Below are 71020 nucleotides of genomic sequence, written 5' to 3'. Positions count from 1 at the left end.
TTTTTAAAATTAATAACCGCAAAGCGGAAAATGGAATGAAATGGTGTAGGGAAATCCGTATGATTTTACAATCTCAGCTTTATACGTTTACTATTTTACATCACAGGTATTATGAGTTTTTTTTTTAAATACTGTCCAGCACCCTTAATTGAGGTTGTAATGGGCGAGAGGTTGCAGAGGCATCCCGTAGTCAGTTGGAATTTACAGATTCACTAAATACCGATCCAGACCAAACCTGTCAGCACACGGCACAAAATGGTAAATCCGTGACGGGTTTCTAGCGGAGGGATGGGCAAGATTTGGGAGATGTTTTATTGCGTACGGTAGAACACATGGGTTTTGCCATCCCAGGGCTGTCAACAGCCCAGCCGGAGCAGTAGTATCGCGCACCCGAAGAAAGCGCCATAAATTTCAATCCACTCTGACGGCATCCGGAATTTATCCGAAATAGTTCCGGCCGGTGCAGAGGATTAGTGTGTACGGATGGTGCGGGTAAAAAGCGAATCATTTTCCCAACTCTTTATCCCGCAATCCATGTTCAATCCCACTTAGCATAGGGATCAGGACATAAACATGGGACCCCGTTGCCCCGTAGCCCGCCCCGTGCTGGCACGGGTCCGGTCAGCTAAGCCGCAACAACCCGACACAGGTGTTGGAATGCTACTGCCCGTGCTACACGGTCCGGAGCGCGCGTCACGTCCGTACGGTGTGGTTGCCGGCGAAATGAGGGACTAAATTTATGGTGATTTATACACTCCTGCCAACGCACGATTGTGGCGACGAGTTGGTGAAACGCAAATCAACTGACCACACCACACGCACGCACCGTTTTCCGAAGGGGGGGGGGGTTTTAGACGGAAGCGTAAGCATTTACACCGCGTCTGGACCACGGTAAGGCGCATCCGTTCCGCCATTGTACCGGACCCTGTACCCTTGTGGGCGAAAAGGGACGATTTTTGGAAAATTACTCTGATTAAACTAATTGGAATCGAATGCACTCGATGCCCGACTTTGGCAAATTTATATGCAAATGTGGCACTCCTTTTGGGGGCGCTCGCTGGCTACGGACCGTTGCGGTAGATAGCGTGGACGGGACGACGATTGCTAAATGGGAAAATAATTGGTGGTGATGACAGGCACTTTCGTGCCATTGTAAAATCCGCCCTGTCGCCCTGTGGACGCGGTGGCCAATGCACGACGATGGCTGTACCTGCCACAATGCGAAAATAAGTTTCTGATACGGGAAGGACACCCTTCTGCACGTCTAGCGAAATGTCTAACAATTCTGAAGCTTTTGTTAAAAAAAAAAACGAGCGTCGTTAGGAAGGCTTAAAGGACTCGCTAACGTTATTGCTTCAATTACATCGTGAAGAGGCCTAAAAAACCTTTTTCCCACACACCAAAACTCCCACTTAGGGAAGTGGAAAGCGCTAGTGGAAAACTGATGACGGAAATTTCAATTAGAAATAAATATTACACGAACCTGATACCAGCGGCCAACTCCTCAGCCACGGCACGGTTCACGCTGCTAGAATTCAATACCTGCCTGCCGTGCGCACTGAGTCGGTGAGAGTCGTTTGCATTAGCATAAAATATTTATTTAACCCCTTTTTCTTAACACCTCTCACCCAAAAACCCCCGGAAGAATCCCGGGAACGGGCGGGACCGCAACCGAGGTGGAACCGATGGTGAGGTTAAAAATCGAAAATAGATAAAAACCCTGCACGTAACGGAACGGTTGTGTTTGGTTCCGTTCTCGGATTTCCGTAAAATTTTCCACTTTCCCCTTCGCATCCACCCCTTTCTAACAGCTCCCCTCCTTGATCACCACCAACCCAGTGGAAACACTTTGCCCCGTACCAACCGTTTTTCGATTGGTTGGAAAACAATGAATATTCTAATTAGCATGGTTCAAATTCTCTTTCTCTTCCACCACCTCGCATAATAAAAAAAAAAACAACAACCATCCCACAAAAGGCAAAGAAACCGCAACAACCGTGTAGGCGAGAAACCAATTTACGACAGTATTTAAATTAAATAAACGTAAATAAATAAGTGATAATGGAACGCTCGGCTCACGATTTCCGTCGACGATTTTTCACCCAGCAATAGGAACACGAAAAAAAGGACCGACTGGACAAAGGACTTAGGGACGAACAACAGCAAAAGCCCACTCACACACACGAAGGGCCCGGGAGGGATTTAGCTGTTCGCGTACCGCAAACCCCTTTTTGGTAGATAATGGTCATCTTACGGACATAAATAAACGGACGAGAATAGACAACCGAACGGCGAGCGAGCGCGGCGCTCGGCGACCATGTCTAATCTAATCGGAACCGTCCGTACCGGCAGGGCGGGCACAGGCGGAACGAGCTCATATTTCTTTTCTGCACAGCCGTGCGTTGGGCTTTCGCGTGCGCGCTTATACCTTTATTTATTGGAATGCGCTTCTGCGGCCAACAAACTTCAAAGTCAATACGTATAGCCCACAACTGCAGCGCTGCAGCAGCGCCACCGCTAAGCAATCAATTTATGGGCACCGTCAAGTGTCGGGCCGGAAGTAATTTACCACGATTTGTCTCGCAAGCGGTTGCTGATTTTTGCTTCCCACACAGCGCCGTACGTTGATTGATAAGAAGAAAGGTTGGAACAATTGCTTCGGAACAATTCCCACGAAGTGAATAACCGTTTTTCTAAGTGAAGTACCTGTGGAAGGGACAGCTAGGGGTGATGAGACAACGTTACTATTTGAAGAAGAAATGTTCCGTTGTCTTTAGTCAGTTGTATTTAAAAAGTTGTTTAATTTTAATTGCATATTATATCCAACGAAGTCCTGTTGCTCTGACTGTGATCAAATAACTGCTATTAATACCTTCAAATCTTTCAATTATTTGAGAAATAGTCACAAAATATCCTCCAGAATATTTATAAAGAAATGACAGATATGTGACAAGAAGATGTCAAGAGATGTTTAGAGTTGAGCAACCGTTGAACTCCAAATCCAAGACAATTCCACTAGAAGTAACGAAGATTAGGAGATATTGTATCCAAAAATATCCTCCGGAAATTAACTACAAAACAGATAAAGAATTTCCAGAAGGTCTGACTAGGCTCATCATTCTCAGATATCCCAAGATCCAGAGAAAGAAGTGATCAGAATTCTGGTGATGCCTTAATTTAAAATAAAAACCTTTAAAAACTGGTGAAGATGAAAGTTTTGCCGAAACGCTCGTAAAGTTTCTAAGATGTAACCGTTAGAGAACTTTTCTTGAGCAAACCTCAAACCATCTCCAATAGTTTCCATTAGGTCGTGCCCTTCGGGTTGTTCTCGGTATGTGTTCCAATTTTATAGAATCTATCTTACAAATCTTTCCTTACAAATATTTTTAGCTAATTTTCTTGTGTCTGGAATAGACGAAATTAGACAAATATTTTAAATGTCAATTAGAAAACAAATATCACAAAGGACCATCTATTCGATAGCGCAACTACTCGTTCGGTGTTACATTGTTGCTGAAGCTGACGTAACCTAGCGAAGCGTGCCACATTAATCTGCTCGCCTCCACTCTATCGAAGCAGAACAATGTTTCGCCAAAACCTAATCCACCTTTCCCACCGAACTCACGCATTTTAGTTGCGCTATCCTCCCGATTTGTCACCTCCACAAACCACTGTCATTTGCATTCGCTTCGTGCACGACTGCAGCCGCAAAATAGCGACATCCACCGCGCTGGCAGGGATTTGTGGACCAAAAATTGATTCTGAACTGCAGTTTACCGGTGCCGGAAGCGAAACAACAGCCAAAATGCAGCGAAACATACGGCCGGTTTCGAGCGTTGGTCACCATCACCAGCTAATTCTATCCGTCAACTACGTACGACCGCAGATACGCAGATGTAACCGAAGCGGGATGGAGTCGTGGTGGGTGTTGGCCGGGGACAGATTAAATTTAGCGGCGTACGCCAGCAAACTGTACCAGGCGTGCCAGTGCAGAATTTTCCAACACAGTGTGGAAAACTCACCCGCAAATGCCTGGTGGATTATTTTGAGTGGTTTCAGATTTATCCACCCCGGACGCTGGATGAAACGCGTCTACGGTGTTCAACCGCCGTAGTGCCCACTATATTTTCCCTCATCCCCCCCCCCCCCCCCCCCTTGTACCGAAGGGCACGTCACAAAGCCCGGGCACAAACTAACTGTTTGTGAAAATATTAATTTTCCACATATTTCACCTGTGCCACACTCTCCGGCACAGTCCGTGTACGGTTTCCGGCAGTGCGATTCGCCAGCCGGGAAGAACAAATTCCCATCGGTCGGTTAAATTCCACCGTCCGATTGCGGTTATATGGCAGTAGCTGGCAACAATGTTACAAAATACCACCAACATGGCGAGAGGGTGGAGAAAATAGGGAGTGGAAATTTTTGCTACTCCATTTTATTTACCTTCCACATCCTGCCGGAAGTGCATGCCGATAAATATGAAAAGCGCGACCGTGAAGCGCGAACGTGGGAAAGGAGTTTACTACACCATCGCGTATGCGGGATTGCATACATTCAGGCAAATTTTACGTCCGGGGCGGGGGAAAGACAGGCAACGGCTCCAATCCAATCCAACATCAAAGAGATGCTCTGGACGTTTACTTCTTTTTGTTTTTTTTTTATTTGTTGTTCCAATTTTTGCTCAATCAACCGAAGGTGCAACGACCTTCAGACAATGTATGTCACCTGAAATAAAATGGCAACCAAACAAAACATTACACTGGAAGCAATCAACCCGCCCGCCCCCTTTCAAAGGGGAAAAAGCTGAGCTGACCCGTTGGGGGTTGGACAACACCCAGCATCAACTATGCGGCACGCTACAATATATTCAACTCCCACCTCAGCGTTCCACCGCGTTCCGGTTGGCGCATATCCTATACCGTTTGTCGTAATTCTCACGGGAGGACCCACCATCGTTTGGTATGCAGCGCTCCAACAGCGTAATGGATGAGTAAATTGTTACATTTACTTCCCATCCTCCCCATTCTCCCACCCTTTCCCCTTGTCCTTTTCTACCCCTTAGGAACCCCCATTTCACGGATGCATACAAAGTACCGGGATGCGCTTGCAAAATGTCAAATGGGTCCTGTGTGTTTTTTTTTTGCCGAGTGAATGTGTTTATACATGTATTTTTTTTTCGAAAAAAAAATTCCGATCATGCCGCTATGCGGATTTTCTTCCTCCCCTATCGCACCCTAAACCCTCCCACCCACCCCCTTCTGCTCAACCGTGGAACAATTTCTCTTTGTCATAGTGCATTTGCATTTACACTTGTTCATCATAAATTCAGCCTCAAATTGGATTACATCGCCAGCGTCTGTACGAGGGACAGCCCTTGCGCGAACCTCGCGGATATTCCCGCCAGCTATCCAACGGGCACCTGTGGGAGAACTTTTTATAAATGGAGCACAGTTATTTTACGGTTTTTTTTTTTTGGTGCATGGAAAATGGACACTACACGGGAGCCTCATCGTACATCGCTTTGATTAATTTACAATTTACACTCGCGCCAGAATGCAACGATGCTTCGGAGTAACGGACCGCGCCGTGGGTTAGTTTATGGAAATTTATGCTCGAACTCGTTTCGATGATTTCCCGTTTTCGGTGCCAGGGCAGTTCAACAATGTTGCTGCTGGGTGAACTTTGCACAAGTCCTCGCGAAGCTAGCGGACGGGTCGCCTCTTCCAGCTGTATCAACTATATCGAAACCAAACGGGTCGGGTCATCGAACCATTTTTGGGTGCAAAATTAGCCATACTGTCGGGGCGCAAGTTTTACAACCTGCGAGCCTGAGATTTGGCAGGGCGTGGAGTTTTTATTTCCCAAAAATCCCGGAGAGTTCCCTGTTTTATATCCGACACAGCTGACACACACACACAGCGCAATGGCTAGCCTCGGGTTTTGGGCCATAAACCAAGGCCATCGCGTAGCAACCAAAACCGGGTAACCAGGGTTACCTTTTCGCCCATTAGCAATTGTTGGACACATTGTTGCGTACGCGTAGGTTAAAACGTGCCTGACGGGTGATGCAGGCGCTTAGGCGCTTGGGCAGCAAGGGGCACCGCGATCATAAACCCGAACCCATCCCTGGGAAAGATGCCCCCGGGGGTAAGGCACCGGCACCCTAATTACGCTTCCTTGTTGTTTCGTCGGACGGTTCGGTGGGGCGCAACAAAAAAAAACCGGATCGAAAGGCGCTTAAATACTTACCGCTCGGCTGTGACTTCCAAAACTATGCAGCCCCGATTGATGGATGATTAAGCGTTTATGGTTTTACAGCCGGCACTCCAGTAACCGAACTATTATGCAAGCCGGTGGCGGTGCGCCCATTTCGGTGCTCATTACGATTGCTGCGCCGGCAATGATGATCCAACATTGTGACGGTAAAGGTTTGCATGCACTTTTACGACAGCAAAACGTGGACGACAACTAGCAGCGGGTAAATACAAATTTGCGATATTGCTGCCGTAAACAAACTTTGCTACCGTGCGATGGACTGGTACGTAACGGGGGGAGAGGATCATAATGGTGCATTATATTCGCAATTGTTCTGTGGAAGTTTTGACAGTTATTCAGCAGAGTTTCCGCTTTTTGTTGCTGGATATTAAAATCTTACAGCATGACGGTTGACTTAAGAGTTGAAGTTGATCTCTTTTTCTCAGAACACTAGAACGCCACAAAAAGCTACTGGAGGATGGAAATCCCAGTGCGAATTCGATTTTTATAGCCGTAAAGTATTGTTCAATTGTGAACTAAGTACACAAACTTCCCAGGATCTCAGAATGATACTAAAAGCTATATCTAAAAGACTCTTATTGGAGCCCCAATGACAATTAGAAGGGCAGACACTTGAATAGAACGTATAAGAACCTCAAGGTTTTTAAGATGCATTGGACTTGGTATATTCTGACTAAGGTGAGTATAGAATTTCTTGTATTAAAACTCATATAAATAGTCATTGAGCCGCCCTGTAGTCTTTGGCTGAGGAACACATGACAATCCCAAGAATTCCCGGTCCATAGCTCTTGTGCAATATGGGCTTGTCTGTTCAAGCAAAATACAATCAATTTATTGTACAAACATCGGTTGACATCGTTTAATTAATGCTGAGATACCAAACTTCAAAGTTGAAATTCTGATAGACCACAGGTTCCTACGTCTTTCCCAACAGAAATTTACTTGATCTGATTCTACGCTCATTTCAATTTTCCCACTCCACCAACATCTCTCATTCACTTACTCGTCACTGCCTTTGCCGGATTCGCGAACCTCAACTCGCCCAACCGTGCACCGGGACGAAAACCAGCTACTTCCGGATATTTATTACCTTCCGGACGTTATCCGAGCATCGCTAGAACCGTTCACCACGAGACGGTACCTAATCCTATCGAGCGATAATTTGAGCTCGTCGCTGTTCAATATGGAGCACGCTATCGCTATCCGGGCATGGGAGTTGCACGCTATCGCTAGATGGTTTAGACCTTCTTGAGCCGTCCGGGAATTGTGTAATGAATTTGTCACCTTGTCTACGGATTCGGAAAACAATCCGAAACCGGTCTCCGTGCACCAACAAACAACGCCACAACGAGGAACGTCTTAAGAATGGAGACAACAGAGAGACACAACCCTTTCCTGTTAGGTAAAAAGGTCCACCTTCTCCGCTTGCTTTCCGGTTCCAGTGCATTGCGTAGATTACAACCATTACAGGCAAGCATTCGCTACAAAAGCATGATATTTCCCTCGGCGCTTCGGGCTTGTTGAAGGGGGTGGGCTCTTGACAATTTATTGAGAAAAACTTTGCTACGGCAGAATGTCGTTCTTTTGCTAGCTTAATTTATTCCCCTCGAACCGCGACCCCACAAACGTAGGTTCCGCCCGGATGAACGGCCGTGTGTCAAAGCGGTGAAGCATTCTGCCGAAAACATAAGTCGCTGCCGCCGTCATCGTCGTCTTGTGGCGAGAATATCCTTTTACTACTCGCCGCGCTACATCTCATTCATTGGCTGACTTGAGGTATAAGGGAGGAGACTACGGCGACGTCTTCGTCGCAGTAACCTAAAACCCGCACCGTCACGGTTCGCCGCGATTACGTACTAAAAAGGATGCTATGCTACCCAAGACGTGGACCACCTGCCCTTGGCGGGTCGTGAAGAAGGGGTTGCGATATCGCATATCGCATTGTTTTCCACAGATCCAATACCACCCAAACCGAGCGGTGTCTGAGAGGCGATCCAATCTTAAGCAGACGGGTGGAAACGTTACCGGATGTTGACTACCAAACGCAACTTACCGAGCCAGACTCTACCCCGCTGAGACCGATAATTAACCGTTTCGAATGATTTGCCACACACCACCACGCCCGGGAGGCGAATTTACATACCGACATCTTCGCACCCGGGGATACGGAAAGCCGGAGGAAAGTTTATTGTTGTTTTAGGCAGAGCGCTGCAAAAGAACGACGTTTCGGGGATTTAGCCATGTCCGGTACGGAACTCGTTCAAAGCGATCCGCAAGCAATTTCCACGCGGGCTCCAAACCTCTGCGGTTTTTCGGGCAGGGACCATCCCGGGAACCCATCCAGTAAAGTGTTCCATTCATTCTGGCTTAATGCTTGAGATTTAGAAGTGTGTCCCAACCCTGCATCCACTTTAGAAAAAGGCTGCCAAAATAGCGTAGACATCTTACCCGGGAAACTTCCCCCGCTCCCCGAACCAGACACAAGCTGACCGAGAAACAATGTAACCATAATTTAATACAATTTCCCATCTTCGGCAAACAATCTCCGTCATCGCGCCATTTCCGATTTGCCATTTTGCCTTGCTGGGGAGACCTAGACCTAGACAGCTTTAGCTGCGAGGTTGGAGAAGGGGGCAAGATAAAGGCGGACTCCTTCCAGCTGAACGCCTAAAGGCATTGCACGGGGTTTCAGTCGGTTAGCCGGTACGGTCGCCATCATTTTTGGGTTGGGGTTAATGAATTGATTGCACTTAGTGGCGCCTGGGCAGAGGAGGTCCGAGACCTCATCAACACCTCCTGCGGTTCTGGCGGTGGTCCGGTAATGGAAGGGAGTAACGGACTGCATTTGAGTCAACACTTGCTCTCGATAATAATTATCAATTCAATTAATTTGTCTATACCCCCCACCCCCCCACTCCCAGACCTACAGACCGACGGTGTTCGATGATTTACTGGAGGCTACGGTGAGGGAAATAGTGGAGACCCATGCTACGGAACCGGAACTGATGGCTGTGCGGTACGGCACGCTAATGGAAAACTTCTCCAACTGCACGAGACTGGTCTTCATTTGCGAACCAATTAGTTTGCATATGTGCGTACTGGTGCGTAGGGTTGTCGCCACGTGATTGTGGGGTCTGTGTTGGGATGAGGCATGAACATCTTTGGAGTTTACAAATTCTAAGCATTACCTACCTACATGTGATAAAGGTTTTTGGAGACCTGCTGGATAATCTGTGGGCAAAGATTCGCTCAAAGTAATGGGTAAGTTTTCTTTGCCTATTACTTTGGCAAATTCCAAGATGCAGGAATGCCTTTAAATGGTACACTACTCTCACAATAGCCTGCAAATGGCGTTCCCAAGTGGTGTGTGAGATCAAAGCAATGGCAAACCGTCAAAGTGTCCTGCCAAACTAGCTCGTCTAGCGTCCTTTTGAACATTCAACTTACAACCAGAACAAACCAGAACTTCATCCGCGACCTTAAACCTGATGCTGACACATCAGGACGGCTACCAACCAACTTATTCGTGGTGCTGCATTCGACAGCAGCGAATTCCGGCAGCGAACTCATTTGCCGCAAGTGTGAGGTGTTGCTTCGGCGAGACGATGCGTCCTCTTGGTGTCTCGGTAAAAACCGATCTACCCTTCACCGCACCGTCCCCACCCAACGACACCCCTAATCGGGTGACAAATTAACTTGAGGACATCTTCACCCTCGGCACAGGCCCAATCCCGTCACTCAATCGGACGGATGGAAAATGCTTGTAACGGCACGTTGGGCGTGCGGTGAACAAGCACAATCTACACCCACGGTGTGTGACGCCTCTCGCGCTCTCATCGTCACTGTCCATGGATCATCACCTTCCGGCAGCAATCTTGCACGTGTGGCAAGGCTCCTACTGACGAGCTGAGGGGGATGTGCAAACATGTCCACCGGTTACCGGCTCTGTCCCTTAAAACCATCCGCCCAACCCTCGGGTGACTCGGCGAAAGTGAAAAATTGGAAAATTGGTACAGTAACGCGTACCGCACCGCGTCTATTTCCGCCACGTTCGGAACTGGTTCGGAACAAACGACGTTTAATTATTTTGCTGTCACACTTGTCAGTTGAGATTTAAAATTCAACGCCTATGATTGCGGGCGGATCACATGTGTCCTCGTCCGCGCCGGGGCACCGTCTTGCTCTGCTCTCTAACCTCTGGTGCGCAGAATGGTAGAATGGGCGGGACGGTATTAAGAGGCTTCCTTTGTTCGATGATGACTCTTCGGATGGGGGGTTTTTCGGATGCCTCCGTAGAAGCCGAAATGAGATGAGATTTGCTTTTATTGCACCCATTCGGGAATAATTGTTCGGCAGGACGTTTCGGTGTGATCCGGTCGCAACAGTGCCACAGGCTATCCGGCCCCACAAGGCGGAAGTTACTGACTGGATGCTACCTGCACAACGTAAAACGCACGATTACCCAACCGAAAAACAGTAAAATGGATCGTTTTTATTTTCGAATTAGAAGAAGACTTCAACTCCAATACGGGGAAACCCCGTAATCTTCGTCCGAAAAACGGCCGAACAAGCCCTGCATATGGAATCGGGAAACGATGGCTCGTAAAAAAAACCTAATAACGATTAAAAAATGCACCCTCACCATTCGACCGGACCAGTCAATTCCGTTCGATACGGCTTCTTATCCTGCTGGAAACGAGGAAAGAAATCCTTGCGGTAATAGTGATTCAATGCGAACTTTTATTACCATTTACGGTTCACCGTCAGATAATTACGCATGTGTTTGGTACGTGTGCCATCGTGCTATTCCGGCGACGAATGTCCGGCATCAGCCTTCAGCCAGTCTTCGCTTTATGACGAGACCCACCTCCAGCCCTTCGTACCGCGTTGCCTCATAAATGGACAGCGAATTGATTTCACGGTCTCCTACACCACGAACAGTGGATGGTTTTATACCGTCTTTTGTTTCCACCCGGGTACTCATCCCCATCCTGCGCTCTGGGGTTCAATGTCTATAAGAAAACGATAATGCTTCGCTTCATAAAATTGACCAGCGGCTTGGCCGTAACCGGAGGTAAACCAAACAACAGCAACCAGGACGACAAAAAATAGCCATGGGACACAAAATCTCGTACGTTTACTGCCCGCCTTGTGAGATGCAGCCGGCCGGCGCACGGATTATGGGGCCCGGAAGCGGAAAGTACGCTGAGGCTACTAAAAATTCGACCAAGCGTCTCCACAACTTCGTCCAGCAAGCGAAGACAGCTCAATGTTTTAATTACGGTTGGGCGTGGAGGGAGTCGAATATCAATTAACGATTCACCCTGGAAGACGGATCGAATGTGGCCGGAATCCGTCGTGGTCGTAAATTTGTAGACGTGCGGAACGCATCCTTCCCACAGCACGAGGTTTTAGCGTTACTCGCTCACAATTGGACAATGTTGTCCAATGTCCCGTAGGGGATGAAATTATGACACACATCCGAACGTTACTTGTTGATGACGTGATGCCTGTATTAGTCGCGGAAGGGGGAAGATGCTGTCGTCGCGAAAAATCTTCGCCAGTCGGACCACCATCACGAAGAGATTCTACAAATCCTCCCTTTTATTGGAGGCGCAATTGTGAAGCGCTTTACGACCGGTGTGTACCGGGGACGGAGGAAGGGAACGATTTTGATGGACCCAAAAGCTTAAGTTTGCTACCGTTATAGTCGGCGATTTTAGTAGTAACGGGACGGGCTTTACCTACCGAGCAATCAGCCCAACCAATAATCCGCCATCATCGGGGCGCACCTACAGGAAATCGTGCGACAATGAATGACTTGATGCACTTGATGGACGTCAATTAAATCATTTCATTACCGATCGGGATTTTATGAGCAAATGAGCCCATCTTCTCCCTGTTCCTTCTTCTCCACAATCTTCTTACAGCTCTGTTGGGTTAGAATGGATGAATTCTTACTGATGATTACTGCCCATAAGACGTTTATGTGGACATTGTTAGCTTACGGACGTAACCAGAACGTCACAGTACTTGGACCGCATCGAATCGGTGTACCATTATACCACCGGGGTTTACCATTCAGTACGGTGTACATTACCGCCTTTAAACAATACACTAGCGCAGCAACTAGATCTCCATTAGCTCCTTGGAATAAAAAACGTGGTCGTTTTCCCCTCAACAGAAAATACAGAACGTACCAAACAAAAAAGCTAGCAAGGAAATAAATAGTTGAATATATCGGCGAAACCCAGCTCTTTGACGCTTTTATCAAATGGTCGCTCCATCCTGGCGATATCCTGCGGGTCATTAAGCTATGGATATAAATACGAGCATTTCATCATCATCACCCTACTGGAATTCTGTTCTCTAGCGTGCTCCGAAGCGAAAGAACTCAAAGAACCAAAAGAACCGGAAGAACCTGCGAAGATCTAAGCATGTCCGGTTTTGGACATCGAGCTGTCGGGGCAAAAGAGCCAAAACGAACGGTTCAGAACATACGGTCCACTTTTTCGTGAGCATGGATGTGTGTGTGTGTGTGTGTGTGTGTGTGTGTGTGTGTGTGTGTGTGTGTGTGTGTGTGTTGTGTGCAAAAATCCATCATGAACCGATGGGAAGAAGTATTATTATCTATTTCCTGCTATTGCTACTGTACCGTCGGCTGACTTTCTACGTCATTAAATTAAGTGAAATTCATTTGTCTTGCCTTCCGTCCGTCTTTTTTCTTCTTGCCTTTTTTTCCCCCTCATCCCAGGAAACGACGTACTCCCTTCATGTGTGTTTCCTTTTTTTTGCGGCACCAGCAGTGTTGCAGAGGCATCCCGATCATCATCATCAGCGGCATCATTTTTCCACGCGCCACGGCCCATTACACATACGCGACAGGATGGTGCAGGTAGTGGCGGTGCAGATCTTCGACCGAAAGATGCCAGAGACCCATCCACAACGCCACATGTCACTCACTGGGTGCGGGATCATTTTTTATCATTCATATATGTGAATTGATTGAGCGACAACCCACCCCATCGACTTGCAGTCCAGGCTGTCAGCAGCGTGGCACCCTTTGCCTTCCACCGTGTCGTACAGCCTGTATGTATCCTTACGGGCTGTGGTGTCTTATCCGGCCGTTGTTGAGTCATTCGTTTTTTCGTGCTGATACTAAAACACTATTGGCAGGAGGGAAGCAAACAGGGATGTGAAATATTTCAGTCTAAATCGCTTCACATTACCACGTCGATCCATTCCCGCTTACGCATGTGATGTACACGGCCCACCTACCACGACCTACTACGACAAATTTTCCAACAATGCCAACCGAGAGCTTGAAAAGCGTTAGATGGGATTTGATTATCTTCCACCCATGGATAACCGATAAGGATGTATACGTGTGTGATTACTACACGCATTTGCAAAAAAGGATGCTCAGAAACTTATTGTACAGCAATTAATGAAATGCACTCCACTACAGGCAAACAGTCCAAAGCAAGAGAGAAAGATAGGAAACAATGAAAAATACATAAATAATCTTTTTTTTCTGTTCAGCAAAACCCCTTAACAGCGTCGTCGCGTTGCATGCTACCCTTTTACTGTGTGCGCCTAAATGTATGCAAACAGCAATACAAAACGCACATATGAAATGAAATACAGAAAAAAATGGACAGAAAACCGGCTGAATTCAGTCGCCCGTTCCTTGTGCGGCGCTATTAAACGACACGGAATAAATCATCCGATTGTTAGCGAGACTATCATTCTACCACTACCGTACGCCGCTGACCACCCCGTTTCCTATACACCAACCAAACAGAGGACAGGAAAAAAAACCCATCGATAGACGCTTTTCAACCCGAGTCAGTTATAAATGATGCATCGCTTAATCATGTTCAGCATAATTGATATAATTATGCGGCGCGGCAAAGTGAATCAGATCGTCGCTGTTGATTCCCCCCCCCCCCTCCCCCTCCGCCCCGGTTCGTGTGTTAACCCGCCCCACGTTTGTTCCCAGTGCGGGCCAAGTGAAAAGCGGAAAAGTTCTAGCCAACACTAGATGATAACGCTGACCTTCTCGTGGGTGTGGGTCGTGCTTGAATGGAAATTGGTCCTATCGTGCACATGTAAGCATAGACATACGTGTGGGTAGCTGGAAGGGCCTGTTTGCATCAGCCTGCCACAGATAAATCGAGAGGACCCTGTTAAGCTCCCTCCACACACTATTGTTCCGTTTTATATTATTTATCATGGTGGTTTTCTTTTTTTGTCTATTTCCTGATGATTCTAAAGGGACTGAGACTGGCGGGATCTAAGGTCGGAGAATAGTGATTTGCCGACAAGGGAGAAATTACGAACAAAAGGATGGTTTCTGCATGGAAAATGAGGAATTTAAGGACCGAGAATGAAATGAGCTGTACTAAGGAAAGGAAAAATATAAAAAAGAAAGGAAATTCAACCAACATACGCGCAACAAATCATCCTAGTGTGAGCTTTTCCGGACACAGTTACTCCCTTCCCAACTCTGGCAAATGCGTAATGAATGGCCTACTCTAAATCATGTGGCCAGCCGAGGGGCAAAAAAAACCGCTTCAACTAGATTCCACCGGACGCACCGTGTATCGAGGACGGAGCTGTCACACATTAAATCAACCCCCCAAAACTGCGCCATCCGATGACAACCGGATTGGCATATAGCATACACGGTGGTACGCCACACCCGGCATGCCCTCGAATGGTGGTGGCGGTTATTAGAGTAATTAAAATCGATTCGCCGAGCGCAGGAGGCGCGAAAACGTCGCACTAAATTTACTGCCGAATTACTACCGTGCCTTGTCGATAATCTCGTAACTTGCGCATATTTGGTTGTAGTATTGGGGCGCCCGTTTACCGTAAGGCACCGTAAAAGCTGCAGGACTGTTTTAATGGCAATCATCGGCACACACTGAAACGCAACGGCTAAGGGCACGCCGGCAACGACGACAATGATGATGATGATCATAAAACAAAAAACGGCCGCAATAAAATTGTATAGTAATTAGTTACGGCAAAATCCTTACCGGCGCGGTGTGTGGGTAGGGATTGGGTACATTAAGTAAGAGGTTTAGCACCAGCACGACAATGTGTGTACGCCGCTGTTAACGGTGTGTTATGTTCCACCCAATACATTGGGACAAATGCGGGGAGCACGGGCGGCTGATTTTAAAACGGGATCAAATTAAGTATTCACCATTTAATGTGCTAAACACAAGGAGTGGGAGTAGGGAAATAGATGGGGGTGGAAAGAAATGGGACGGGACATTTATGCTCCACCAAAAATGTACTAATTTCGCTCGAAACGATCGATATTATTGAGTTTTACGGAGTAAGTCTAAAGAACGTTTTCAACGCCTAGAAGTATGCAATCTTTTTAATTTTTGGTACCTTTCAGTACAACTTTCTGGCGATGCTCACAGAATTTTGCAAAGTAAAATTTAAAATTCCCTTCAACACCTGTGGAAGGACTTAGTAAAATTATTAGGAACTTATATGATCAATTAACAATTAAAAAAGTCTAGAAACACATTAAAATCGCCTTCGCTTTTTGTCGGCTAATGAGTTCGACAATGAAGGTCCACGTTGAAATTGCGTTACATGACATATTGTTTAATATCAATCGATTGAATTCTACCACTCCTCTTGATAATGCTTCCAATTTTTTGAAGAAAAGTATACTAAAATAACAAATTGCATACTATCAGGCGCTTGCCGATTATGACAAACTTCGAAATAGCTCGAATAAAACGGTCCTTCACTTTCATTGATTGTAATTTCTATTTTTTCGCAAAACAACAACAAAAAGGATCCAAAGACGATGTATTCCACTTTACCCACTACAAAATCCCTCGAATAACAATCAAAATTTAAAGCTTCATCATCTAAACCTCTCATTCAGCTACCCGAATCTTTAGCTGATTATGGCAAAATACTTTTTTTTATGCATTACTTCCGTGTTGCTTCCATTGTTTGGGCTCCTGCTGTAATGCTTTCGGTAATGGAAAATGAACTTGAACATAGAAGAAAAAACATGATAGCAACTACACGCCACCACATCAAACGGCAAATAGGTAGATTGTCATTTCATTACCTTGATGGATACGGCGATGCTGTGCTGTGTTTGCACCTTCAATTGGTGAGATTATTTTCCATCCGATGCGTACTTTGGCGTGTCTTTGATTTTATGTTGCTATTTTTTCCTAACGAATTTCTTTCCAAGCATACTTACCCTCCGGTTCCGCAACCATGTCAGCTTCGATGAATTATTATTCCACTTTTTGAACGCAAAAATACCTTAAAGACGACAAATCTTCTGTACCTTTCATGTTGGCGTATTTATGAATTTCCCATTTTCCATTGCTTCTTCCGGGGAAAATTGATATTTGTAAGCCACAAATCATCTACGAGCGCAACAGGAAAGCAATGCATCACTGGTAGAAGGACGAGGTAGCGCTTGGTTGGCAGGTGACAATAGAAATGTTTCACATGTTGCAACAAGTAAAAGGAAACTCGCTTCCTACCGCATACATTCCTATTGAAGGGATCCCATGAAGGATTTATCTCTGCACCTTCCAGCAATGTAAAATTCACAAATTGTCACGAAAGAAAAAATAGCTCCCGGAAATGTCGGATTAAACCATCATATCTTTCAGTGGTGTTTTCCGCAGCAGCAGCACAAAACAAAATCCCACCAAGTAATTCAAACTCCTATTTTATAGCTACTAGCGGTTGGGATGCGTGTTTTTGCGCTCAGCGAATATCGCCGTGGAATTTCGTCGTAAAAATTCGATTTATTAGAAATTACAACACTTCCAACCACCCATATCGGTTTTCCGGCCCGGCCACGCTTCGATCAGCCTTTGATGGTGGAGGTTTAAGGGTGTTTCTTTTTTTTGCCATCCCGGTTGCACTTTCATAGCGGACCAATCGGTGCGCCCGGTAGATGCAGGCGCGACAGTTTGTAATCAAGCAAGTAAATAAAAAACACGGCATCGCCTCGCTTCGTCCGTTTTTTTCTCGCGTCGTGAATTGGTGCGCTTTCCAATTTCCATTTAAATCACTTTTTTTACGAGCTCACCGTACTCCGGCCTGAAACGGGTAACACGGTAGCGAATTTTATGTCTTGTTTGAAGCGGAGCACTAAGCCTTCTCGCGCGCTGAGGCGATGCTCTATGATGAGTTTAAGGATGGAAATGTTCGTGTAAAGTTTTTATAGTAAGTTGCTATAATATTGAACGATAGATATTTTTCTTATCACTTTTTTAAGTCATATATACCAGATTTAGTTTTAATATAAAGGGCTTTAAAGTTTAATAAAAAAAATCCCAACACACCATCACCTAACAACTCCATTACTTACAATCTCCCCAACGAAGAACCGGACTCTTATGCGGGTCGCAAACAAACAAAACAAAAATCTTGCAAACAAATCAAAACCATTCTGCAACAACCCACACCCCAGCGTGTCCGGTCGTAAAAGTCGGTACACACACACACACCCACAAAAATTGACTGAAACGATCGATGCAAACGAATACTCTAACCATTCAACTCGCCGGTAGGAGGCAAAAAATACAAGCATCCATTAAAATCGTCCCAGAAAACAACCGAAAGCATCACACTCCAATCACTCAACCATAATTAAAACATTAAATTTCTACACCAATAAAAACCGTCCCAACCGTCTACCACCAGACGCATTCTAATCCCGGTGCAAACTGACACTCGTGTGTCGGTTTTCCTCCCGCCGTAGTCCCGGGGCTAGCAAACGGGATCAATTTCGCATTCGCGCGATGGCAGATGAAAAACCTATAAAATCGCGCGGTGCAAAAAAAAGCGAAGAAAAAAAAACGAATATCCGTAAAGCATAAGCATGAATATAATCTGTTTTAACAACGGTGAAAAAATATGATTCCATAAGATGAGATGGGGTGTAGAAAGGAGTGGGAGAGGGGTGGGGGAAGGGTAGTGGGAGAGTGGGTAGCTTTCTTCTCCCAGACGGACGGATTCGTTAAAGGAGTTAAACGAATTGCATGCATTCGGGCGTTTTGTTACGAAAAATGAGTAGACATATTTTTTAACCCCTAAAAGTATGCAATTTTAATAATAAAATTTACTAATTTACGAATAACAGCACTTTTGAAGAGATTTTAGTATTTTTGAAAGCTATTATTATAGGCGCCATACTGTTGAATACATTTAAAATAAAATAAATAAGAAATGAGTAATTCAATTTTCTTCTTATTTTATTATAAAAGTAGCTAATTTATTTCAGGCAGCTAAGAATATCTATTTAATAATAACGCTTAAACCATCCGATACTTTTTCGCAAATTTGACGTTTCGCCCCGTTTGCGTGTCAACTGCGCAATGTGTAGCAATTACAGCTGCGGCCCGCATCGTTTTGCGGAAAATAAATTATTACCCCATCCCACATGACGCCTGGCGCGGAAAATGATATTCATCGGTGAACGAAAAAAAAACACACACACACAGAGAACACACTCACAAAAATACAGCCCGATTATGGATAGAAGAATTGGTCGCTTGATTGAAGCCGGTGACGATGGTAACCGCACTACAACAAAAAAGGGGGCAGATTTACTGCCTTCTGTCTTTTCCCTCGGTGGCTCCTTTGCCATGCCCGGGGAAATCGGGATCGTTTTATGTGCTCGATTTTTATGTCCTCTTCGCGCGGCGCTCAACCTGTACCGGGGCCAACTGGTGGGGCTTTTATTCTTTGAGCAATTATGAGAAAAAATGGAAAGAGTCTGCGGGTTCTTGGATTAGGTTCGCGGGTAATGTGAACCGCGCTGATAAGGCGTCATGAAACCGGATCACCTAGATGGAAGCTGAATGGAGGATGGAGAAAACTCTATATTTTAGACATCATTGGGATCTTTCAGCTCCTTGGTACATCATCGCATGGGATGCTTGGGTGCTTTTGGTACCGGTTTGCAGTTGATTATTACATCAAGAATTATCCTCCAACACTTTTGAAGCAGACAGAGCTCATCTCGATTTTATCTGCTGGGCGAAACACGTGCTCCACGGGACGCTAAGCAGAGCTGTCAGATGCGTCCGATCGACTTGTGACAGCAATAATTTACCCTCCGAGCGGGGGTTCACACTAATGACTTCTCGCGTGTCTTACCGACAATCGACCATTTCGGAACTAGCTCAAGCGGTGGATGGCCGTACATCCTGCTGCGCGGTACATCCCTCCGAAGGGATCCATCATCGATCAGTGATCTCCCTAACCGCACCGACACCGCAACCCCGGATGTGGCGGATATGGCGCGTGTTACCGATCGACCTACCGTGATCGGTGAGCTATTTTGAACGCACCGACCGACTCCTAAATCAATTCTCGCCCGTGATCCCAATGCTGGGGATAAATCATATCCCGACATCGAACACGTGGTGTGCACCGTGGTGGAGGGAATAATTACAAAAACATCTTGTATGACATCTTGTCAGCTACAATCCAGGCACACGTGAGTGTTGTGCGGCTCGTGCATGTGTTGAAGCAAACCCGGGCGGAAAATTAATAGCAGCCAAGCGGGGATCAGAGGTTTTCCTATTTTTCCTTGCGCACACGGGGAACGGTAGCATAGGTTAAGATCGTGTCCGGATCGTGAAAGGAGCCCGCGGTGTCAACGCCGCCCCGTCCGGGGCCCGTGTGGAAGCAATTTGAATCTTAATTAATTTACTTCCACTTAACCTCAAAACCGTATGCTCTGTGCACGGTTGTGCTGTCCCGCCACCACATGGGTGGAGGGTTGACGGCAATAATGGTTGACACCGTATCGCCCATCTCTCGGGCGTGCCACCCCCCCCCCCCCCCCCCCCCCCCCCCCGTTGAAACACAGCTGCCGTGCACACTTCACGGGCTCCGTACGATCATAATTGAGATGACTGTCGCGATGGGATGCGAAAAGGGGAGATTTATGGAAACTCCAAACCCACGTGGCCACGACCAGGATGTGTCGTACCGTCCCACAATCGAGATAAGCATCTTCATGATGGCCCATACATCCACGCCTCTACGAGACATTCAAATTTCGGACGACGTTAATCGCCAATGCTTGACCAAAACCCAATTGCCATACCCTCCTACGCTTTGTTTGTCTCCCCCGTCCCGAGGTGGGCGATTATGATTTTTCAAATATGCGTTTTTAATTGCCACGCTACATGCATGCCTGCCCTCCGGGAGTTTTATTCCCTCCACTTCGTTTGGTGAAGTCCCCACAACAAGGGACGGTGAGTGTTGTCACCATTCTGCCACCGGTGTGGCATTTGTTTGCGGTATCCCTTTTTTTTTTCTTCGAGGGTGCTCGATCAACCACCATCAGGCGGGTCATTTTCAACCCCGACGGGGGAAAATTAAAACATAAACCAGTCAAAAACAAAACAACAATACCATACACTACCTCTATCTATGGCCACATGGCCACGGTGTGTTGGTGGTGGAACCGGTGAAGCTGTTGAATTAATTTGCTCCTCATCTGGTGACGGGCGTTCTCGTTGACGGTTTCCGTGGTTTTAAATGCGGTAATGATCGCTAAACACGGGCGCGAGTCCTAATCGACCTGGACGTGCCCACCGTTACGGTCCAGCTGTTGATCCGTTCCGTGCTTTCCGGGTGGATGATTTCAAGCGGTGAAGAACTATCGACAATTTATTTTATTTCCTTCACGAAGAAGATATTTAATGCATTATGGTAAAACTTATTCTTTCTAATCGATAACTTTGATATAGTAGAGTTAACAAAACATTGAGGAAGTGTTACACATTAATGACGTACGAAAAACAATCATTTTCCACTGAACAGACTAACCCTTTTTTTTTTAGAAATTCTAGTGTATTACGAGAATTTATGTCTCTACGTAGTCAAAGTTATATTTAAGCAGATTTAAATATTTTTTACCTTAAAGAAGCATATTATGAGTTAAGTATGAGTGTAACTACTCACTCTTGATAGATTAAAACCTCGAGAAACTGTATTCTATTTTACTTTAACTAACTCGGCATTTGTGGGGACTCTGTGGAGTGGAGTTGGTCTAATGTCTATATCTTCAAAGTATCTCTCTCTGATTTTCTTAATTTCTATGACTTTATATACTCGTAGCTGAATAGTCAAGTCCTGCACACGGGAGATTAGTCCAGATGGAAGTTGAACACCTGCAATATATGAGAAAACTTCAATAAAAGTTTCATGAATATCCCCAAAAAAACATGTGCTTCAATATCTTTGGAGAACTGCCAGTAACTCCAAGTCAATTCCAAGATGACACTCCAGATGAATGATTCAGAGTCCGAACTTCGTCAAAATCCTCAAAATCCTCACTAGTTGACTTCTTCGATTAAAAAGACCAGAACTCCTAAAGATGCCAGTGGTGCGGTTTGATGTTAACAAAACTTAACCTGGAGCTCTCATTGCCACCAGGAACTCTGCCTAAAAATTCTTCAATTTAACATCCAACATCCGATGCTATACAAATTAAAGTCCACATACTAATAGCTACTCCGATTAGGCTAAATTCCTTCGTGATACTGTTCACGAAAAAATCACGTCTAGAGACACACAATACACACTCCACCTCCAAATTTACTCTGCTATCGTTGTTGTAATTAGTTGCCCATCACACACAACCGAACGGTGCATAAATCATGCTGAAACAAAGTGCAATTAGACATTCACATACCGGGAAAGCGTTCCTTTCCAACGTGCTCCTACTTGAGGTTTTTTTTTCGTCGCTTTTCTTCTCTCTTTTTACAGGGGCGCATTTTCACTTCCCACGTTCCGTGTCATCCACCATTCATACTGCAGGGGACACCGCCGTGTCACTTTGTGTCGTTTTCTTTTTTTTTGTATTTTAATTTTATTGCCATAATGTTATCGTGTTTGTTATGCATATATTTGTCGGCGATTGAGTTTCGATTGCCGGTTGCCAGCTTTGCGGTCGGTTGATTTTTCACCTCTCCGCCCGTTTTCCACGCACCATGCTTTCTTTCCCCCCCGGCCGAAGCTGCCGCTCCCCGTGCCTTTGTAAATTGTTTTAGTGGAATTAAAAAGCATTCATTATCCTCGGCTCCGGCAGGCAGGGGTAGAGCAGGGAGCCCAAACAACACCGAAAAAAAAGAGTAAGTCATCAAACATTTTCCACTCGTCGATGCACCGTTTTGGGGTGTCGCGCTAACCACTGTTCCACACGAAACCCCGCGATGCGCGCAGCTGGATGAGGCTCCAGAAATTGGGAGTTAGCTCAGGTCGTTTGTTTATCACTTCTGTATCATTACGTATCGTTGATTTTGAATCGTACCATCATCAGTAAGGTTTCCTCCCGTGTTGACCATTTCGGGTGAAAATGATCACGCGCGTGTGTGTGTGTGTGTTCATATATATTTTTCCATACGCTCATCATTTCATGCTGCTCCTTGCATAATGCTTTTTCCATTTTTTTTTGTTGCTGTAAGTAAGCTTGATTGTTTTTTTTATTAACTTATTTGTTTCATTTTCACTCTCGTCACCGAATGTGACGAGGGTGGCCGATGAGGACGTTCAGCTGACACTCATACCGTTGCCGATGCGGGTAATTTGTTCCTCGATTCGATGGTTTTTTTTTTTTGCTCTCGGTAGCATCAGTTTCATAATCACATTCTTCTGTTGTGACTTTGTTTTACGCGTGTAGTGTGAGTGTGTGTTTTTTTGTACTGTACTGTAATTGTCTTTTGTTCATTTCCATTTAGCATCCCTCGTATCAATTTGTTTTATTTATTGTTTCAGTTCAGGGACGTTAGTTGTTGGTTTGATTTTTTTTGCAATATTTTTGTGTGGAAATGTAGAGTAGATTTTTGTTTATTTCGGTCCCAAAAATTTGTTTCCCGCATTGTGGTGCATGCAGGGCGAAGTTAATCGACCAATGCGTGTGGTTACACTTTTAATGGTATTTACTCGGGCTATGCGTTTTGTATAAGTATTTTTTTCTCACTTGTCGATCCCATTCCTGCTGGTAGTTAGTACTGTTTAATGATGAATTTTAGTTCCAATTCCAAGCGTAATTTGATGGCGCTCATTAAATGGAGTTTAGTTGTTGTTTTTTTACAGTGTACGTTGTATATTTAGGCTTGCTAATGATATTGTGTGCTCGGAAAAAGCACACAATGTTAGGATTCATTACGTGACTGACGTAATTGGATTGTTCATTATGCATTAATATGGGGCAGAGTTGGCACGATTAAAAACATTTTTGATACGGTCGTTATGTCAACTACCCGAGAGGAAATTTTCCCACCTCCGAAGGCTATCTGCATACCTTCATTACAAATTGCTCGAATGCATTCCAACGAATAAGGGCATTAAAAACCATTCACCCATCAAGAACCATCCACGACTATTCCGACGTCTGTGTCTCGGAAAAATCAACAAACGTTACGCCTTTCATCTCCAACAAAACCACAACCCCCGATACCGTAACACGCCCGGTCGGAATGTCTTAAGCGTGGTGGGGAAACATCTTAAGACAACTTTACAACTTCCAACAATGCGGTGCAAAGTTTTGATTGATTTCAACACACAAACGCTAAATCTCGGTCACCTGCTCGACTGTCCGCCACACTACCGGGCGATTGCTTCACTAGTACCGGAAGCCCCACACTCCGGCATTTCTTTCCGTAAGTCAAGGGACCCTGTCAAGGGCACTACCCGTAAGCGCACGGAGAAAAGTGAGCGAGCGGTTTTTAATTAAACATTGACGCCTGCCAGACACCGGCATTCGTTTGATGTTTCTTCGTTAAGTCGTTAAGCCTGAACCGACTGCGAGTTGGGTCTCCGTAAAGAAGCATGGTGCGGTTGTAGAAAATCAGTTCCTTGTTTGGTTTTGATTGCTTTGTAAAATAACGAACCGAAATACGGAGTGGAGCAGATAGAAGGAAAGTAATTTTTTACCTTTTCTAAATGGAAAAGACAAACCCAATAGTTTTTCCTGTTAAAACATGAGAAATTCTCTTTATAAAGCATTTTTTGCTATGTGAATTGCATACCTTTTGGCGCACATAAGTGAAAAGCGCTTTAAAGTTATGTAATTTACAGAACCACTAGCGTCAATGCAAGTGCACTAAAAGCATGCTAGTGTATTGCAGCAAAAGAAAAATTTAAACGCCTAAACTTATGCAATCGGCACAACATGGTTACACTTTTTATGGTTCAAATTGGCGTTTGATAACCAAATCCCGATGCTGTCCGTTTTGGGCGACAGCCAAATGACAGGAACGAATTTAGAACGGCGCTCGTTTCGTTGTTTACAATTCGCTGCTGGTAGTGTATAAGCCGCAAAGCCGTGACCACCGGACCTGATTACGTTCACAGCAAACCTTTGCACAGAAAGACATAACGTGACGTTTAAAAATAGATCTTTTTAACTGAAAGAATGTTCAAAACAAAACAGTACTGCAGTTTAAAATCTATTTCACGCTGTGTTTCTAAAAATCCTCCACGGTTTTAGTTAGGTTTAAAAGCCCTTACCACTCTAAACAAATATTTCTAACTGACAACATTAACTATCAAAACCAACTATCAAAAGTAATCACGCTAAGTAGTGAACTAATTGTCAAAATTTGCCTCTGCCAAACCAGCGCACAGCTGGGGGGGTTTTGTGGCTTCTTCCTTTCCAAGAATAACAATCCCCAGCATTAGAACAAAATTCTTTGGCAGAAAACATGGCACGTAGCTGTGTCTTAATGCTAAAGCATAACATGGTAGCTTAGGAATTAATTCCTTCCAACCTTTTTGGGGGGAGAGAAAATTGAAATACCCTTTTGGGTTTTGTGCGTTGTAAACCTTAAGGAATGTCATTGAATAGTGGAAAACCAATCGCAAATCCCTAGGTAAACAAGCCGTGAAGGAGTCTCGCTTGCCGTCCTTATATCTGCTTCTTTTACAAATCCTTTCCCTGTTCTTCGCTAACTAACCCACCACTGCCTCTCTATTCCATCGGAGAAACATTCTGAAACGTTCTGAAAGACGCTGGATAGAGGGGGTTTTTTGCCTAAAAGTCAAATTCTTCGCCAAATTACTATGCCTGCTCACCCCTTCACTACCATCTTCTCACACGGAGAAGAGATCCGGAACCGAACATTCACTTCAACCGATGCGATTTACCCGTACCCGATAATCACTCGCTTTGAAAGGTTGCGTTGGCCACCCCTTATTGGGAAGTTTTGAAAACCATTCCGAATCCAAATCGCCAAGCACGTGGTTCCGGTTGTCATTCCAATCCGTCAAACCGACCAAAGACGCTCAGGCGTTGTTGCTTTTGCTGCCACTTTACCACCCCGTTCCCGTGACCAATCCCGGTACCGGTCCCACACAACCACCTCGGGAAGCGTACAAATCAATCATCGGCGCCTATATTAACCCTTCGGTGCCGCTGTAGCGGCACCGGTTTGACTAACTGGATCATTCAAACGTCGGCAAACCGAACACACTTAAATGGGATTTTAAACAAAGCATCATGAAAGCGATGTCCCTCTCGGAGTTTCCCTTCTTTTTTTTTTCATGCAAGATTTCGGTAATGGCGCAACGAATCGCCAGCGCCGGTTGCGTGTTCTAGCGTACGGACCCAGCGCAAAAGTGCCGTCCTGCCGAGAGTGGCAAACTGTCGCCCGATTCGCGACGGTTGTCCGGGTGGACCGGTACCGTGATGAGGCCGCACGCAACGATTGAGATAGATGTGGTGATGGATAAATAAATCGTTTGCAAACCGATCCGAGCAGTGTGGGAACAAACCTCCGAACACGTAATCTTTGGTGGTATGAAATTCTTTTTCTAAATCCGAATCGAATCCTTCTATTTTTTTGTTGTTGTTACATTCTTGAGCCTGCAATATAATTCAAACCCCTTCTATAAGTGATCTGAAATAAATAGAAAATGACACATTACCTGCCCTGCTAGGGTGTCACCCCGGTAGGGTGACAAATGGGTGACATTAAAAAAGTGACATCGATTGACAAATAAACAGATGTACTACAACGGACAACATTATGATATTGTCTCATATTTATCAAACGTTTAGAGCGCCTTCAATGTGGCACTCATAAAAATTAATCAATCGATAGTTAAGGGTTAACGCGCGGTAAAAGACAATCGCACACTTGAACTAGCCATTATAAACTGGCAAAAATTACTTATCGTACTCTTAGTGGTGACCTTACAGCAGTGACGGCACCCATCTCCCAGGAAACCATTCCTCATCGGACACCTCTCTTCCTGAGTAACTTTAAATTTCACCACCGTGCGCCACAGTCACACGCCTTCCTAATTAATCTCAAACCATCAAGGGCGGTCGCACCGGGGAAAAAAAAAGGTTCGCCACGCCGGAACAAAACCACTCAACCGCCTCTACCACATCGCAAGTAGCAAAACAAAGGATTCGCAGTTCGGCCCGCTGGCCCTGGCGCGACATCATCAACGCGTCCGCTTCCGGTATTCATTAACCGTCGGCGTTTGGTCCGGACCCGTCCTCCAAGGACACGCTTCCGGTCGGGTGCGTCGATCATCAATCACCGCGCCGGCGTGAAGTGTCCGGCATTTGTCGCACGGGCAGGACGCTTCATCGCGTACCCCCGTGGGACGCGCGGCACTGGTGCCCCCGTTTCGCCTGACGGTGATTAATTTGGGCTGGATTTGATAACTCCCGCTTTGCGAGCAGTAGCGTGCTTAAGGGAGGTGAACCGTGCATGCATGTCCTTTTTGGGAAATGTGAAAGGAGACGATTATGTTACATACTACGCCTCTGCATGATGCTTTGATACGTATTAGATACTGCGATGTTTAAATTGAGTGTAATATCTGCAACAATTACAATAATATTTTTGACACCGAGAACCTGTAGAATTTGGAATATACATTCTTAATTTAAAATTAAAATTAAGGTTTGGTTCTAGAGCTAATATTATCGAGGCACTCTCGGATCTCAGAGTTGTCAAGAATTTCCTGGAAAAGCGATTTGGAGTAGATGATGACTTGTTTGGAGTAGCAACACTAGCAAATCCATACTTTTTGCCAATATCTTCAAGGTTTGCCCACTGGAGCAAACCTTGGAGATTAACGTCTGTAAGTGTGTAAGGGTTACTCATGCATGAAGAGTGTCTTATCCTTTTTGATGCTCTCAAATCATATGGATTAATCGCACCTAAAATGTAAGAATATAATTCTGCCGATCTTGTCCACATGAGTGTATCATCTCTGTGATTCCTTGAGAAAGGTCTTAAAAAGTTGACTCTTTGGAACTATTTTGATATTATTTTAATGTGCTCTGTTCGATTGTCAACTTTACAACAATAATTCAACAAAGGCTTAATGATTCATCCAGAAAAAACTACAACTTTGTATACGGTCTCTGCCGTATATGGGTTAGTGTGAAGTAATGTGTTAAAAAATAAACAAATAAATAAACAACTTCACCAACAAAGACTCCTCCCTCCTAGAGTTTGGAATTGAAATTAATTCAATTCTCCAACCCATAAACACTGCCGACAGGGTAGATCCTTAAGTGTCGATAAAATGCTCAACCCAGAACCCAAATAACTTTCGCGATGATCCAGTTTCCGTCACGGTCAGTGGCCGAATCCTTGGGAAAATTTGTATTAATTTATTCCCCGCCATGCCTAGTCCACCGCCACCGTAGTCAATTATGAATTTTTCAATATTAATTACCAGCATCATTTTGCGCACAGGAATTACGCACAAATTGTACCACCGCAGCGTCGAACGGGCGACGTGCGACGATGGGAAGGGTGGAAGGGTTGCGCGTGACGCGTGCGCGCACACTCACGCAACAACGCTGTTCTCGCATGCTTACGAAAACAAGCCGCTAATTACCACGTGCCTGTGACGCGTACAGCGATCCAATTCAAATGCAAATGCAACCGACGGGCAGCACGGGCAAGCGAAAAAAAATAATGGACAACCAGGATCGGCCGCTTAACCCAATAAATAAAATATGCATAAATTTTTCCTGCTTTCCAATATCCCCCTTCGCTTCAGAGCGGTTTGGGTACAGCAGCGAGGACAGCATATGCTCGGGTGGGCTTGGATTCCACCGCTTGCTCGCATTCCTAACTCGCTGATTTATTGCACCTTCCCAAGCGTACCATTTCGCCAATTTGGGTATCGATGAGCATAATTGATCCGTTGTTCCCCTGTTTTTTTTTTTTGCCATCCGATGACTGGGTGCTGGTGACAGATTTATTCGACGGCACGAGATGTAATAGAGTGCGCGTAAAGCGTTCGATTGGCAAAATTTCAAGTGCCCCGCATTATTAAATATTATTACTGGCAGCTACGGTGCGGTATGTTTATGCAAATTACGTACGCAAATTTTGCAATATGGTCGTGTAAATTGGTCTCTATCACTCTTAACCCCCGGTGAAAGTTCATGCCGTCACGGGTCGGAGGAGGGTTGTGGTTGAAGGTTTAAAATTTATTTTGCACAAGTTCAATCGGAACATGTGGCCACAATTCGTTTCCTTTTTATTGCACTAATCCACTTCACCGCGGGGTAACGTTTTGATTTGGGGAACAGAGTTGGTTCTGTTGCGTCTATCTTTCTATTTAATATTCAGCAGCAGTACGCTTGGATTATGTATGGTGTAATGTGGTAAATGACTAAGTAATTAATATAGCTCTATTTGAATTTATAGCATGATTATAGCAAGTGTGATGGAGGAAATAGGTTGCTTATTGAGATAATTTAATAAGAAGTACCTCAATATACTTGCAATCTACTCCATTTCCTCTATTTCGGAAGACCTAAACACACTAAGGCACCACTCACATGCCGTGATTAGCGCTTTGTAGTCTAGTCTTATACATTTGAGAGATCTCCATCTTCTTCAGAGAGTCCATATCTTTGAGACTAGTCTAGAGAGAGTACCTGAATATCGACACTAGAATTATTCTTTAAAACTCCAGAACCGTCCAGAATGAAGATATTTTCCTAAAGATATAGTATGACCTCTTCGCCACATTCCAGGTGGAGTTCCTAGACATACAGATGTCGTTTTAGACTATATCGTTTGAAATATGCTTACATCTTGATGTATTTAAAGCAGAATGTCTAAACTAATACTTGAACCCACAGGAACTTTTGGAAGTCCTCGTAAGCAATTCATCCAGCAACTCCACACCAGTATTATCCTATAAAGCTAGGATAAAGTCTAGAGAGTTCAAGGTTATCCAATCCTAAATTCTTCAAAATGCTTCCAATACTGAGCAAAGGACACAGTTTGTCTGAGGAAGAATGTTCCATTTCTGTAAGCGTAGAATAGTTTGAAGAATGTCTCCAACAATGTAGCATTTCAAGGCTATTCAATTTTAACAATCCAATGTTCAAGATCATTAACAATCGGTCGAATAGAATAATGCCATTTTATTCTAGCGTCAAAGACTTTAAGAACCCCCATTAACAATAGTTCTACCGCTCAGTGCCACCATTGCTATAATGCGACTGTCAGCATGATAGTGCTAGGGGGTCAGTTAATCCCCAAAACCGGCTTCTTCATACACTGTGTGCCCAGTAACGCCAAACCTTCCACTCCACTTTCAGTGCGAAAAAAAAAATCAACCCCTTTTACACAACTAACAAAGAGCATCGCCGGGTGTTAAGATGCGGGCATACACGTGTGAGGATCTCGGCAGGGTTCCACCGTGCCAGAAGTCACCCACCCCGACCCCCCGATGCATTGCATTGCATCGTAAAAATTGATTGGACTGCACATTAAAACTATTGCAGCGTGGATGTGTGCGGACGGCAGGAGGTACCTTGGAGGTAGCTTTGACGACAGGTCTCTAGCGCATCCATGCCGGGAATGACTCATCCGCAACAAACTGCACGGCAAAGTAGAAATATGTGCGCGAGAGTTTATTTCGATTATTAACAGTGGAAAAAGTTTGAACCGTTCCAACATTGCGGGGTAGATTGGATGATGGCACCTTTTCTTTCGCGTTGCTGATGTTATAGCATCTTCATTGTTCCGTCCCGACGGGACGGTCTAGCGATGCACCATCGGTGTACGCAACAAAGAAGCATTCTTCCGGGTGGTGATTTATGGCCAGTTGCTCCATCAAAAATGGAACTCCAGCACCGGATGCGGGCAGCAAATGCAAATGGTTCGCTCTTGTCGAGCTGCCAACAAACTGTTGCCACACAATGCACACGGTTTTGGGACGGACCGTTCATAACTTCAAACACCACTTCACCGGGATTGACACTCAAAACTTTGCATCTGCTAAACGACTCTCCCACGACCTGGGCCGGTTTTTTTGCCTGAGGGGGGTTCAGGGACGAGTGAAAGAGCGACAGGGTGCAAGATTACACTTGCCAACCATTCGTTGCCAGCCCGGATACGGATGGCTTATTGTTCGATTTCCTCGACGGGGACACGAATTTAAGCTTATGCCATCGGGAGGTAAGCAATCCCTCCACGGGGCTGCTTCTTTTTGTGTGTGCGTGTGTGTGTGTTTGGCAACATTCTTGCTGCCACCAGCATCATCATAATCATCACCATCGCATGCCATCAGCCATAATCACCGACGCGAAAGTAAAACGTGTCCACCCACCGTCTGGACGCTGCACAGTAGTCGTCAATGAGCTGCAGTGGCATCAATATAAATTATCGTAAAAATTTACAACCAAACTTGTGCAAACCATCCACGCTTCCCAGAGGTCCAGGATCTGGAAAGGGCGGGAAGCTATGGTTTCAAACTGGAACTTATAGCACCGGCACCGTGCGTGAGGAGAGTTTTTAAACACACTGCACTCGCAAAGGTAAACATTGTAACGCGGGCAACAAGTTCTTGTTATAAAAATGGGGGATATTACTGAGCGCTGAAGCTTCATCACCAACAAGCTACCATCATTCTTACTGGAATTTGGACGTTTTGGTTTGAAATGAGGTGCCACCAGCGGTACTAGACACTTTGCAACCTATCTCGTGCAAAATCCCCCAGCTAATTAGCGCTTAGTGGTTTTTTTTGCAAAAATTGTAAAATAATTCAACCACCCCTAGAGCTGGCCAAAAAACGCAGGCCCAACGGCGCGCTCAAAACCATCTGTTATGATTTGGCACAACAAATGTCAGTCCGTATGTCGGCGGTGCCAGAAATAGGCAAATCGTTCGGACCCGATCACTCGCTGGAACGGCACACGGGATGAAGGGGTACGATTCAATTTTAAACCGCGCTCAACTGCGCCTGTTCGCCCCTTGCAACCTGCAACAGTCGCGCCCGGGCAAACGGCCACGGATTATCTTCGCGCCGAGGATGAGCATTTTTAATTAGTTTTTATCCGCGGCAACAATAAAAAAGTGCGACGATGGTGGGTTTGAGGTTGGAAGAAATCACACAAGCGAAACGGTTCGCTTCGATCAATCCGTCCGTGAACAGGGAGTTATCAACCCGAAGAGAGAGAGAGATCCCATCTGCGCCCGGGAGGGCTGCAACACGCACAACATCAACCGATGGGGGCCGCTGTCTTTACAGTAATCCTTTGATAATTAATTTGAATATGAAAAGATTAGCCACCGAAGCGGGAGAAGTTATCAGCAGGGATCGGTCGCGTATGCGAACACTTCCCTTACATTCTTTATCTACACGCTAATTGACGCTGTGTAGTGTGCGTGTAGGACACAGGTAGAGCTATAACGCCAATGTACGCAAAAGGGGTTCGCATTCGATGGATGATCCTTGGTGTTAATTTCTAGGCAATAAGCAACCAGCCAACCAGCACTGTTATCACGCTGTAATCTCAGCTGCCGGTGCCACCAGACCACTGCTGACAACTCCACGGGGGTGTTCGCCTCATACAGGGGCGACTTTTGTATTGTATTCCATAGCGCTTTAAATCTCCCTTTTCTTTAAACGTTATTTGTAATTATGATTGAAAAGTGCATAATACCTTTTCACTCAGAACAACAAAAAAAAGTAATAAATACTTACATTTCTATATTATTTAGCCTATATTTCACAGCAAAATCACTTTATGTATCTTCTCAAGCCTACATTTAGGCGTTATTGATAGAAAAAAAAACCTCTAGAACTTTTTAAAAACGGATAAAATCCAACGATTGCTTAAGGTTGTTTGTTTGGGTTAAAAGTTTTGTAAAATGATAGTCACAGAAAAAAAACAATTATAACTGACTGCACATTGCCGAGCCTACATTTAGGCGCTGATAATAGATAACTTCTTAAATTGCTTATTTTCAGTATCTTTATCCTTAAAATTTTACTCGCTTAATGAAATATGTTCAAAATCAATTCTGTACGAGTCAATGTATGTCCAGTATGCCAGATCTCAGATTTCCACGGACCTCTCTCGCTGGAAGGACGATAAAGAAAAGGACACACGTTGCATACCTTCAGGCGCTAGCACACAAAACGTACCGGGAGTACACGCTGTAGCTAAGCAGATCCCGTCGCTGCCGATACAGCAGAAGCTGGTAAATGTGAGACGCATAAAAATAAAATCCTCTAATTAGTCCCAACACCCGCGTGTAAATCCCGGGCAGGGAGTTGAACGATTTGTTGGTTGAGGCATCGTCGGAAGGTGGTTCGTCCTGCCGCTATCAGATCGGACAGGTCGTCTGGGGGCGTATATCCTCGGGGATATTCGTTTGTTTTGTCGGGTGTTTTTTTCTTCTCCTCGTCTGTTTCATCCACTTCATGTGCCAGTCATCAACAACGCATTTAGCAGCAGCAAGTTGATGGTGGATAACGCCCGGCGATAGTGCTTTGCGGGATTTTCTTTTCGGCAAAAGCTTCAAACGACGAGCGGGCAATAAGAATAAACTTTGATGGGTCTTCGCTTGAGCTGAGCTGTGAATTAATCTCGGCTTATCGGCCGTTCGGCCAATCTTCTGCACTCCCTGAGAGGGATATTACAGCGCACAGTACAGGGTTGTTTGCTGTGATATTGTAAACCGTTAACCATTAAGCGCTGGCGCCTGCCATTAAAACCGTATGCAACTGTGAAGGATGGTGGATGGGAAAAAGTGGCGAGAGGGTGCTATTCCTTCAGCACAATAAGCGATTAAAGCCAAAAAAATCCGCTCTAAAATTTGCCCCCACACCACACAATGGTACAGAAGTCACGCGGGACACTTTTTGACACTGCACTTTATTTATCGTCCACCAGTGACAGCTTTAACGATCCGCCGCTGGACACGCCAAAACGTGCGCTCACCGTCGATTTGCCCTGCCTGCCCGATTGATGATGATTTGTTGTCGAAATCCATTAGCCGCGTTCGATTAGCCGCGACCAAATCGGCACTCCACATTAACCCCTTTTAGTTTGTGCCTTGTGTTTTTTGACGGTCCGTGAAAGGATTCTTCCAATAGAAAAAAAGGAAAAGCATTCACTTTCGCCACTGCTACAGCAAAGTGATGAGGCATAAATAAAAAAAAACGCACAGTACACACACTCACTAAATCGTGTAACAATTCCATCTTGCAAGCGGTGCGTTTGCTGGGTTGAAAGCAACAAAAGGGGTAGATCCGCGGGACGCTATAAAAATACCCCAAAAACAACCAAAATGCACAGCGAAACACGCGCGATTAAGGATCATTGACACCGTGCCCAACCGAAGCCAACCAACTTTTAAAAAAAAGAAGGGATCGAACCACCATAATCGAGAGGAAAAATATAAAAATTTCCACAAACGCAGGAAAATCAAAGCAACAAGAAAACAAAAAACGCAGAAAGAAAGTCCCCCAAAACCCATACGGTTTGGTGGAGGGCGATAGGGCATGAAAATAAAATTGTCTAACTCGATTGATTTAGAAAGCGAAACAGAAAGCAAAGTGCGCGCGTGCAATCCCCGTCCCACTGTTTAGGGAAGTTGAGGAGTTAGGTGCCAACGAGTGCCACCGTACGCCGGCAGAACAATCACAAATTTGACAGCTTAACCCATTTTCGGGGTCCTCCCTTTTCTTTTCTTTTTTTTTTTTTGCCCGTCCATTATGGGTTTCGATAGCGATTGCGTGCAGGCGAATGGTACTTTAAACTGTTTAAATTGTTGTCACCTTTGTCGTGTTCTATTTGGTGTTATTATTATTTTTTTCGCTTCTTTTCCTTTAACCCTTACACTGCCCTTGTTGGTGGGTTGTAGTTTTGGCAAATCGTTGTTGTTTTGATTTTTTTTATTCTACCCCTTTCCTCTGGGGCCCTTTTCACTTCTGTTGCTACCTTTAACCTTGTTGCAATTTATCCGCACCCTGCCGATTTATGTGGTGCGGATTTTGGTGTTGTCTTTGTTGCCGTCGTTACCCCCACAGTTTAGTGTTCCCGAGCAAGCGATTTTTTTTTAAGTTTTCAACCCCGCTCAAGAAAATTGCTATTAATAGTGACGAGTGTGTTTACATGTGGGAAAGAGAAAGAATAACTAAAAACACCCAACAACCCAAAAAAAAAAAACACACCCAAAAAGGCCAACTGACACTCGTGTTTCGTGTGCTTCCTTTATTTTTTGCTACGCTACCACCGCTATTTTCGCGGGCTCTTACGTTTCTCGGGTGTTCCGCATGAGCTGTAACCCATTTGGATGAATGTTACCAATGTTACAATGATCCTGCATGTGTGTCTGTGTGTGTGTGTACGCGCTCGTAACAACAACATAAATTCCAATCGACAACTGTCCTGACAACTATCGAGAGCTGCATTTAACGTACCCCGAAAGCATTAGCATTTTCGGGGGCAACAATCAAATGATAGGTGGCATTAAAAAAACACATACATTCCGCTTCTAAAATAAGGGAAGACTTTGCTTAAAAAGGGGTTTTAAAGCGGCATTTCCATGAGTTACTATGGATAGGGTTTCCTTATTATTTTTTTTTTGTTCCCTATTTCAAGCGACCCTTCACGTGCAAGGGCTTGCACTCGATGCGGAGAATAGAGAGAAAACAATAAAAGCTAAGCCTCGATACGACAAAGATCTCAATGTTGCATTTATGGGCTGCAGGTTTCGTAGTTTGATTTTAGTTTATTGGTGTTTTATTGAATTTTAGTCTCGGTTGCATATGTCACCGTTAGCGATGCATGGAGTTTGCACACACCACGTCAGTCAAAGTTTGACAGTTAGCGTAATGTTTTCTGACGGTACGGTTGCCTTTATTTCTCTCATCAAATTTATTTCTACCTTACCGTACGCCTTTTTTTGTAAAGAATGTTCTTACTTCAGTTAAAACGACGAATTGTGTGCAAAATTTCATAAGACATTGCTTAAATAGATGTGTTTGTAGTGCGCATTGCATACATTTAGGCTCCGGTTGTGATAACGCCTACATTGTATGCAATTTGCATGCGGGTATATTATAAAGCTATGCAATTTGTATGCATTTTTAGTTATTAAGGTTATGCGCCACACGGTATGCAATGTAATTGGTTGTTGGTTGTTCCAACTCGGAACACTCGATTGATGCAGAATGAGAGAACATTCCCCTACCACCTTTCCGGCAAATAAAATTGCCTAACTTCAGGCGTTTACGTATTCGTTCGTGTACTTTGTGAAATTTTCACCGGTGGCGCCTGCAGCATATGCAATTGATATTTTAATTCGCCCTTAGTTATGTTCTGTTGGTGCACACACACAATCAAACTGTAACTCCATTTGGTTTCATCAACTAATTATCCAGAAACAATAAACAGCAAATTCCCACAGCAGCTATGGGTCCTGTTAACAGTTACAAAAAGCCATAATGAATATCCAAACACTCCCTGGACACATTTACAGACAGTGTTAAACGCTCCACACAAGGCATGCTACTATCCGGACCCGGTAAAGAAGAACATTGTTTCATTAGGAAAATCGTGCTGCAAACGGTACAAAGTACCTATTAAGAAGGAAAAGGTCAGCTCGCCGAATGGCTAACATAATTAGCCTTTTTTCAGAGACATCCTTTGTCCTTTGAGATAGATAGAGAAAATAGGAAGCTATCCCCCAAAGCATGGACGTTAAACATGCAGATGGATTGTGGATGGAGAAGAGAAATTAATTGTTACACACGGCCAAACAATGCCCAATCAAACGCGGGTTTTTGCTGTACTACGTCAACTTACACAAGGTGCTTTATTTGTCCTTGACGGGCTAAGACCGTGCGCCCTGTGTGGCAGAAGCGTTATTTTCACATTCCCTCATCACCATCACCTTTTTACTTCTTCCGTTGTGACTTTCGCGATGGGTTATGATGCCCTTTTTTTACGAGCCATCCATACCTCATCCACCTCATCCGGCGTCCCACGGAAACCCCGAGTCCCGTGCGATGTCCCGTGAGACGCCATGGCAAAGATTGCCATAAAAGTCGGAAGGAAAAGTTAATATTATCATCGATAATTGTTATAGCTTCTGACATTTTTATCGCTTTGCTTCCATTTTTTTTTCACCCCCTATTGCTTCTTGGCCAAACCGTAAAAGCGGATGGAAACTTTCTACATGTTTTAGTATGTTATTCGATCGCAGTGTGCAGTTTTTTTTTTTTTTGTCGTCTCCTTGGCTTTTTTGGGTGAACTTTGCAAATCGATTGTCTGCCTTGGACGCTCAGCTGTCACTTAGGGATCTGGTTGTTTTATCGCTTTGGCAGACTTTATAGTTTCTACCCATCCTTGGTAACCTCGAGTTCTAGCTTGTAGGAAGCGAGCGCAAAGGTCCGCAGGTAAAATTTGATTGGCTAGTGCTGCTTTAGACATAGATTGTGCCCGCTCCAGAGATTGGGGGACTACTGAATTCTTGTAATAACCAGCTTGTTATAGTGCACAATTTCAGCGCTAATGTACACCACTCTACCACATGCAACTATCCCACTGATATCCTATTTGAAAATCTCACCCCGGATAGCAATTCCAGCCGCTCCAGTGCGTTCAAGGATTTTACGACGGTTCTTTGCAACGGGACGGATGTACGATTATGGATAGTTTTTCAAACCATCTTTTATGGGTTCCACCCACCTGCCAGCAGCGACCAGTACCATCTGATCCACTCTAAACAGCGGTAAAAGACTAAAGAATTGCTTAGACCAAAATTGGATCACATCACCAACAAATATGTGGATATGCGCGTGTGTGGTCTTCCGTTTTGTCACCCGTAGTCAAGAGTTCGTCCCAACATCAATCTCGCATGCATGGTAGCTAAGGCTACGGATGGTAGAGACTGGTGGTGTCTGGAGCAATAGGGATCATACATGACATGGTTTCTAACTTTTATAGCACCCCCTGCTCCGCGTGATCTCTCTCGACTGGTAGCAAAATCTGGCACCACTGGTCAATAAAACACACTTTCTGGTTGTGGAAGATGTGTCCCCACTCAACCGTCAATCGTGTTATCGTGTTTTGCGGTTGTTTTTTGTTTTGGTTGCTTCGCTGGACGTTGATGCATTTAGTGCATCGCTTCGGTTTTATAGCTCCAGCGTGCTATTAAGCACCGGGTATTTGTGCAGTTTTCTTATGAAGCGTTCCTCCCTGTTGCCCACTGGGTCGTGAAAGTGCAGCGTCCGCGTGTGTACCAGCACGGGCACGAAAATAAAAAAAAAACCACGCCGACAAATAATAAAAATCTTCCGTCAGTAACGATACGGGGCCGCTTGTAAAATCAAACGCCAGCAATTCTTGGACAAGATTTATAATCCTTCCCAAAGTTTGTTTTTTTTCTGTCGCTATTCTTGTTTAACAGCTGCCCTCACGCAACGGGACGTTCCCATGAGCGTTATCGTTGATGGTTATTTTGACAGTTTTGGCTGGAGCAAACGATCGCTTTGCTCATTGAATCAGACGTACCCGATCCGACTACGAATCGGCAATAAAAATAAACCAAGCATCAGATATATATACCCACCGCCGGTGCTAATGGGAGTCTGTGCGGCAAAAAGGAAGGCGAAACGGTCCTATTAGCAGGCGGAAATTTGTAATTCATAAACCTAACAGAGATCTTACCCTCTGCGGAAGACGCATGAATGGGCCCGCATCAGAACCGAGGTCGCAACAATAGGCACCCCTTTTTTTTGGGCACAAAACAGTAGAAACGAAAAGATGAAACAAGAAACGGGTGCTCAGTAAAGGACTCTTTGGTTTTGGAACTTAACAGCAACAGCAACGCATCCAGCAAGTCGAGTCTTGAAGATGGGCTATGAGGAACCATTCCAGCTCGCACCATGACACAGCGCTGCAGGTTCGGTGAGAGTTAAACTGTCATGGTGGATATGTCACACCGTACCGTCACGATTTGATCCTTGGAAGCGAAGTTCAGTGACTTGTGCCTTTTTTTGTTTGTGTTTTGATTTCGACGTCTTGTCGTTTTGGACAGCCCTAACCCGGGATATTTGCCGACTGTTCGGGTCGGGTGCTCGTGAATCATCGTCATGGTTACAGGTCCGGTGATGCATTAAACAAAGATCCAATCGAAGATGTATCCCAAAAGATTAGATTTCTCCCTTTATTGTGTTCTGGATCGTAGAATCAGTTATTTTTTTAATTGTTCTGGCTTTGGTTTTGGGGAGTTAATGTGTCAAACGAAGAATCTCGGGCGATGGTTTACAACCATTTATGATCGGATTTGTGAATAGCCACGCTTCTTCTGGATAACAACCAGACATCTACGGAACGCGAATGTTTAACGCCACTTTGACGCACGGTTTTTTTTTTGACAGCTCCGTTCTCGTTGGACAGATTGATAAATCGATTGGCGGGAAAATCAATACACAACCGGCGTGGTAAAATCAACACGGAAAGGATAATTGCCGAGTTGGTTCGGGTTCCTGCCAATGGCCCACATCCAGCCGTACCGAGTTTGGACGTTAATGTTTACCTACACAGTTTTGTTTCGTCCACACTTTAGGAGCTATTGATTATAGCGCACTGCTCCAGTAGCGTGATTGTGCTTAAGGGCACATTAAATTATTACGTAACGCTGATAGTGGAGGGGGTTAGTACCAGCGTTACGATTTGTTACATAGAGGGTAGGATTTAACTTGAAACGTACAATAAGACGAAACTTAGATTCCCACTTCGAAAAATTTAATTTTTTAAAGGGATGTTCATGTTTTCTATCTACTTATCATTGATTTGCTGAATAAATGAAGTGCAGAGAAGGAAGTCGACTCTGCGACTTTGAAGTATAAACGAAATAGCATCAGAATTCGACTTACGCGGATTTTTCCCCGGATTATAGCGGTCTGCTATAAAAACTTCAGTTACAACAGGGTGGGAAAGGGTCTAAAATTGACAACTTTTGGCGTTACGTAATAATTGGTTGCTCCCCTAGAGATGCGAGATTGAGCGTGTGTGTCGATACGATTTGCCGAAGGCGTACCGGCAAAAGGCACTTAACGGTAATGGTAATCGAATTAGTTTGAGGTTTGCCATAAGCCCCAAAAACCGTCATCCGGGCGCGCCTGAATGCAGGCAAACCGCGCGGTAAAACACGCGTCCGACCATCGAGCGCCCAACGGCACTGGAGACTGGCCGGAACCGGACGCCCGCGTCCGCCCGGTCCTAATGTCTTAAAATATAGCCATAATTTGTCAAGTGCAAATTACTCTTATCATCAAATTAATGTTTACATAATGAATAATATGCTCCACATATATCAGGATCTTCTTCGGGGGTTTTGCTGTGCGCCCGTACTGCAACGGCCGCTTCACACCTCACGAAGACGCAAAGTAATTAACTACTCTCGGCGCACCGGATGCAACTTAGGGCCGGTTCGTTTCCGGTAAGCGTTCGGGGAAGTGGGGAAGATCGCATCCGTGGTTGGCTTCCCACTTGATTCCGCTACATTTCACGGTACGGTCACGCACACGCACGCAGAAAACAACCGGGCCCGGGCCCATGTTTATTGAGCACATTATCTGAAGTTTATCGCAGGCAAATCCGGATGATGATCCCGAGCCGCATCATTATCGCTGCTCGTTCGCGGCCATGACACATTACCGAGGTGGTAGGTGTGGAAGGCTATACGTAGCCCACAAAAACAGGAAGCAAACGCAATGAAGACAGATGCGTGCGGGACAAGATGGGCTCAAATTCGATTGACGATTTCGATTAATAGCCCCGCAGTACCGCTCCGACGTCTTTGCACGTAACATGCTGCTGCCGTTGAAACCGGTTGTTGAACTAATTGAACCGTGGGTGGAGGTTGAGCAAAGTAGCAATTTGAAATGAATACACCACGAAAGTCATGCACCTAGGGGGAACATGTAGACGCGACACAGAATCATTAGAACATCGTTTGTTGAAGTTCAAGTGAAATTTGTTTGAAACATGATTACATATACACCACCGTCGTCAAGAACGTCCTCTGCCACTGCACTGTCCAACTGCTGAATGAATGGTTTTACGAATTACGCAAAAGAGACTCACTTTTTGCCAGAACTGCTCCGAACTCCGAAACCCGATAAAGGTTGTCTTTGATTAGCGAAGCATCAATTTTTGGTACGGACGTACCGTTCGGTCTGTCCTATTTGGGCCGGTGGCTAATGCATGCCTAGCCCACCGGCTAAATTGCCAACGATAATTGGATGTGGCGTCCGGACAGCCTTTCACCACCTTTGCTGCAGAGGTCTACGTGCCGCCGACGACCTCCTCAAGCACCGGGAAGGCTTCCACCCTGGCGGGGGGGATCTTCTTGCTGAAAGCAGATATGGGTGTACACTATTCCGTACGTCCAAGCACACCTGCCTGCGGTCGTTATCAATAGACGTCTCCCGGGAAGGAACTCAACGCGGAGAGCCTTCCGGCTGTACACCACTTCCTAGACCGATTTGTCGGGCAAGCATCGCCACATCCATTTAGCAGATATGAATCATAAATCAAAAAGCCACTTTCGTCGACGCCCTCCTCCGACCACGAACGGTACGACGACAGCTAATTTAAATTAGTGTCCTCGTAACGGCACACTGTTTCGATTTCAAACGGCTTAATTTGAATGGTTCTACGTTTCGCGTTCCACGTTCCACGTTGCGTTCCGCATCGGTAAGGTTTTGCGTGGAAGGTACGGCTAACCTGCCGTTATTGGTTATACCTTTTCATTTCTCCTTTAAAATCTAGATCGATGACTTCTCCAAAAACGGAGCCACTCGGAGGTGGCACGGGCAATGTGAGGACAGCACCCCTTTGGTGAACATTTATCATCCCAAGCCAGGCGTTGAGTTATCGTGACTTTGGCAGATGGGAAGATTTACATGCGCTCTAACGCGAACGGGCACTGGACACAGTAGCACCACCCGTAATCCAGCCATCCTGCCGACATGATTGAGTGTTCATTACATATTGGCCGTTACCCGAAAGACTTCGGGGCTTCTGCATCCTCTGTCGATATACCGTAAAGTGACACTTTATCTGAACAACATTCGGCTATGCGTGGCGAACAGTTCGTGCTCGTGTGTACTACCAACATGACCTGGAATGGGTTTTTTTTATGTTTGGGGTTGTCTTGGTCGTTTCGTTTTTGTTTTTTAAGGCTTACCTCAATTCACCAGAAAAAAAACTTTACGAGCGCACCGCTCTACTGCAGCAAACAAACAAAAACTGACTGGTCTAACTGCTTGTAGGCAATGGTAAATATTATATCGTCCGCGTGGATGACGCACTGCAACGTCAGCAGTGTACAGAAGGCGAAGGTTATAAAGTATTGTTGAAGCCCAACATTTTTTATTCTTCCTATTGCTTGTCGCAGAACCTCTGTTTTTGCTATTTCACGCGAGTTCTCGTTTTGGATGTGACGGTACAGTAAGCTGATCGATTGGTAGAAGCATCTACGTTTGTGTTCAAACTGAAGGAGTTGTTCTTGAGCGTCACGTTTTTTTTGTTGATGTACTGGACGCTAGTAGTAAAGCTCTCACAAGGTCACATGTCATTAAACGCGCCATCCACAAACTTTGCTATAAAACGCTAATGTTGCCCAAACAAGACCTCTAGTGTTATGCAATGCAAAGGGTAATTTAAAAATTAACTGTCAAAGCTAAGTAGATAAGAGCAATAAACAAGTTAGTCGCATTTGTCATGCGAATAAAAAAGAAAACATTTCCCGGGCTTTGTCACTATTATCTTGACCGAAGTCATCTTACCCCCTATTTGTAAAGCTTTGAAACAGCCGTACTCTGTCTGGGGAAGTAACGCTGGTCTTATCCTCCACTGCGATCGTAACAAATCGCAAAATTTGAGACAATTTGCGCTGGCTGCGACGCATGTGTGCGCGAGTGTTCCGTATGACCTCGCTCGGTACAACGAGGGAAGAGAATTTGTACAAAATGGAGGGCACTGTACATGGGTGCGCAGGGTAACGCGGGGTACCGATTTTCTACCATTACCATGCATTTATACGTAAGTGTTTAGCTGCTCGAGTGTGCCTCCATTTTTTGTTTCTACTTTGGCTCCTTTACCTCCCCTTCTCGCCATTTTCTACCAATTTCATCGCAAACAATATGGCCACGGTGGAAAGAGTAAGGGAGAGATAGAGCGTACGGCGCACACAGAACGGTACACTAATCCAAAAGCTCACCGATGACAATCCGCCGTGCGCACACGCAATAGTTCGGCAGCTAATTAATGCTAAGGTGTAGGTTGGGTGAAGCCGAATTGGTGCGCCGAGACATTGCTTATTGCTGGGCGAAGTTGTTGACGGTGTTGCTGTGGGGTGGGAGAGTACACGTTTGCACGTGTGTTGTCCAGTCCGGTCGTCGAGGGCCGGTGAAGATGGGGCTAGCAGATCGTCGGCCGTTGCGAGTCGACCAGTGCGCAAAGCGACATCACACCGACCGTTTGCGGACGAAACCTCCAGAATGTCTGCGCTGAGCAAGTACTTCGAGCAGGTGATTGCGGGCGTTAGCTGTCGGGAGATTCTCCATCCCGGTGTCGACTGTGGACGGTTCGCATGGAGCAACCTGTTCGGTACCGCACACTCCAACGTACACTTCTTCCTGCCGATCTCGTTGCTGCGGCTGCTGCTACTCATCTACAACCGACGCGCAGTATCGCTTGCCATCCTGCAGCAAACCTCCCGTGAGTTCGGTGCGATGATGCTGAACGCGCTCTGCGTGGCCAACTGCTGGACCGGCATGTTTTGTCTGATCATGCGTACTACCGGTCGCATACACGACAACTTCTCCGTTTCGCTGGCGCCCCTGCTCGGGTCGTGCGCCATGTTTCTTATGCCGGCGTACGTACAGACGACCCACGCCAAGGCCATCTTTGTCGCGGTAAGTGCTACATTATCCCCGAGGCTGTTGTTTTTGGAATTCCTCAACTCCGGACGTCTAATTTGATGCCACATTCCCACAAAACTCCGCAAACAGAACCTCGAGTGCTGGATAAAATCGCGCGAGGGCAAACTTGTCGAGTGGATGCGCGAGTCCCGAGTCATCGGTACCGTCTGCTTCATGCTGCTCAGTGCGGGAATTGCACGGTACGCACGCAAAACTCGACATCGGACGGAGTTTTGGTTCATACAGCCACTCAAGCGAATGTACCATCAGCAGACGCAGGAGAAGCGCAATGGGACGGCGTGTGAGCGTGTTTGCTACCATCAGGAAGGTACCTGCACACGGTACGTACTGAGCGGTATGCGAACGTACTTTACCTTTGGTGCGATACTGGAGCTAGCCCGACGATTGATTGTCACCGTCGGGCAGCTACATCAGACACCCTCCGAAAGGCTGCGCTCTCTACTGAACCTACGCTACAGGCTGATACTCTTCCTCACGCTCTACAACGGAACTTTTCGGGTGAGTGCAGTAAAGAGTCACCCCATCTAGACGTACTGTACTGAGGCCTTGCTCCACATTCTCTAATCAGGTTCAAGTGCAACTGCCCATAACCTAAACCCGATCAGATTGCGCAAGACGCATCGGTGCATAAACTTAGCATTCTGATTTGACTTTCGATTTGTTTTGCAGCTGGTGACGTGTCTGCTTGCGAGGCGACGTCAGCAGGTGAAGGAGTACGATAACACGCTTGCCGGTTTCGCAAGTGGCTGCTGGTACTACGTATGTCCGAGCTACAACATCTTCAACCTTGCCGTATGCGCCTTAACGCAGGTAGGCTTTCTACAACAGATCTTCAGTGTGCCCTTGTGAAGCTGTTTATTTTATTCTCCCCAGACACACTGGAACTTCTTGATGGAGAAGTACGCAAAGATGGCGCTGGTACAGCGCGTTGATCGAGTCTCCTTCTCATCGCTCGTGTGGATCGTTTCGATGTGCTATGTTACCTACTCGCGCGCCTACTACCCGTGGGCGATGTCCAAGTTTGCCCTCAAATTTATCGACATCTGCTCCAACTATGCGTGAGTGTCACTATACATATTGCAACTCACTTCCAATGTCTAGCTAGCGTGACTCTCCATTGTCCTTCCCAGCTCTCGCACCGCGTCCGAGAATTTCGCTGCCTGCTACTTGGCCTCACATTGAGAAGCCTTCAGACGCATGGGATGCTGCCATTATTGTTCTTATTTACACTACTTAACGCGGTACTCTTATTAAGTTTTAATGTTACTGCAATGGTTTAAAGCTTGATGTGTATGTGAAGATAGTCTTGTTTGTCTGAGCATTGTTCTAATGAGGGACTTTTTTATTTGATTTTGCTAACCAAAGAATTTCTTTCATAAGCTGTTTTTTTTTTAAATGTAATATGAGGCCTACTAGCGGCATCTGTGTGTCAAGTTGTGAATCAAAGCCATTTCTCTCGGGTTTCCGACCGCATGAGTTCCACCTAGAACGACTCCATGTCAGTGACCTTTCGTGCATAATTTCTAACCGGCGTATCATTTACGAAGCGACACCGACAGCCATTTCTACGTGCCAAGCCGATGGTATACGACGCGTGTGCAGTGAGCGCAAGTAACATAGAATGTCCGAGCTAAGCAAGTGCTTCTATCAAGTGACGGCAGGCCGTTCCTGTCGTGATCTGTGCCATCCGGAGTACGCAACCTGCTGGCAATCGTTCCTGGGTGTTACTAAAACATTGCTGCCTGGTAGCTACAAGCTCTATCTGGGACTGCTGGTGGTAAGCAAACTCAACCAACCGTCTGCAAGCAATCAACCATCAAGAAACCTCAAGCATTCTTTCCACATCGAATCAGATCCCGCCGCTGGTGAAAGGAGGTGGCTACACCGCAGAATACTGGAGAAATCACATCCTGGGCTACGCGTCGATTTCGTTCAAAACGTACATCGAAGCAATCAGTGGACTGACGCTACAGTGTCTACTCTAGTAGGGATTTTTTGCTTCTGCTTCTATCAGCAACGACATTAAACAATTCTTCTGCTCGCATACAGTAAACTATTCGGCAAGCTGCACTACTACTGTCTGATGGGTGTGCCAGGTTTCCTTAGTGCGGCACTGGTGCCAAAGCTACCGAAGGTGCATCTACGTCTCCAGGGCATTACCTACTTCAACATGATGCTGGAGGTGATGATCAGGAAGAGCAATCTGCGGTGTCTGCAGCACTTGCGCCAATCGAAACTTTGGGCAACCGTTTGCTTTATGCTGTTCAGTGCCAGAATTATGGACGTGTTGCGGGCGGACACTGTCAGCCAATTCTGGATCATGTATCCGGTAACATCCAAGCAGGAGAAAATGGAAAATACCTGCCTGCATGATGCCTCCTGCCGATCGTACGTGCTTGATGTAAGTGATGTACCGGCCCGAGTGCAGCATTTCAATCAATCTTATCGGAGCATTCCATTCTGCAGGGCATCTGGAAGTACGCACTGGTTGGGTTTACTATTGAAGCTGCCCGTGCGGTACTATCCAAGGGTTTGCTGATGTACAGGGAGCCGTCACGAGTTCCTCAAATAGTGCGACAGGCTATCGGTTTAGCACTGCCCTGCTTTCTAGCGGCTTACGTTGGTAGCTTCCGGGGTATCAGTTGCTGGTTAGCGCATTACACCGGTCAGGAACGTCCCGGACATGCCCGAATAGCCGGACTGCTTAGCGGGATCAGCTATTTGATCTACCCGAGGTATCAGATATTCACGCTTGGTTTCACGAAATTTCTGGAGGTAAGAAGTTACTCCACATTCCCAAGATCTCTCGACATCTCCTGATATTGGTCTGACATCTTCACAGATGTCCTGGGAGCATCATCTCAACACAGCCAAAGAGAAGCCCGGCTGGTTGCTGTTACTGCAGCGCGTACCCTTCCTGCGGATTGTACATATGGTATCGATCGGCTATATGTACCACGCGCTTGTCTTCCATTCCCATCTCTCACCACCGTTCAACTCGAAGTGCGTGAACTACTGTTCCGACTTCCGTGTGGAGCGCCTCAAGCGCCGGCTCGTCTCGTGGATGCTCGAACATTCCTGGAGCACCGCCCGCCAGTGAGCCAAACAGTCCAAAAGCACCTCATCAACACTCAGCACGATTAATATTTTGGGACTTCAACTTCATACTGCTTCTTCTTGGTATTGTGACACACGGTGCCAAATAAATAGGTTGGCGCCTCTGTATTGGTGGGGTTTTTTTTTCTAGTGCCCGCGTTTCAACGCCAAGACACCCGAAAAAACTGTACACCGCCTCAGTGAGCGGTATGGTGTCGTCAAGTAAGCTGTTCGATCGTGTTGCGGCCGGCCGGACCTGCCGCGACCTTTGGCATCCACGGTTCGCCAGCTGCCTGCGGTACAATGTACACTTCTGGCGCACTATAATGCCGGGTAGCTTCAAGCTATACATTCCGCTGCTGGTGGTACGCGATTCTCTATCGTTTGCCCGGTCCCAGGTGCTACTTGTTATTGTTCTGACTGTTCTTCTCTTGTCGTCAGCTACCGCCGCTGGTGAAACTGAACGATGTTACGGTGCGGTATTTGGTCGAGCACACGCTGCAGTATGTGTACATTTCTATCTGCACCTACGTACAGGCGGCCCTGTCACTATCAGCGCAATGCGTACTACAGTGAGTGATAACTGAGAGCAACGCCAACTAGCGGAAAAAGTTCTAAAAATCTCCGTAACTACTCGACAGCAATTTATTTGGGCGCCTCAACTACTGGTGTGTGATGTTCTGGCCCTGCTTACTTGGTGTTGCAATTGGACCACCCTTACCCAAGCAACTACTGCGTCTACAAGCGATCACCTTCTTCAACATGGTAGTCGATTAGTCATATCCAAGCGAGCTCCAACAAACTAACGACAAACACTCATTCCAGAGCCTCGAGGCAGCTGTCCGTAAAAGTACCTCTCCTGCCATCCAGTACGCTCGGCGGTCAACGACTCTTGCCACTCTTACCTTTATGGCGTTCAGCTCCATTATTCTCACCTGCCTGCGAAGTGGAATCGTCAAACAGTTTTGGATCGTAAATCCCGTGCTCCAGGACGCTCCACTTGCCAGTAAACCGACCGGCTGCGTTTGCAGTCATGCCGGTAGATGCTGGCAGTATCTGACCGATGGCATGCTTAAGTACGGCATGGTAGGCATCATCCTCGAAGCAGGACGTGCCGTACTACGCAAATCTAACCTGCTCGCACAAAACCCGCTAGCCATATTCGGGCAGGAATTTCTCACGGCCTGCAATCTAAAGCTGGGCATGTTTCTAGCGTGCTATGTCGGTATCTTCCGTGCGGTTTGTTGTCTGTTGGGCCGTTGGAACTCCCGGGAAGAGGTGGCACATGCGGCAGTAGCTGGGTTTTTAGCTGGCGTTCCTTACTGTCTCTACCCCACCTATCAAATCTATACGCTTGGGCTGACGAAAGCCATCGAGATGGGCTGGGAGTACTGTGGCAATAGGACGCTGAATGTCACCAATCCGCAGGCAAGCATTGCCGCGACTTTGCTACGACAATTACACCGTCTGCCAATGTTGAGGCTCGTGCAGATGTTTTCGTTCGGTTATTTGGGACACGTTTACGCGTTCCATCCACAGGTGTCACCTGTTTTCCACCAGAAAGCGATGGACGTTTGCTCCACCAATCTAACGTTGGGTATGAAACGTCGCCTTGCTACGTGGTTATCGGAGGTAATGTAACGATTGACGTTTTCCTGTACTGTTATTACTTCCTTAGCATGTGGTGAAGGAACCTATTGCCTATTCTATTCAATAAGAAGTACGTAAAACTTCAAATTTGCCTGTTAATATTTCAAAATTCAAATCAACCCCCGTGTAACGCTTCGTAACGGGGGTTGCAAAGCCCTTGAAACAGGAAGCTCTCAATATGCAGCTTTCAAGGGGTTGCTTTTTGTGCTGACAGTGCCCTCTAGCGGGTAATATTCGAACCTTCACGCCACCGATCTGACAGCGGTTGTCAGCTCGAAATCAAAACAAAACAAGCCGTAAACATACAGCGTTCCGTGAGCAGAATGTCGTTCATTTTACGCCAAATACCATTTACATTTAAATGCAACACGTTTGCAAACGTTCGTGGCGGTTTGTGTGCGCTTCGTTCCAGCGCGGTCCCGCGGATTCCACACCACAATCAACTGTACAGCGGGCGCCCACCGTCAACATTGCTGGCGCCTCAACTATCAGCATTACACAACCAGCAGCAGCCGGTGCGCGGTAAATCGAAGAAATCTGGCAAACAGTCGGCCCGCACTGTGGAGGAGGACGAGGACGAGGGGCAGGAGGACGGTGTAGACGAGTACGAGGAGCTGCTGCGGGACAAACACACCCATACGGTTCGTGTCACGGTGAACTCGTTGCGGGCGGATCTGCTGCTAAAAGCCGGACTCGGCATTGCACGAAACAAGGTGGAAACACTGTTCTACGACAGCAAGATACGGGTGAACGGGAAGCGGTTGATGAAGAAGAGCGCCCAGCTGGAGGTGGAGGACGAGATCGATGTGGTGCGCGGACCGAGTCCATCCAATCCGGACCATTTGATCGTGTCGCGGGTTGAGATCCTATCGGTAACGCCCCGTACGGAGAATCTGTCCGTAACGCTGCGGCGACACAAATCGCTTATAATCGAGAACTACCAGGACCACGGTTCGCACGGTGACGGTCAGGACAAATAGGTTAGATTTAGGGAATTGGAGACAGATGGATCGGGGAGATTAGCCATTGTTTGACGGGAAAGTTTTGCTGATATAAAGAGTAAGTGTAATTAAGCAACTAACTAAATACATTAATAACTTGTAAAAAAAAGAGATAAAATACTTCTTGCAGTTGACGTAACATTGAGGGTTCGAACCATTTCAAGTCGGGCACCTAGGTTGATTGGAATATTGATAGTTGCTGTATTAGAGATGGCTTTTCAGTACTTCTGTATTAATTTTGGCACGTTTTACTAAGAGATAAGTCTGCTTTCAAGGAAATTCATCATTAAGACATGCAACTAGTGTAGTTATCACCTTCCATCGTGCTTCGGAGAGCAATATTTTTGTTCAAAATAGATGAAACCCATCCCCAAAATGTTACAGATAGCGGTCAACCACCAACGGAAATAATCTAACTGTCTTTAAACCTTGAATATGCGGTGCGAAATAAGGACTTACATAATTTGTTCTCGAAAACTTTTAAAGGTTTTCATTTGATCTTCAACATTTTTGATAACAAACGCTTTTTTATCACTCTTTTTAGCATTTAACTATGGTCCGGAAAGAGAGACACACTCAAGAAGTGTATTAGACACGCAAAATTGGAAGAACTCCATTTTGATTGTTTTACGCTCGGTCAGGTTTGATCGATTTGATACGACGTCGCTCGACCTTGGGCAGTTTTAAGGGACTTCTGCGACAGGGCAAGGCCGCGTGACGGGTGTACCGCCGCTCTGGAAAAGTTTGATAGATGTGAACTGCGTCGTTGGTGCGCTTCATTATTTATTGAACAGCTTTTGAAGGTATCACTCGACCACAAGCAGACAGGAACGATACCTTCTTTTGTGTGCAGATACACACGCACACGCACCGAAATATATCGATCAATTGCCGGAAACCAATTCCCCACCGGTCGTTATATGTTTCTTATCGTTTCGAAAGGTCTCTATCTTGTTTTCCGTTGCTTTTCCGCGAAATGGCATCTGTTATCTTGACGTGTAAAGCGATCCCTCCTTCTCCTTCGGTTCCTTGGGTTTCTTTTCGTTGCAGCACACAGCTAGACGGGACAGAAGTTAACCCAATCGGCAGGAAAGACGCACTGCTGCAGACCGTAATGGAAGAAGGTAGATGCAGCGCACGGTCTCATCAGGGGCTCCCAGAACCCGGTCGGCAGCGGTACACACTGCCAGTAGTAGGCCGGGATGGCATGTGGGTAAAGGATTGGATCTTCCGGCTCGCAGACCGGTGGCTGGCACAGTGTCCAACTGGGCTCGGTGGTAGTCGTTGCTGGTGGCTGCGTGACGGTTGTCGTAGCTGGCACCTCCGTCGTGGTTGGATCCGTATCACCGCCCGTTGGTCCCGGTGTGTTCTCACCATCGAAGCTACACTCCCGTTGCCACCGGTGCGCCGTAATACACGCCTGATAGCGCACACTAAACAGCAACCCATGCGGACAGTCGTGCAACACCGGCATTATACCACCGGTCGCCTGGGGAATACACTGCCAAAACGTGGACGGTTCCTCAACCGGCCACAAACGGCGCAGATCGGCCGCACTGTCACAGCGCACCTCCGCACACGGTTCCAGCGGTTCCAGGCTCGGCAAATCTGCGCACGGTTCTTCCCAATCGCCCGGCACGGTACACGTCTGGCGTGCGAAATGGAACAACCGGCGACCGGTGCACGGGTGGCGCACCAGCTCCCACGGTGCGCCCGTCGGTTCACAGCGCACGAAAAAGTTCGGATCCTCGAACGGCCATACGGTCGAACGGTCCGCCTCGGTAGCGCAGCTCGGTACGACACAGTCGACCGGATAGTGTCGGCCCGCTACACTGTCCGACCCGCCGACGCTAACACACGCACCACAAACCAGCAGCACAAATGCAAACAGCTTCTCCATTGCTTTCCCTTTCAGTGTCAGCCACTCGAATGGGCCGCAGGATTTAAGCACGCACAGCAAAATACCATCGTTAACCCGCTATCGATGAAGCTATCAGTGGGTTCAATGGTAATCAACCAAAAACAACAACTCCGCGGATGACCATGAAAGAACACCGCGCACGGTAATCTACCTGATGCGTGTGACTGATTAGTTCGTATATATCGTTCAAACTCAACCCGCGCCCTATCTTTATAGGTTTAGGGGCCAGTGTCAGTGATAGCGGCCAGAGAGTCGGCGGCATTCACACGGCCTAGCGCCCTCTTTCTTTCCCGGGACACTTCTTCCCTCTTCTCGACGCATCGCGAGCGGCGTAGTAATGTACAGTGCATCTGTTTTATTTGATCCTAGCGCATCGGCCACATATTTATCTCTCTGGCCTACTATACACATACATGAAAAAAACGCGTGCGCACACGCGCACTCCCATATACAAACTTCTTACTAGCTAAACACGCCACTACTCTTGCTCCTCCATGTTGCTTTTTCATACACCATCACAGTAGCTTCACAGCAATTGCACTAGGACGACAAGGTGCTTAGTAGGAGGCGTCATCATTAAATCATTTCCACTAGTGTTTGGGAATCTTCTGCTTGTTGGCTAAATATACTGGTCGTAACATACACTAGCCGCTGGTTAGTACGTCTTATCACATCCTGCTTCCAGAAATAAGGGTTTCACACACTTCGCATTTGGTTTCAAAAGGAACATTTTACAGTACAAAACGGTTTCGCTTTTAGCTTTCCGGTGCAACAAAACCAAAACCCCCATAAGTACATTCAGCGATCCTCGGATGAGGTTTAGGCTGTTGTGATCGTCTCGCTTATATCAACATATCATCATCACTGTCAGACAGCACGTTCGATGGATTCAGCAGCAGGCTAGACGATTCACTGTTGTCCACCTGCAAGACAAAGCGCAAATCAAATCGTTGTCCAGACATTTCGTTGGTGACCGCAGGCTGTTACTCACGCGCGAATACGTCGTGCTGGGAAAATCGTTTATCACCAAGGTCGAACCACGGCACAGCAGCAACGAGTGCAGCTGATGGCACCGTTCCGGATGTCGACGCACGATGTACAGCGTACCGACACTCAGGGCGGTGACCACGGTCAAGCATATCATGACGATACCTGTAGGTGGTATATAAGATATACAGTGTGATAAACGGGGGAAACGGTGCTATGCAGGTAACTGACAACACTTACCGAACGCACCCAAACCTGCACCTTCGGGTTGAACGTTTGTTCCTATCTGTTCCGTGGTGGCCACGCTGGGCACCTTGGTTGGAAGGGTGGTAGAATGATCTGGAGTTGGACTTGTTGTTGTCGGCACGCTGTCATCTTTTGTAGTCGCATTGCGACCAACCAAACCACACACAGTTGGTGACTGCTTGTTGATGAACTCGAAACAGGTGGTTGGCTGCAGGAAATAAATAAAGTAAGATAACAAGTTGAGAGCCACTGAGAATCATTGAGAGTTCTTAATCTAATGTGAAAGGATGTATAATGCGGACGAGAAGAGAGAGAGAGTTTGAGTAGCAGCAATGATGATGATAGCGGTGCCGGTCTTCACACGGACGGACCGAACCAATCCCCTGTAGCAAGGATTGACATCCGGCGACTATATATCTAGTAAGCCAGAAATGGCAGGCATGAAGTTAGTAGGTCTTTTTGTCAAGAAGAGAGAATGCCTACATAGATCCTTTAGACCAGGAGTCTCCAAACTGCGGCCCGCATGAGCTTCCAGTCTCTTGACTGAAAAGTTTGAAAGAAGAATGAAGAGCCTCACAGAATCTTAATCAATGATGTCATAGACTTAAAAAATAACACAATGGCGAACAGTGGAAGATCAATCACGTCATCTGAAGGTACCTCTTTGCTGTGCCGATACGCGACATGCTGTACTTAGATCACTTGACTTCGCTAAGCAGATCAACTTTACTTGATCGTGAACTCTGCGATAGCTCTTCTAGTAAGTTATGAACACCTCGTTTATGCTTGAGACCCAGTTGCGTAGGTGATCCAGTTAGTCAGACATGACAGGACCTATACCATAACCTATTTGCAAAGTACTCCCTCCGCACGCAGGACTGACTAACCTAGAATAGGTAAAATACGTCACTGAAATACATTCAGAGACCTGAGAGACCTTAGAATCCTCGAGATGGTAGAGCAACAAAACGACAAAGAAGAAATTTTAGAACAATGACTCATAGACTGACTAAGGTATAGAGTGAAGTCTTTCGAAAGTAGATGTTATGTTTGAAATTCTTAAGATCACCTTGTATTTTAAAAGAGGCGCTGTAAATATAGGCTTTCTGAGATGACGTACGTTAACCCATAAAGATCATTCGCGAATTCGCAAAGAGCCAACGGTTCGTCATTGGACAGTTCGTTCCCAACGTAGGAATTTTTGTGGTGGTAAACAATTGCTGTACTTAAGTTAATTGTATCGCCTGTTGTGCTGAGTGCTTTCCCAGGGCACAGCATCGATATCAGGGGGGCGATTGTATCTTTCCAATGCCCATGAGAGATAACAGTGGTAACAGTGGTGTTTCACTGGTGAGGACGTTATGAAGTCACCCGCGAAAGGGTATAAAACTCCCTTTCGCACCGATCTGTCCTACGATATTCCGTTCCAGCTGCAAGATGAAAGGTAAGTACACCTGCTAGCGTGGTCTGTGTCTGAATAGTGAACATCCCGGCGCCCCCCCGCAGTGCTCCCCAAAAGCCGAACCCGGTGTGTGCACAGAGCGCGATCAGTAATACATGTTCTTCACCGTCGCCCAACCAAATAGTGCTACTGCTAGCGTTGATGCTGCTGTGTGTGATGCTGGGTGCCACGGTGGCATCCCGGTGCATACGGGACAACAGCAACGGTGAGCCCGGCTGCAAAACGAAGGAAGAAATCGACCAAGGCTTCTGGCGCCACAACTACGATCCGACGCGCTACTGGGAGTGTACGAAGTTGAACGAGCGCGCGATCTTGCGCTCCTGCCAGGATCAGGCGTTCCATCCGACGCAGCTCGACTGCGTCGACTGGGACGACTGGGAGTGGGAACCGGTATGTGCTCCACTTACCCGACCGGACCAGTAAGGAGGATCCAAAGCACACTGCGCGCACGTAACCAGTGAACCGGTAGTGTTCGGGGTTTGGAAATAAAGCAAGTTCAAACAACAGCAAACTGTGAAACAACGATCAAACATTCTATTCTTCAATCGATTACGCCACCTATCACAAACACACCCCGGGAGGGTTTCTCCTCCGACCTTCCGAACCTAGGCAATGCAACACACCACGGGCTAATTTCTATGTACCCGTACAATTTATTCTACCGCTCTCGCTTCACACTAGTCGAGCTCGTTCAACACATCTCCCTCTCCAAGGCAGCCCTTTCAGCAGGACGACCAGCTCCTTGTGGCCACGCACGCCTGTCGGGAGAACTGGAACAGCGTCCCGGGTGCGCAGAGCTGCAGCTCGATCATCCAGTAACCGGTCGGGGCTGGCCGGCACCGTATGAACTGGGTCGCGTCCGGCGAGGCCCACAGTGTGTTGAGATCCTTCGCCGTGGTGCAGGCCGGTTGCGGACAGTTCACGTTCATCGGCCGCACGGTCCAGCGCGGGTTTGCCGTACCGTCGCCACCGTCCGCCCGTATCGCGCGGCCACCCACCGCTAATCCAACCAAAAGGTACAGCGCCACTAAAGCACACGAGCGGTACATTGCAGTGCGTAGATGCGTTTTACACCCGCCACGATCCCTATCCACCCATCGGGGCGCACCGTGCTGTACGGCACTGTGGTGCTGGTGGGTGCTTTTATAGCTTCGCCGGTCTACGAACCGCGACGGCTGCGACGGACAGGCTCGTCTTGTATCGATGACAGCCACATGTCGTGTTAAATGTCACTCCGAACTCCGTGATCGGATCGTGGGAAACATGAAATATCACATAGACACAACACTGACGGCGTCCCGTCGTCGTGAACACAGCGCTCAACGATTTAATCAATTTGAATATCAATCAAATGTCGAAAAAAGTGCTAATGGTAAGCTAAAATATATTAATTTCTATCAATTCAAATTAATAATTATTAACACACACTAAAAGGTCGATTAGCCTTCGTAGAAAGTCGTTTCCGCATTCTTTCTACACTGCATTGCATACTTTATGGCGCACATTATTGCCCCTAAATGTATGCACTGTTAATAGACTTCATTATTATCGTCCGAATGCAGCGGAAATATTCGTCATGCATCGCGCGTTTATCAAAGATTAACGTTTCGAACGGGTACATAATCTGTGATAGTGATGGGAATTTCCGTTTCGTTCCGAAAAAAAAAAATGAAACACTCCCATCGCTAATCTGCTAATCGCAAATCCAAAAATAGTAGCAAAATATAATTGGGGAGCACTTTTACAACCCCCAGGTCATTATCAGGGGGAAGTTGGGCAGATATCTTATCGGTCGCTGTCACTTCGGGTGTCTCTGATAATTGGTCCGTTGATTGGGTGGCCCCGATAAGCGGTACACTCACGCCAAAGCTCAACTCCGTACCGGAACTTACACATTTAGGTATTGCAACTCTCATTAGACACAAAAAAAGGGTTCCTCATCAGAGGTAAGCATTTAAATTACCGGCAGAGAGGAGAGGTGAGCCGGTTACGGACGTCAATGTAAGACGCGCGTTGTCATCTATCGAAAGCGCAGGCCTCTGACGATGATGGACCTTTTAAATTGTATCCAAACCCTCTCTCCCACAGCTTGCTATCTTTCAACATTTCTGCACCGCTCGGAACACCAACAGGGGAAAAAAATACAAAATAACAAGATTGATTGCTATCCGCTGACAGACTGACTAATCCACCCTGTGAAGAAAACAAAATACACCAGACACTGATATCTTGGATGTCACATTACTTTTTATTTCCCTTTTCCTTCGTACGGTACACTGGTACGATTAATTGACATGGCACACGCTGCCGTCCAATTTGTGCCTTTTCCCTGACACCTGATAAAAACGTGTGTCGCTACTGCATATGATTGTGACAAGCGGAATGGTGGAGAAGGGGGCGAAAGGAGCGGTTAGTGGTAACCGGGGAGGGTGCGAAGCGAAACTACCTACTGCACTAAGGCGAAAGCTTTTACTACGATAGTACACGCACCCCTAGCCAACGTTCGGTGGTGTTAGAATCGGCCCAACACCGATGCCCGGTGTCGTTGCCGTGGTGGTAGTAGTGTTGGTCACGCTCGTCCCGTTGAAGAACGGACACACATTCAGACGGCATTCGCTCATCGGCACACAGTCCTGACGCCACGCATGGAAGGCCTTGCCCTCGGCGCAGGTGTAGACGCGGGCAGTGAACGTCATCTCACTGCTACCGGCGACCGGTGCATCCGGCTCGCACAGGTACAGCAGCTTCGGGTCAGCTGCGGGCCATATAAAGTTGCGCTCGAGGTCCGTACCGCAACGCGGCCGATCACACTCGATCGGCAGCGGAAGCGTACTCGGATCGGGTAGCGCGTCCAGCAATAGTCCGCACACGTCCAACGGTTGCTGCTCGACCGTGCAGCACTGCAGGAAGAAGTTGAAGGTGGTCGACGATTCGCACACCTGCATGATCGGTTCGAACAGCCCGGCCGTCCATTCAACGCAGCGGTAGTAGTTTTGGGGGTTGGCCGACGGCCACAGGGTATTGCGGGACAGGTCGTCAAGGCACCGCGGCACATCACACTCGATCGGGATGAGCTCGCTCGGATCGAACGCATCCGTCAGGCAGACGGGCTGATCGGGTGGTGGTGGCGGCGGTGTGTTCAACGGTGGATAAATCGGGCACACGTTTATCTGCGGCGCCGCCCGACAACACTGGGCGAAAAAGTCAAAACTCTCACCGGCCGTGCACTCGTTCACCGCCGACACGTACTCGCCGGTTTCTTCCACCAGCTGACAGGTGAGGTAGCGCGCCGGATCGTTCATCGGCCACAATACCGAGCGTTCCAGGGCCGTACCGCAACGCACCACATCGCAAATGATGGGCAAGATCGGCTGTGGATTGAAGCCCTCCAGGCACGTATCGGGATCGGGCTGTTCGGTTGGTGGCGATACCGGTGGCGCTGGATAGATCGGACACACGCTGTTATCGTACTCGCCCGCCGGCACACACTGCTGGGCGAAGGTCTGGAACAGTTGACCGTTCGCGCACTGTTGCAGGGTCGCCTGCACCCAACCCTCGCCGGTGTCCACACATCGGTAGTACTCGTCCGGGTTCAGCGCAGGCCACAGGAAGTTGCGCTCCAGCTCGGTAACGCACCGGGGCGCACCACAGATGATCGGCAGCGGCAGTTGCGGATCGTTCGGCGGATCGGACACCGGCGGACAGGTGGGGCAACAGTCCGGACAGGTCGGCGGCGGTAGCGTCGGGAAGATCGGACAGATGTCCACCCAGTCCAGTGGGTTAACGCACGCCTGCTGCTGGAAGTCGAAAAAGAAGAAATTCTCGCACCGTACGGGCATCGGAACGTACTGGAAGAACCGTTCGATCCACTCGCACCGATAGTACATGTCCGCGACCGTGCTCGGCCACAGAATGCTCCGGTCGGATGGTGTAATGCAGCGGGGCGACCCGCACACGACCGGTAGCGGCATCGGGGGCGGTACCGCCGTCGGTGTTGGTGGCACGGTCGTCATCTGCGTCGTCACGATCGGATCGGATGGGCACAGGTCGATCCACTGGGACGGATCGACACATCCTTGGCTCACGAAGCTAAAGTACATCCCAGCCGGACACACGTCCTGGAACGGGATCCACACTGCCTGGAGCAGGAAGATGCAGCGGTAGAAGTACTGCGGCCCATCCATCGACGGTAGTCGGATCACCTCGTCCTGCAGCAGCACACAGTTCGGCACGAGACAATCGATGATGGTTGGCGGCTGTCCCGGCTCGATGGTCGTTACCGGTGGTGCCACTGTGGGTGGATCTACCGGAGGTGCCACCGTGGGTGGATCTACCGGTGGATCTACCGGCGGGGCGGAACCGCACAGATCAACCCAGTCGTGTGCGTGAACGCACACCTGATGGGTGTAGCTGAACAGCGTGCCCGGTGCGCATGGCATGGCCAACGGTGACCAGCCACCCATTAATGGCCGGCACTGGTAGAACATGGAGGGCGTCGGATGTACCCACAGGGTGTTGATTTCCTGGAAGGTAACGCATCGTGGACCACTGCAAGGGTCGCTCGGTATCACCATATCATCATCCGTACCCGGCGGGAACACCGTCGTAATCTCGGGTGTCGTTAACTCCGGTGTGGTGATCTCCGGTGTCGTTAGCTCCGGTGTGGTGATCTCCGGTGTGGTGATCTCTGGTGTAGTGATCTCCGGTGTCGTTACCTCCCCAACATCATCACCACCCTCAGTGCCGTCGCATGCCTCCCACAGCTCCGGGATAACGCACACCTGATGCACGAAATGGAACCAGGTGCCCGGTGCGCATGGCATCAGCTGCAGCTGCCAGCTACCGTCGGGCACTGGGCGACACTGCAGAAAATAGGCCGGATCCGGATAGCCCCAGAGTGTTTCGATGAGCGCCTGCGTGGCACAGCTCGGGTCCGGACACAGCTCGTTACCATCGGCCAACTGCTGCCCAACGGTCGGTGGATAGCGACGACCGCAACCGGGCTGCCGGTTTTCGGACGATGCGGCACATTGCTGAAGAGCCGCATCGAACATCCCGGCGTGCGGACACAGTCGCAGCCGTGCATACCATTCACCGCCGTCGACTAGACATTCCCAGTACTGATTGATGCTAGCGCTTGCCGGCCAACGTGAACGTTCGTCCCGTTCACTACTCCAGCAGCGCGGTTGACAGAGGTTTGCCGAGGCTGGTTGAGGTTCACTAGCGCACCATCCGACCACCAGCAGCAGTATGCCCAGCTGCCACACTACACTACAGCTGCCTCCGCTCGAGGCCATTCCGGGGTGGTATCGTTCAGACGCACAAGCACACAACACACTGGACAATACCCAAATACCAAAAAAAAAACCCAAACGACTTGTCACCTAGACACGCTCTACTTCAACTCTTCAAAGACTGTTCGTGACAGATACTATGGACCTTCACACCGCACTGTATATTTGATTGCAGGTTCGACTGTTCGACTGTTCCTTACCCAGGAAACAGACAGCGTGTTACGATGCGAAGTGTTCGACGACTCAACCGGTGTATGTTACTTTTATAGGCGCTTCTTCCCAATTTCCAACACCCCGCGATTAATCAACACCCGATACCTTCTTACCCGCACCTATCAGCAAACGCGAAACGCCAGAAAGCCCATCCATGTTATCTGCGACTAAGGATGTCGCATGTCGGTCGGTTACAATCAACCTGCCTCAATATATCATACTTCAACTGTCACGCTTGACTGTTGCGCCTGGTGTTTTTGTGCTCGTTAGATATCTCTTTCTCTCTCTCACACACACACACACATACACGGACACCATCTTCTGTCAGAGGAAGCTTCAGCTCGGGTCAGATTTACCGTTCGCGTTTGATGTGATTTCGAACGCCAATTCCAAGGGTCAGTTTGCGATAGGGGTTTATATCAGTTCCCATCTCCCCCCCCACACACGGCCATTTTCGTGCCAGCTCACCATTTTCTAGATTCCTGCGGTGTGACGTGTTGCTTCAGCTAAGGCACAAATTCCTGCGTGGAAACAACAAAGGGGGAAAGGCAAGTGACACATGTACTAAGTGCGTGGTAGCACTATTCGCAACAACAACAACCAAAAAAAAGCGAGCAGGAAGTCGGATGTGAGGTGTTCCCGAACCCGAAACAATGATCGATCGGGGGATTTTGTGCGCTTCCCAAGCAGGAAGAGACGGTATTAAAAACAGGTTAAAGTAGTTGCGATAAATGTTGTGCCGTTTTATTTTTGTTGATTCACCAAACGAATTGTTCGCTTGGCTCGTGACTACACAGCACAGTTCGGTGGGTTCCAGTATTCCGGCAGTACGCATACCTGCTGACGGAAGCTAAACAATGTTGCCGGTGCGCACGGCATCTCAATCGGTGCCCAGGCTCCATTGATCGGGCGACACTGGTAGAAGTAGTTGGACGATGGATGCGTCCAAAGGGTGTTGATGTGTTCATAGGTATCGCACAGAGGTTCACCACATGGATCAGCACCATCAGGTGGTACATCCGAAGAATCCGTAGTTGGTGGGTCTGTTTCTCCGGGTGTAGGATCTGTTTCTCCGGGTGTAGGTTCTGTTTCTCCGGGTGTAGGCTCTGTTTCTCCGGGTGTAGGCTCTGTTTCTCCGGGTGTAGTTGGAAGTGTTGACTCGCCGCACCCTTCCCAGTGCTCAATATGCACGCATACCTGACGTCTAAAGCTGAACAGCGTTGCAGGTGCACAGGGCATCAACTGCAACGACCAGCCACCAGTCACATCTGGACGACACTGTTGGAAAAAGTTCGGATCCGGTATCGTCCACAGGGTGTTGATTTCCTCGAAAGTGACGCAACGCGGCTCTGGACACAGCGAGTTGTCAGCGAGCACCGACAAACCATCGGCAGGTGCACCAACACAACAACCAGCCACTACCAACAGCACCACAACCAACTGCTGCCAACTGTCACCAACCGTCGGTGTCATCCTCAAACTTCAATGTCCTTGGAGTTTATTTTCGTACTGATGCAGTTTCTCCCACTCACTGATACACCTATTCATATATTCACCGGTAAGTCTTGGAACTTGGAACACGCACAAAGACCCCACCACACAAATTCTGCACGTACTTTGAAGCTGCCGCAATACGTTAGCAAACGCAGTCGGCACTCTTAATCGAATGTGAGTTCCGAAACGCCCAATACGCAAGCTTTTATACATTCCAAGTGGCTTCGAACTCCGCAATTCTAATCGCAACCATTTTGTTATCGTTTCGCACACGAGCAATGCGCTTATCGTTCGATTAAGGATAACTGCAAATATTCACCTCTTCAACCATTTCTCAACATGAAATATAAATCAACCCGCAGTAACAATCTTAATCTGGCGATGGATAGTTACTGGCGACACCTGGAATTTTTCAACGTGTGGGTGAAATTTTTGCTATTTCATCATTAAACTCACGCACCCCTCTTACGCACTGCACTGATGGGCGTCAAAAGTCATGAAATTGTATTTGTGTTTTAGCTGTGATAAACATTCCAATCACCTTATAAAGGGACCGCATCTAATAGCGCTATCATCCGCTTGACGTCAATTTTCCAAGGAATTACATTTCTAGCCCAATGCGACGAAGTCAATGTAATCGATCAGAGAGCAACGGAAGGAATGTGGGAGATAAACTGCGACAACTTATCCAAACATCTCATGAACAGCTGTGGTATATGGATACGTACCTTTCCTTCCCTGTCCGTTAGCACAGAGGACAGGGGCTGAAAACTAATTATCCCATTTTGGGAGGAGATATTTTTAGGTGCATTTCAATCTGGGGTTCGATATATTTAGGTATGGGTGCTTATACAATCATCAATTAAAGTGAAGTAAACCGAGCCCTATCCGTACTCCGTCATGGACGTCTAGACAAATAACGTACTTAGACAAAAATGCATGAGAAGTGAGAAGATTTTCAGAATGCTAAAAGTTCTAGACAGCTGGGACTAAGCTGGAACTATGCAGAACTTATATAGTTGCAGAACTCACATACGTCTCTGAGACATGGACATTGTCCAAAACTCACGAAACCTTCTTAACCGGTGTTCAAGAAGACGATGCTCAGAAAGAGCACTTACCAGGACCCGGCGGGGGCTGGTCACGTCATGAGAATGACACCGAACGACCCAGCCCGTATAGGCCCAAAATAAGATGGAGTGATGGCGTTGATGCGTCCGCCAAAAAACCCGGGATTACTGAGCGGTTTAGAGAACTCCTACAGCAAGCCAAGACCACGACAGTAACTAAGTAAACTATTCGATGTACAGAAATGCAGTTAGAATAAAGCCATAGAGTTCGATGGAGAAGCTATGTAGCATTCCATGAAATGAAGTAACTTCTAAATCCCAGATTGAGAGAATCCCCGACGCCATTACAGTTTTTAAACGATCATTAAATCATCATGTTCTTCTGCTTGTCTGACATACGCCACTGCACTGAGCGATGATGATGGACTCGTTTGACGCGTAAGAATTCGTCATACAATTCCAGTTCGTGCAGCAGTAGATTCATGGAGATAATCTCCAACATCGTACCGTAATTACTAGACACCAAAACATATGACATTTGTGGGGTTTATGAAATATACTATCTAAATAATTACATCCGACGATAAGAGGCCAAAGACTTTCCACAAAAATCGCACATCGTTGGCAAATGAACCTTATCAACAAAATCACCCCTTCTACCAGTAAAATAGCTGGTCTAGAACAGGCACACACCCAATGATTCAACAGTATTCGCTAAGTTCCGCTGTAGTAGCAGCAATTTCTTTGAACTAAGGCATCATACCGCAAGGTCAGCGGGAGCGGGAATTTCTGGCTGGTTGATAGCTCAATGTCCATTCGTTGGTGTGAAACATACAGTATCGTTTCCTGAGGTTTCGGTTTGCAGCTGGTAATTATAGTGGAAGCAACCATTAATAACATTGCCATCGTGTGTGTCCAGTCTCCGACGAGCGACAACGAGCAGCACCAGAAGCACCCGAGTGTTCGCTCTCGATCAAGGTGGTCTTGGCTCTTAATTATGTTTCCCTTCCCAACGATAGCGTATCGGAGAGAGGGGTTTCGTCTTTCTTTCCGTTTCCTCTGTTCCGTTTTCTGTTGTTGTTTGGCGGTACCACCAGTCGAAAACAGCTTCCTAAATTTGTCTAAATTAATCAAGCATGGTCTGTACCGTTGGCGCCCAACACTTTAGGGAGCATGCGGGGGGTCGAAGATATTCTAAAGCACACACGTATACCCCCAATCGCGGCAGGAAGTTTAAGTGGGTGTCATAAAAATGCAAACTTCTTTTCTTCTTCAAAAAAAGAACCGCTCCCGAGTGGAAGATTACAATCCGAACAGCGATATCCATCCATAATAATAGCAGTTGTTGGGTAGTTTTATGTTCCTCATCCGTTTCCTGGGAAGCAGCCACCGAAAATTGGAACCGGACACCACACTCCACCATCGCGAGAGGCAGAAACATAAAAGGACGCAAGAAGAAGCGCATAAAGTACGTGGACCAAATCCCGCCAGGGGCTTCCCTGGTGCATGTGCATCTCCATTCAATCGTTCGAAACGATTCAAATACAAGCACTGCACAAAATAGAGCGCATTGTCACTACCGGTGTGCGCTACAATCGGATTGTTTTACGCTGTAAGACAATCATTTTGAGCTAAAAAATATAACAAAACATACCCAGATTCCTGCCTTCAGAATAAGGCGAACCCGAATCACTTTCTCAGCCGTAAGACTTCTCTCGCCACAATAGAATTCACGCCCGTTTTTCTTTTTTTTTTTGGAGGTGAAATAATAGGGCACAAATAAGGCCACAACTCCGAACGTTAAAATATCGAATAACCTCTACGGAACCGATCGGTGCGCGCCGGTTCTGTATTGGATGAAGGTATTCTTGACAACATCACGCGCATCAGAGGGCAGCAAGCCGTACGGCCTATCGAATTTCGGTGAAGAGTGTAGATGATTCTTTTTTTCATTCGCTCCACACCAACACCGGCAAACGTAACTGGTGAGAACAGCTGAGATTGTGAACCGCAAGCCGATCGCTTAATTCCCGCAGCGAGTCGCCGAAAAACCTTGGAGAGCTCTCGTCTAAATGATTTCTTTTTGGCTAAATCGAGCATTTATCTTCAACTTGACCGTCAACTTGTGCTTTGGGGAGGAGACCAGAGCCTTTAGTGCGTAAGGATGCGATAAATATGATCCAGACACGTGTTACACGTGTTGGGCCCGTGGAGTGACAAATTACTCAACCGTTTTTTTCGCCCCTCGATACTGGAACGGGTGCAAGCGCACCTTGGGGAAATAGGATTGCACTCCAATTCCCGCAAACCTGTACTCCCTTTGGCTGTACCTCTAGAGGTCGCCCGTTCCCTTGACAGCTGCTTAACGGTTGCTCCGGTGCGGTTTATTATCATTACTGTCTATAGCACTTCCGAGCCGAAGATGACTCCTCCGGGCGGAATTCTTCAAGTCAAATCAATAACAAACCCTGTCACGGATTTACGACTCTAGTCACACATGAAAGAAAATTAAACACACCGTAGGAGACCATCTTGTGTTTTTCCCTCCAAACCACACTCATTAACCGGACAAACAAAAACAACCGCCAAAGAACGCGCGCAAGCGAGAATAAATATTAAATAATTTTCAAATGCAGTAGTTTTATTTGTGTTTATTGTCCTTTTCACTTCCTTTACCGTCCAATCCAACTTTGTTAGCTAAAGTACAACAACTCACCAAACGATCTCCCGATGGAAATTAGGGAAACAAGCGATCCAAAATCTGAATGTGATGGAAGGAAAAGGGTAAACTAAAGCGAGTGCTATCCGTTTATCGCTTCACCAAACAAAAAGGTTGCTGCCTGCTGCTGCTTGCTTGCTGACGCGATTAAATGGCTGTCGTTCGAAGCAGAAACAACGAGGCGAAAAAAGTAATAAAAAAAAAACATAAATAAAACAAAACATTGGCTCCCGCTCTGGATTGCTTGGACCGTGCAGTACCGTACGAAGGTGTGTGCAAGAGACCAGTTGCAGATGTGCGTTTTGTTTTCTATTAAGCAAACATTGCTCGACCGAATTTTGTTTGCTTAATTTTGAGAAAAATCCAGGATGCAAGATTAAATTTATCAATACAGTAGAACTTCGATTATCCAGGACCGATCTGTTAAAAAAATGACAGCTAGTAGAATAGTTTCGAATTTTACAGTCCGCAGTTGCCCGAATAATTGACGTTTCGAACCTGTGAGTGTATGTTTATCTTAGCGATATATCATTACCCACACTTTTCACTGCTTTGTTCGATAAGAAAATTCTGCTAAACATGGTTATAAATCACACGCGCGCTTTTTGCTTTTTTTTCACCGCCCAATTTTCAATATTCATCCACCCACCGGAAGAATAGGGCACCGCGCAATCAAAAGGGCGTTCATCCCCCTTGAATTACAACCATTGTGGACTGTTTGTTTACATCTTTTTTCTTATTAAAACAACTTAAGCCTCTTCTTGAAACGCTTTGTAATTGATTGGCAAAGGCTTAACATTTTAATCCGGGGCAATTCATGATGAATTGGGTTCTACAATATCCGAGAGTGAGAGAGACACGAGAAAACTCAGTCTAATCGAGGTTTTACCTTGAAGCGGACGAGTTGATAAGCAGTGCGTTTACCCGCTCTGCCGTGAGTTACCGAATGAACGGCTGCGGTTAAAAGCGCAATACCATTTACCGCGACGCCCACCACTCGCATCTATTCTGTGATCTCTTATTTTCTTTTGGAGATTTATTTACATTTCACTTTATTACTGCTAACCGAAGAATTATTTCCGAACGTATCATTAATGCTGATTATCGGAAAATGGTCCCTAAACCCTCCAATGCCGGGGTATGAAGGAAGGGAAGATAAACACTAAACTAATAACTGTCAAAATAAATAAAGAAGAAAAAAAACCGCGGAACATATTCTTACCGCAAGGCGAGATAGTGGAAGAACAAACAACAGCCTCCGGGATGGTGTATTTAGGGATAAAACGTGCCCATCAGGCAGTAGGGCCGATCGTCACGTCATGTCAACCCGTATGGGGGAAGGGTAGAAACAACCAAACAACAAAGAAATACAAACACAACCACACGGCACTCCCAACAGTCGTGGCACTTTAATGAGAATGATAATGGGTGACGCCACCGTCGTTTTGGGGCGTGGGGCGCGCGGGTGCGGCCCACAAGCGGATCTAATTTTATCTTAGATTTCCCGGGTTATTTTATTCTTTTTTCCCCCGGTCTCTAAAGCATGGATAAGCGAATGAGTATCCCACCAAAAAAGCCGAAAATCCATCCCCCCTCGTGGGTAGAAAATTTCCCTGCTCTTAAGCCCTTAAAAACCCCGTCAGTGGCAGGCGCATTTGTGTGTTTTTTTTTGGGTGCTTCACCATCACCATCGGTTGGCTCGTGACCTATTCCTACCCGGCACCAGTTGTTGTTTCCTTCTCCTCCACTGGTACCTCAGCTGCTGGTATCTGATCACTGGTACTGTGTTTTCCATCCCCTCCTCCCTTCCCTCCCCCACTATAAACGATCCACTTAGACCGAAATGCCCGAAAGGCCAGTGAGAGGTTTCGAGCTTCCGGCAGTGTAGTGTGCAGCAAACAAATCGGAATCTGAAGTAAACAAACGGAAACGAACCAGACGTCGGTGCGAAGATCTCCGGAGGGGGAGAAATGCTGGACAAAAACACAAATATATCCAGATGAATGTTCCATGTTTATCGAGTTCCCGAAAGATAGTTTGCTAATACAAAACTCTCCCTGAGCACCGTATGTTGTCCATAGATGAAACATACGTTTATGCCTCCAGAAAGCCACATCTGTGTGCAGAATGATAGAATTATCTTTCACGCTGATATCTCCACCCGGTCCACCAGTTGGACATGTTGAACATTGATCCGCGAATAAAACAAAAAAAACATGACCATGTCTATCGCTCAGCAAGCAATCAATCAAACAAACGATACGTGACTGACGCATACTTTCATCAAGGGGTTTCCGTTTTCCGCAACCAGAGATCGCTTATAGTCGATGCGTACTGTATTATCGTGTCTTCCGGCTGGTAGACAGGCAGAATACCTGTTTGTACAACCTCGTGTCGTCTGGAATTCTGAACCCAACCTACACCTGATATACGTTACATGGGTCAAGACATTTTACTAGTAAACGAGGTTACATTACCACAATCGAATAAAGTAAGTGTGCTCCAGGACAATACTCTTCATCCAAAAACCCTTCTGACTTGGAAGTCATTTTAATGTCAGTTACAGCTGGAAGCTAAAAACTTTAAATTTCAAAAAACTCTTCTCCAGAACTCCTGAAATAGTCTTTGAACTCCGGTACACTGTGACACACTACGTGGGAATGACAGATACCACATAAAATCACAACCTTCTGTAACAGTTAGTTTGCAATTTACCACTTAACTATTATGGCAAACCCATCACCGGCAGACCGCCACCGGATATGCGTTGTCCTTTGAGCTTTGAGCGTTACCTCCATCCGGTAGGTAATTGTTTTTGCCATGCCGTGAGAACAGTGTGCGAGTCCCTTACCGAAGGAACATACCGATGTCACGTTCCCCTCACTGTCCTGCTGTATATCGATGGCGTGCCGATTAGACGTGAGATCGTGCCATTTTCAAAACCCACCAACGTGTCATAACAAACATTCCCATTCCCGGTGGGTGAGAAACTTTACCTACTACCCACCGTGGAACTACCTTTTGCCCAAATTTTATTGCCGGTCAAAAAGGTGGGATTTTCCACGTACATCAGAAACTCCCTGGATGCGTTACAGGCCACTCTGAGGTAAACAATTTTTGTTGCTGACCTTCAGGAAGGTTCGTGATATGGAGATGTATCTGGAGAAGTATGTTAAGCAGGTATGCGAATTCAAGAAGAGTTCTAGAAATTGGAATTTCAATGTTATCCTAGACGCTGTTATCAAGTTCGTACTCAGTGTAACTCATTGACCACTATCAGAAATTCGGCACAATATTAGTATTTTCCGCATTTCATGTCGCGGTTGGAAGTTTTCTTACAAGAATTTCAATATTCAAAATATTCAAGTTTTGCAATCTCGGACATCTCAGCTGTTCCATAAAACCTGGACACACTTTCGCACCCAATTCCATCCGGTCACTAAGTATTCCACACACCGGGACCGGGAAATGATAAATCAGATAAAAAGCTGGCTGGTAGTGGCCATAAATTTCTCTCCAAAACCTGCATCCACCTTCTCCAACACGTAATGCTTCTTCGTTTCCACCCACCGGATCGTGTGATCCTTCCGGACGCGCCGGTCGACAAAAGATGAGTCACGTTTCACGTGGTCCACACGGAGCGAAAAATGCGAAGACGGGGAAAAGGATATGTATATAAAGAGGAAAGAGATAGCGAGCGTGGGTGTGTGTGTGTGTGTGTGAGAGAGATTTGGTAATGTATGCAAAGAATGTCAAGATGCACCGAATGCAAGCATTCATTCTCGGAGGGGCACTTTAATGCCGGCGAAGCGTGAAGACGACGGTATACACATAAAATTCGAGAATCGTGCCGAAACCCAAATGAAGCAGATAACATTGGGATTTCCCAGCATCCCTGTGCCCCCGTTGCCTTGTGTCCGTTTATGTGAGCAAGAATGTGTATGTGTCCAGGTCGTTCGGCACCGTCGTTCGTCTTCCATTTTTTACCATTTTTTTTTTTTTTGGTTTTTCCTGTGCTTTATTTCAACACGTCCAGAATCGAAGCGGACAGGTCCGTTGGAGACGAGCGGTGGAGCGGCACGGAGCAGTGGGCGAATGAAATTCTTTATTTGATTTGTGTATCTGTGGCTAGCTGGCGAGAATCATCTGTCTTGGCGAAATTTGATCGGGGAAAGACATATGAACTTCGGACCCACATGCTCCGGGAGGTTTGCCATTTATGATCGCACGTACCACCCGGGGGTTGCATTGCAATAGGAAAGTAATTCACTATTTTATTGCTGGAAGCAAATTGGATCGTTACAGATCTTCGAATGCGGAATACTGGGCATCATTTGTTCTTCATGACCGGCTCGTCTTGGACGAAAGACGATGGAGTTGGAGTCAGCTTTAGAGCTTCTCTCCAACTCTTTTGTCTCCCCCCAACCAATAACTACTCAAACATCACCAACTGAGCAATCATTTCCATCATGACGGCAGGAAAGAAAGTGTTACGTATCCGGATGTCTGTTCTCGATGACTCCGATCCACTTGGAAGATACGCACAACACACAAAAAGCGAACGATGTTTAATAGTTTACAAGAACCCGGAGTTTGGATTTATGACACCCAAGCTTCGGAAGCCACTCAAAGGGCTCGAAACGAGCAAGGAAGTGCGTTAAAAAAAAAAAGAATACACCCTAAAGTCCCTAAAGAAGCACCCTATATCTCCTGGGTGAAGTTATCTGTTTTAGAAAACGACCACGGCTAAAAACGTGTCTTGTTCATTGGGGCGCGGAAGTGCGGCCGGTTCCAATTAGGAGCCTTTTAGTGAAATTTTCCAGGCGCACTCCTATTCCACGGCTGAACACGGCCGTAACAGGGACGACACACGCGAGAAAAGTCCACCCTCCGGACGCTAGATTCCGGATGCGAACCTACTTGAGAGCGATAAAAACATACTGCACCCGCGCGGGATGATGTCTCGTTTACACGTACACCGATTATTGACTGTTGTTTTTATTTTTTTATTTCTTTGTTGCTGCTTTATTCTTCATTGCATTCTCGCTTTTGCGCTGCAGCGTGATCAACGTTAATCAAGATAAAGCTACAACACAACTAGCTCAGTGTTGTGACAGCTACCGTTGTGTTGCGATTTGACAGCTTTTCAAAAAGAAAAAAACGCCAAGCTGACAGCTGAGTGAATAGTACATGTGCCATGAGGGCAGCCCGCTCAATACGAAACATTGTGTTGCTTTCAAACTGAACAACTACTTTCACTGTTTCGTAATTGTTTACAATCCCCGGATGTTTATTCTTTTTGCTTTTCTTTTTTTTTTTTGTTGGGGTTACCACCCGACCTAGAAATCGGCCAACAGTTACAGTGACACAGGACAGTGCGTGTAAACGCACCTTAACCGTAGCGTATAGAGGCGCGACCGCGAGACTCGATCTTAACAACCCGTAATTGGTTTTCCCCTGGCTAACCTCTGATAATCATCCCTGCATTAGCGTGCAATGCCCTTCCTTCTTCCTCCCCTTTTACATCCCCTAAGACAACGAGACTCCAAGAAAACGTGGAAACCGCCGGGAAAGCGCTCCGGGAGCACGTGCACACGTGCAACATCTATACCCCTGCCCTTTGGGGAAATAGAAAAAAGCATCATTTTTTCCACTTTTCCACATTACTTTAGCAGCACTCCTATCCACGTCTCCTGCACACGCTAATCCCACACATTTTCCCTCTCTCCTCTCGCTCCCGCTTCCTGTGATTTTCCCTCGAAAACTCCCTTCCTGGAATGGCGCATAAAGCATTAGAACACCCATTCAGAGGACGCAGTAAAACAATGCGAACCCTCTTCTTGCCAGCTTTTCTCCAGCATGCAGGAAAAACACAATGTCTTCTCTCTATTCCCTCCCCCCCCCCCCTCCCCCCTCCCGTCTTCCTCTTCACCCCTGGGCAACTTCCATATTTAATAGTTTTATTTATGCCCACACAAATGCCGGCGGAAAAATGGAGGAAAAACTGATGGTGCAACCCTTCGGAAGCAGTGCCCAACAGTTTTGCACGCTTATCTTGGTGCGTTTTGGGAGTTTATGTATTAGGAGAGCTAGTGCCGTGTGCGGAGGGGGTTGGCATAATTCCCCGGAGCATAATTTCGCATCACAAAGCGACGGTTGGTAACCTGTATGTGTGGGCCTTGTGGAATTGTTTGTGGAAAAGTTTGAATATTTTCGGGTTTTTTTTTGGGTTAGAAAAAGAAATGAATTTCAAAACTGGTATTCAGCAATGGTAGGGATAAGCACTATGTCCATACAACCTCGA

The 71020-nt window shown here is 46.7% G+C and overlaps 7 protein-coding genes across 7 annotated transcripts; 5 read left to right on the top strand and 2 right to left on the bottom strand.

The window, feature by feature from the left end:
* Positions 1 to 43119: 43119 nt before the first annotated feature.
* Positions 43120 to 44745, top strand: LOC128306506 (uncharacterized). The gene is made up of 5 exons (XM_053044038.1): positions 43120 to 43536; positions 43633 to 44061; positions 44233 to 44373; positions 44437 to 44621; positions 44694 to 44745. The coding sequence occupies exons 1-5, from the start codon at positions 43120 to 43122 to the stop codon at positions 44743 to 44745; spliced, it is 1224 nt and encodes a 407-aa protein (XP_052899998.1).
* A 439-nt stretch (positions 44746 to 45184) lies between these two features.
* LOC128307250 (transmembrane protein 135-like) lies at positions 45185 to 46663 on the top strand. Its single transcript, XM_053045012.1, has 5 exons — positions 45185 to 45340; positions 45417 to 45547; positions 45613 to 45964; positions 46030 to 46338; positions 46406 to 46663. Exons 1-5 carry the CDS (start codon positions 45185 to 45187, stop codon positions 46661 to 46663), a joined length of 1206 nt encoding a protein of 401 aa, XP_052900972.1.
* Positions 46664 to 46868: 205 nt separating this feature from the next.
* LOC128307335 (transmembrane protein 135-like) lies at positions 46869 to 48300 on the top strand. Its single transcript, XM_053045116.1, has 4 exons — positions 46869 to 47024; positions 47101 to 47231; positions 47301 to 47424; positions 47485 to 48300. Exons 1-4 carry the CDS (start codon positions 46869 to 46871, stop codon positions 48298 to 48300), a joined length of 1227 nt encoding a protein of 408 aa, XP_052901076.1.
* A 302-nt stretch (positions 48301 to 48602) lies between these two features.
* LOC128307185 (mitochondrial transcription rescue factor 1) lies at positions 48603 to 49772 on the top strand. The gene has a single exon (XM_053044922.1). The coding sequence runs from the start codon at positions 48633 to 48635 to the stop codon at positions 49287 to 49289; it is 657 nt and encodes a 218-aa protein (XP_052900882.1). The 5' UTR covers positions 48603 to 48632; the 3' UTR covers positions 49290 to 49772.
* Positions 49773 to 53457: 3685 nt separating this feature from the next.
* Positions 53458 to 54361, top strand: LOC128306502 (uncharacterized). Its single transcript, XM_053044033.1, has 3 exons — positions 53458 to 53478; positions 53845 to 53908; positions 54051 to 54361. The coding sequence occupies exons 1-3, from the start codon at positions 53458 to 53460 to the stop codon at positions 54347 to 54349; spliced, it is 384 nt and encodes a 127-aa protein (XP_052899993.1). The 3' UTR covers positions 54350 to 54361.
* A 287-nt stretch (positions 54362 to 54648) lies between these two features.
* LOC128307186 (uncharacterized) lies at positions 54649 to 54975 on the bottom strand. The gene has a single exon (XM_053044923.1). It carries the CDS (start codon positions 54973 to 54975, stop codon positions 54649 to 54651), a length of 327 nt encoding a protein of 108 aa, XP_052900883.1.
* A 5247-nt stretch (positions 54976 to 60222) lies between these two features.
* LOC128306497 (uncharacterized) lies at positions 60223 to 60906 on the bottom strand. The gene has a single exon (XM_053044029.1). The coding sequence runs from the start codon at positions 60904 to 60906 to the stop codon at positions 60223 to 60225; it is 684 nt and encodes a 227-aa protein (XP_052899989.1).
* Between the last annotated feature and the right edge of the window lie 10114 nt (positions 60907 to 71020).

This window comes from Anopheles moucheti, chromosome X (genome assembly GCF_943734755.1).
Source record: "Anopheles moucheti chromosome X, idAnoMoucSN_F20_07, whole genome shotgun sequence".
NCBI classification, from domain to species: domain Eukaryota; kingdom Metazoa; phylum Arthropoda; class Insecta; order Diptera; family Culicidae; genus Anopheles; species Anopheles moucheti.
This window is presented reverse-complemented; position numbering and strand designations above follow the sequence as displayed.

What these genes read in the sequence shown, in the direction of transcription:
- LOC128307250 (XM_053045012.1), top strand. Translation starts at nt 45,185, where the DNA reads ATGTCCGAGCTAAGCAAGTGCTTCTATCAAGTGACGGCAGGCCGTTCC. An exon ending in TCTATCTGGGACTGCTGGTG is followed by an intron (nt 45,341 to 45,416) that starts GTAAGCAAACTC and finishes ACATCGAATCAG; the next exon opens with ATCCCGCCGCTGGTGAAAGG. An exon ending in GCCGATCGTACGTGCTTGAT is followed by an intron (nt 45,965 to 46,029) that starts GTAAGTGATGTA and finishes TCCATTCTGCAG; the next exon opens with GGCATCTGGAAGTACGCACT.
- LOC128307335 (XM_053045116.1), top strand. Translation starts at nt 46,869, where the DNA reads ATGGTGTCGTCAAGTAAGCTGTTCGATCGTGTTGCGGCCGGCCGGACC. An exon ending in TATACATTCCGCTGCTGGTG is followed by an intron (nt 47,025 to 47,100) that starts GTACGCGATTCT and finishes TCTTGTCGTCAG; the next exon opens with CTACCGCCGCTGGTGAAACT. An exon ending in CGATCACCTTCTTCAACATG is followed by an intron (nt 47,425 to 47,484) that starts GTAGTCGATTAG and finishes CACTCATTCCAG; the next exon opens with AGCCTCGAGGCAGCTGTCCG.
- LOC128306502 (XM_053044033.1), top strand. Translation starts at nt 53,458, where the DNA reads ATGACTCATAGACTGACTAAG. An exon ending in TGACTCATAGACTGACTAAG is followed by an intron (nt 53,479 to 53,844) that starts GTATAGAGTGAA and finishes CACCCGCGAAAG; the next exon opens with GGTATAAAACTCCCTTTCGC. An exon ending in TTCCAGCTGCAAGATGAAAG is followed by an intron (nt 53,909 to 54,050) that starts GTAAGTACACCT and finishes CCAACCAAATAG; the next exon opens with TGCTACTGCTAGCGTTGATG.
- LOC128307185 (XM_053044922.1), top strand. Translation starts at nt 48,633, where the DNA reads ATGTCGTTCATTTTACGCCAAATACCATTTACATTTAAATGCAACACG.
- LOC128306497 (XM_053044029.1), bottom strand. Translation starts at nt 60,906, where the DNA reads ATGACACCGACGGTTGGTGACAGTTGGCAGCAGTTGGTTGTGGTGCTG.
- LOC128306506 (XM_053044038.1), top strand. Translation starts at nt 43,120, where the DNA reads ATGTCTGCGCTGAGCAAGTACTTCGAGCAGGTGATTGCGGGCGTTAGC. An exon ending in CCAAGGCCATCTTTGTCGCG is followed by an intron (nt 43,537 to 43,632) that starts GTAAGTGCTACA and finishes CTCCGCAAACAG; the next exon opens with AACCTCGAGTGCTGGATAAA. An exon ending in TCTACAACGGAACTTTTCGG is followed by an intron (nt 44,062 to 44,232) that starts GTGAGTGCAGTA and finishes TTTGTTTTGCAG; the next exon opens with CTGGTGACGTGTCTGCTTGC.
- LOC128307186 (XM_053044923.1), bottom strand. Translation starts at nt 54,975, where the DNA reads ATGTACCGCTCGTGTGCTTTAGTGGCGCTGTACCTTTTGGTTGGATTA.